The sequence below is a fragment of the Gopherus flavomarginatus genome, chromosome 1 (assembly GCF_025201925.1).
Source record: "Gopherus flavomarginatus isolate rGopFla2 chromosome 1, rGopFla2.mat.asm, whole genome shotgun sequence".
Taxonomy (NCBI): domain Eukaryota; kingdom Metazoa; phylum Chordata; order Testudines; family Testudinidae; genus Gopherus; species Gopherus flavomarginatus.
In genome coordinates this window covers 373,049,529-373,121,617 of record NC_066617.1, presented here as the reverse complement: position 1 = coordinate 373,121,617, position 72,089 = coordinate 373,049,529, and the positions used below count along the sequence as shown (strand labels likewise).

Genomic DNA, 72,089 nt, shown 5'->3' with positions numbered 1-72,089 from the left:
CTGAACCTGTTCCAGTTTGAATTCATCCTTCTTGAACATGGGACACCAGAACTGCACACAGTATTCCAGATGGGGTCTCACCAACGCCGTATACAACGGTACTAACACATCCTTATCCTTGCAGGAAATACCCCGCCTGATGCATCCCAAAATCGCATTTGCTTTTTTAACAGCCGTATTACATTGGCGACTCATAGTCATCCTGCTATCAACCAGTACCCCAAGGTCCTTCTCTTCCTCCGTCTCTTCCAACTGATGCGCCCCCAACGTATATCCAAAATTCTTATTATTAATTCCTAAATGCATGACCTTGCTCTTTTCACTATTGTATTTCATCCTATTTCTATTACTCCAGTTTACAAGGTGGTTCAGATCTTCCTGAATAGTATCCCTGTCCTTCTCCGTGTTAGCAATACCCCCCAGCTTCGTGTCATCCGCAAACTTTATTAGCACATTCCCGCTCTTTGTGCCAAGGTCAGTAATAAAAAGGTTAAATAAGATCAGTCCCAAAACCGATCCTTGAGGGACTCCACTGGTGACCTCCTTCCAGTCCGACAGTTCACCTTTCAATACGACCCTCTGGAGTCTCCCCTTTAACCAGTTCCTTATCCACCTTACAACTTTCATATTCACTCCCAGCTTTTCCAATTTAACTAACAGCTCCGTGTGCGGAACCGTGTCGAACGCCTTACTGAAATCTAGGTAAATTATATCTACCGCATTTCCTTTATCTAAGTAATCCGTCACCTTCTCAAAGAAGGAGATCAGATTGGTTTGGCACGAACTACCTTTAGTAAATCCGTGTTGCAATTCGTCACAATTCCCATTGACCTCTATGTCCTTAACTACTTTCTCCCTTAAAATTTTTTCGAAGACCTTACATACTACAGACGTCAAGCTAACAGGCCTATAATTACCCGGATCACTCTTATTCCCTTTCTTAAAAATAGGAACTACATTAGCAATCCTCCAGTCATACGGCACAACCCCCGAGTTTATCGATTGCTTAAAAATTCTCGCTAACGGGCTCGCAATTTCACGCGCCAGTTCCTTTAATATCCTCGGGTGGAGATTGTCCGGGACCTCCGACTTTGTCCCATCGAGCTGTTCAAGTACGGCCTCTACCTCAGTTGCAGTAATATCCACTTCCATATCCACATTCCCGTTTATCATCCCTCCATCATCGCAAGGTTCCTCACTAGTCTTATTAAAAACCGAGGCAAAGTACTTGTTCAGATGTTGGGCCATGCCTAGGTTATCCTTAACCTCCATTCCATCCTCAGTGTATAGCGGCCCCACTTCTTCTTTCTTTGTTTTCTTCTTATTAATGTGGCTGTAGAACCTTTTACTATTGGTTTTGATTCCCTTTGCAAGTTCCAGTTCAATGTGGCTTTTAGCCTTCCTCACTTTATCCCTACATGTTCTGACCTCAGCAAGGTAGCTTTCTTTACTGATCCTGCCTTCCTTCCACTCCCTGTAAGCTTTCTGCTTTTGTCTAATCCCCTCTCTGAGTTGCTTGCTCATCCAGTTTGGCCTACAACTCCTGCCCATGGTTCTTTTCCCCTTTCTCGGGATGCAGGCTTCCGACAGTCTCCGCAGCTGTGACTTAAAGTAATTCCAGGCCTCCTCCGCATTTAAATCCACTAATTCCTCCATCCAGTCCACTTCCCTAACTAATTTCCTTAACTCTTTAAAATTAGCCCTGGAGAAGTCAAAAACCCTAATCGCAGATCTACATTTGTTTATCTTTCCATCTAGTTTGAACTGAATCAGCTCATGATCACTCGAACCAAGGTTGTCTCCTACCACCATTTCTTCTACGAGGTCCTCACTGCTCACCAACACCAAGTCTAAAATGGCATCCCCTCTCGTAGGTGCTTCAACTACTTGATGAAGAAATCCATCCGCTATCACATCCAGAAAAATCTGACCCCTATTATTCGTGCAAGTACTCGTCCTCCAGTCTATATCCGGGAAGTTGAAGTCCCCCATAATCACACATTTCCCCTTTGTGTTTACTTCATTAAAGACATTAAAGAGGTCTCTATCCATATCCCAATCCGATCTCGGCGGTCTGTAGCACACCCCAAGCACTATCTCAGGGGAAGCTCTAGTTGCTTTTTTACCCAGCGTGATTTTTCCCCAGACGGACTCTGTCTTATCCATTCCATCGCATCTTATTTCGCTACATTTAATTTCATCATTGATGTACAAGGTTACTCCCCCACCTTTGCCTTTCTTCCTGTCTTTTCTGAACAGCACATAGCCTTCAATACCCGTGCTCCAGTCATGAGTACTATTCCACCAGGTTTCGGTAATCCCTATAATATCCGGCTTCACTTCCTGCACGAGTAACTCCAGTTCCTCCATCTTGTTACCTAGGCTCCTCGCATTAGTGTACAAACCTTTTAATTTTCAGCGTTTGGCGTCAGTGACATTCTTTCTCCCGTAGTGCACAAACTTTCTACCACCAGCATCACCCGTTACTCTGGTTTCTACTCCACTATTCCTCCTTGGATCAAATCTTGGGGCCGCAAGGGTATCCCCGCTCACTTTGTTTACTTCCCTCTCCAGGTTATGTTCTGGCGTGGAGATCTCCCGAACATTTCCCAACCATCTCCCCCAACTTTCTAGTTTAAAGCCCTCTTGATGAGGTCGGCGAGCCTCCATCCTAGAATTCAATTTCCCTCCTTGCTGAGATGAAGTCCATCCTGAGCAAACAGTTGTCTATCCGTAAATGCATCCCAGTGACCGTACATCCCAAAGCCCTCCTTATAACACCACTCCCTGAGCCATCTGTTGATCGCCATAATCTTGTCCCTCCTTCGTCGCCCCGCTCTAGGAACCGGCAGAATCCCACTGAAGATCACCTGAGCCTCGATGTCTTTAAGCCTCTTCCCCAGTCTGACATAGTCCTCCTTGATACAGTCCAGTGAGTAACTAGCCGTGTCGTTCGTTCCCACATGAAGGATAATCAATGGATTTTTTCCCGCTCCCGCTAAGATCGTATTCAGGCTCAAGTCCACATCCTGTATCTTAGCCCCCGGCAGACAGCACACTCTTCTGTTCTCCCGATCAGGTCTAGTTACAGGCCTGTCTACTCTTCTCAGTAGAGAGTCTCCAATCACGTAGACTTGCCTTTTCCTGGTGACAATGCGATTCTCCGGTCTATCCCCCACAGCAGCTGGCTGTGATTCCTCCCGATTTGTATTCGCCCTCACAATCCTCCTAGGGCTCGTACTTGATGTTGCCTCCACTGACTGCTCCCCTCCATCTGCAGGACTAGCTGCTTGCCTCTTCTTCCTTGCCGTTACTCCTTCAGCAGCCTGCTGTGTTCCATCTTCATTTCCCAACTCAGCAAACCTATTCCTGAGTTCTATTTGTCCATCGCTGGCCCGTCTTATCCTCTGTCTGGTTCTCCTAGTGACATGCTTCCACCGTCCACTTTCCTCACCCAGCAGTCCCTCCTCAGAGTCCTTAGGTCCTGCTTTTGTCCGCTCGCCTGAGCTTGTCCCCTGTGCCTCATCATGTCTGTGTTCCATCATCTGCTCAAATCCCCTTCTAAACTCAGCCAGAGTTTCCACCTGCATCTCCAGTCCCCTTACCTTTTCCTCCAGCAGCTCTATCAGACGACACTTCATGCAGATGAAACTCCTTTCAGGTGCTCCCTCTAGGACCATGTACATGCCGCAGCTGCCGCACCCAGTCATCCTCAGTGTGTCTGCACCTGCTGCCTCTGCCTCCATCGTAGCGCTGCAACTCTGTGCCTGGCAATCCACAGCTCACACCGCACCGCAGGCCACCGACAAGCGCAGGGCTGCTGGCAGACCCCTGTCTCTTCCCTGGTCTGCCTTCCTGGTTCCTCTGCCTTGGTCTCCCCTGCAACCTCCCCCTGGGAACTCCCACTGAAACTCCCCTGTTAGCCGCTCTGTTCGCCGCTTCCTGTGCCGCTGCAGCTGACTGTGCCGCTGCCTGAGTGCCTGGCTCCTTATATAGGACCCCTAATCAGGTAAGCCCCGCCCCCAACTCAGGGCTCAGCCTCGCTCCCAGCACACAGCCCCTAGCAGCCTGCACACACACTCACTCACACACAAACACAACAAACTACAAAAACCACAAAAACCTGCTCCTCCAACAGCACTCCCACTGAAACTCCCCTGTTAGCCGCTCTGTTCGCCGCCTCCTTGTCATAAACAGATAGCTAAGGGTTAATGTCTCTTTCACCTGAAGCACCTGACCAGAGGACCAATCAGGAAACCGGATTTTTTCAACTTTGGGTGGAGGGATTTGAGTGTCTGAGTCTTTGTTTTCTGGCTGCCTGCTTTCTCTGAGCTTTGGAGAAGTAGTTCTACTTTCTAGTCTTCTGTTTCTAAGTGTAAGGACAAAGAGATCAGATAGTAAGTTATATGGTTTCTTTTCTTTGGTATTTGCATGAATACAAGTGCTGGAGTGCTTTGATTTGTATTCTTTTGGAATAAGGCTGTTTATTCAATATTCTTTTAAGCAATTGACCCTGTGTTGTATCATCTTAATACAGAGAGAACATTTGTACTTATTTTTCTTTCTTTTTATATAAAGCTTTCTTTTAAGACCTGTGGGAGTTTTTCTTTACTTCAGGGAAATTGAGTCTGTACTCACCAGGGAATTGGTGGGAGGAAGGAATCGGGGAGATCTGTGTGTTGGATTGCTAGCCTGATTTTTGCATTCCCTCTGGGGGAATAGGAAAGTACTTTTTGTTTCCAGGATTGGGAACAGAGAGGGAGATTCACTCTGTTTGGGTTCACAGAGCTTGTGTCTGTGTATCTCTCCAGGAGCACCTGGAGGGGGGAAGGGAAAAAGGATTATTTCCCTTTGTTGTGAGACTCAAGGGATTTGGGTCTTGGGGTCCCCAGGGAAGGTTTTTCAGAGGGACCAGAGTGCCCCAAAACACTCTAATTTTTTGGGTGGTGGCAGCAGGTACCAGGTCCAGGCTGGTGGCTAAGCTTGGAGGTTTTCATGCTAACCCCCATATTTTGGACGCTAAGGTCCAAAACTGGGACTAAGGTTATTACACTCCTGTGCCGCTGCAGCTGACTCAGATGATGCGGGAGTTGGCGGTGATGACTGGGCAGGCGATGGTGTTCTCTCCACTGTCAGCCATGCTTAGGGAGGCTCAGGGTGGTTCGAGGAGAGCCAGAGTATGGTGGGGGCTGTGTTTTCTTCACTATGGTGAAATTCTTAGTATTGTTCTTGCTGCTGTGATCACAGATCTATGGGTGGAGGAAGCAGGAGAAGGGAACCGAGCTCCCTCAGCCCTTGCTAATGCCAGAATCCAGGCCCAAATCATGCATACGAGCCCCCACCTCTTCACTCCCAGGGCACCAGCTCCCTCCTGCCCTCCTGCTTCTCCAGCAGTTAACCGCACTGCCTGACAGCTGGGCCGACTGTGACATCATCAGTGACCTCCCTGCTCCCCAAAATGGACAGACCCAAGAAAGATGCTTATCCATCGGAGAGGGTTCAAAGAAGAGCCACGGGAATGATTAAAGGATTAGAAACCCTGCCTGATAGTGATGGGCTCAAAGAGCCCAATCGGTTTAGTTTAACAAAGAGAAAGTTAAGTCTGATCTCAGTGTGTTAGTACCTACACAGGGCACAGACATATAACAACAGGCTCTTCTCCCTGGCAGAGAAAGGTCTCACACAATGCAATGCTGGAAATGGAAGCTAGACACATTCAGACTGGGAATAAAGTGAAGATTTCTAACAACGAGAGGAAATAACTACTGGAACAATTTATAAAGGTTATGGCAGATTCTTTATCATTGACCATTGTTCAATCAAGGCAGGATGTTTTTCTAAAATTTCGGCTCTGGGAGTTTTTTGGAGGCAGGTCTCAAGCCTGTGAGATGCAGGGGATCAGACTGGATGAGCACAATGTTGCCTTCTGGTTTTGGAATTAGTGAATAATGGGAATGTGAAACCGCCAATGGGCCAGTTCCCTTGGTCAGATTCTCCTTGGCCTCGGTGTGATGTCTAGTTTGTAAGCTCCTCAGTGCAGGGATCACGTCTCAGTCTGAGAGGTGCCTGGCACAGGCCTTTGGGCCCCACTGGAAACAAGATTAAATAATAATGTTCAGCTGTTTCATCAGTGGATCTCAAAGCAGTCTATAAAGTATGTCAGTAGGGCCAGCTCAAGGCCCCAGCGTGCCAAGCGCGTGCTTGGGGTGGCATGCCATGCTCTGCTGGTTGCCGGGAGGGCAGCAGATGGCTCAGGTGGACCTCGTGCAGGCATGCCTGTCTTAGGTCCACCGGAGCCGCAGGACCGGCAAATGGCAGAGCGCACCCTGCAGCGTGCTGCCGTGCTTGGGGCGGCAAAATGGCTAGAGCCAGCCCTGGATGTCAGTGTCATTATTCCCATTTTACAGAAGAGGAAACTGAGTTACAGGGAGGCAAAGTGATTTGCCCAAGGTTCTCCAGCTGGGTGTTGGCAGAGTGTGGGAACAGAATGCAGATCTCTTGAGTCCACCCCATATTCACAGCCTGTATGGATGTCATCCAGGGTCTACATCTCCCTGCCCCTTCGTGCATCAGTAACTGGTTAAAATTTAGGAAATAAAGGGGAATAAATGATAAGTTTCACAGTGCAGAGAGATAAACAGTGGGGTCCCCCAAGGATCCTGTACTGGGACCAGTGCTGTTCAACACATTCCTTAATGATCCAGGAAAGAAAGTGAAGAGCGAAGTGGCAAACTTTAGAGAGGATACAAAATAATTCGAGATAGTTTAATCCAAAATTGACTGAGAAAAGTTACAGAGGGATCTCATTGGACAATGAAATGGCCAATTAAATTCAGCATTGATAAGTGAAAAATGATGCACACTGGAAACAAATCATCCTAAATACACATATATAAGGATGGGATCTAAATTAGCTGATACCACCCAACAAAGAGATTGTAGAGCTATCATCGGGTAGTTCTTTGAAATCTTCTGCTCTATGCACAGCAGTGGTCAAAAAGGCTAATAGATTGTTAAGAACCATTAGGAAATGGATAGAAAATGTTATACTGCCACTATATAAATCCATGGTATGGCCACACCTTCAATAGTGTGTGCAGCTCTGGTACCCAGTCTCAGTAAGAATATAGTGTAACTTGAAAAGGGTCAGAGAAGGACAACAAAGACAATTAAGGGTATAGAATGGCTTTCATATGAGGAGAGACTAAAAAGACTTGGACAGTTCAGCTTAGAAAAGAGACAACTAAGGGGGGATATGACAGAGGTCTATAAAATCATGACTGGTGCGGAGAAATGTTATTTACTTTTTCACACAATGCAAAAACTAGGGTAGCAGGCTTAATAGAAAAAAGAGAATATATGCTTTTTAATGGAACACAGAGCTAACCTATGGAACTCACTGCCAGGGGATGTTGTGATGGGAAAGGATTGAAAAAGCCTTAGATAAGTTGATGGGGGATAGGTCCATCAATGGCTATTAGCTACATTGGTCAAGGTTGTATGCCCATGCTGCTGGTGTCCCAAAACCTCTGCCCACCAGAAGCCAGGATAGGAAGACAGAGGATGGCTCACACAATGGTTGCCCTGTTTTGCTCACTCCCCTGAAGCACCTGGCATTTGTCACTGTCAGAAGACAGGACACTAGGCTAGATGGACCATTTGTCTGTCCCAGTAGATGCTGTTTTTATATTCCTGTGAGACATTTCTACTCCAAAGCTCCAGGAATGGAAGGTAGGAATAAAAGCAGAAACAATTTCCCGCAGCATTTTTGTGGCACTAGCAAATGGTTACACAAGACTCATCACATTACCCTCAGTGGCAAAATATTCCACTAGCAGGGGGTAAGACACAGCTAATCGCACACACAAGATTTTCCTCTCTCTGTCTCCCATGGCCGGTGTGCCAGGGAGCACGTGCAAATAAGACCCTCACCCAAAGCACCAGGCCACAGCACCCCCTGACCTCCCTCCCACTCGGTCAGCCCCACAAAGCCACCTGTGTAGGGACGAGCATGAGATCAGCCTAGTAAGCCGGGCCCATCCACGCGAAATGATTCGTAAGGCAGCCAAATACAAGGTCCATGGGACTGTTGTGGAAAATTGACCACAGGGTTGATTTTGGATCAGACAGCCTGAGGCTCCTTTAGTTCATACAAGCATATATGCAGGGAGAGACAGCATGACCCCATGCAAGAGGGAAGCTGCTCTGCTTGCTACAAATGTTACCAAGCTTATAAAGGTTAAAACCGCAGAACGTAGCATGCTGGTTACACATTATTTGCCTTATTTGAAATATAATGTTGATAAGAAGCATGCTGAGCAATTAATTTTCCATCTATTGCAGAGCCTCAATTTTCCATCTCTGGCTTTTCCTGTTCTTGTCTTTGGCAGTCAAGTGTGCATTTTGACTGTTCTAACACCTTTTCTGTAGTCCCGACAGCAAGCTCAGTTGTTGTAACTTAACAGATCTCCTGATTCCTCTTTATCCAATTCCAGTTCCTCTTTTTGGGGCCCTGACCGCCTTTCTGTCCCTGCATGCCCTTTATACAGACAAACAAGCTAAGCAGAAGCTCTAAATGTTGCTTATAGCTAAAGGCTTAAGGCCTACAGGGAAAAGGCTTCAGGCCTACAACAAGGGGAAGCTTGACTTTTCCCAGTCATTTCCCTCCTTTGATGCCCTAATTGGCATCATTCCAATTCTGACTTCAATGTTCATCAAATTATTAATTTCCTTAATTATTTCCTGCTCTCCATCTCCGGCCCTCATTTTCTCAGAAGTGTGTGACTCCAGTGTTTTGAGGTCTAAGTCCCTAAGAAGGATTAGAGCCACTTGGTCAGAGGTGACCTTCAAAGCGGGTGCATGGCGGGGGAAACATCTCTTACAGCAACAATAACAGCATCCCACACTGACTAATAAGAGGATTGCAATTGCTCCCCATACAACAAAATGATGGGGTGGGGACTGCTGAAGGGTTATAATTATAAAGCATAAGGCATCATATTTAGTGAACAGAGTCGAGACCCTATAGGCTGTCTGAAAAGCATTTTTTTAATTTTTTCAGCCTGATAGATGTTTTGGAGCTGGTGGACTTGCTCCTATAGATCAGAAATTTGCTGGACCTCCGGTAACAGTGAGAGTAAATTATGGAACCTATCAGGTACCAGAGTGATCCAGTCAAAGGGCACCTGAAACCGGAGGGTCACCTGCACGGTTTTATCAGCAGGCCAGTATATGTCGTGATTTCTTGTAGCTGTGCCAGATTAAAATGTACATCTCGCAAAATAGTATTGTTGACATACACAGCTATTATTTGCCTGGATAAGTGGCTGTGCTGCAACGGTTGTTATCGGTCCATTACCCTCCCAACAAATATGATCATTAATAGTGACAATTTCTCCTGGCTTAAGTTTACGAATACACTGGAGCTGTGGGGGTTCTACTGGCCAGAAGGTCCGCTGGTTTCCTAATCCTATCCAAATATTAGGTGTTATTTCCGGAGCCCCAATCAAAAATCGGTTACGCCTGTTGGGCGGGCTCACTTCCCTTTCTTCCCAGTGGATTACCCAATCCCACATACATCCCCCCCAAGGACCCGGGAGGATTCGGTATGTGGGAGCCCACACTCCTTTCACTGGACCATAAACCTGGAAGGAGCACTGTGAGCACCAACATTTCCACCCAGAACATTTCCAAGTGTGTCTCCAAGGCCCCAATCAGATGGTACGCCTGAAGGATTAATCAGGGCAATGTGCCAGGTCTAGTGCTTGAGATCACTCCGAATGGCCATTAGCTGGTCATTCAGATAATCCTGCATCTCAGAACAGGCCTCATCCCACTGCAATACCTTTCCAGCCTCAGCAGTACTAAAGATCAATTTTCTCAGTAAACCTTGGGTCAAGGCACTAAGAGTGGGGACAACACGTAATTCGCCCACACCAGCCCGGACCCCACTCACCTGTGCCCTGGTAATAAGCCCTGTGGCCTGTTCCAGTTGGCTCAATTTTTCATTGTGCTGTTGATTTTTTGTAAATATTCCAAACAGAGGTGGCACTGTTTTCCCCGTCCCACAAGGAGCCAGCTAAGACCCTCCTTTGGCGGGATGATGCACCCCAAGTCTGCTGCTGTACTCACCTAAGTGCAGCCACTCGGGAGCAATTGGTGTAGGTAGCAGTGATCTGGAAGTGGGATAAGAGCAGGGTAAATTTGATAGTTTCCAGAGTGGCATTAAGTATGGTCCATCTAAACCCACCTGGGTTTCTTTTTCTAGAAGAACCATACCATAGCTGCTGGTAATACACTTGGATATTTCTTCGGGATGCCTCTAGGTTCGTCATATGGGGTGGGAGAATACTGTAACAGGGTACAGGTTATGTTGTTGGTTACTGGAATAGCCTCTAGGCAGGAAAATATTCCCGTGGCCAGGCAAGTCCTGTGGTGGGTATATGTTTGGTTGTTTACTAGTGAGGCCACTGATTGGCTAAAATTTAGAAAAATATTACTTTCCCATCACCACCCTAAGTTCATGAAGGAGGAGAGGTTAAGGAACATTAAAAGTTTCATTTTCAGGTAGTTTTGGCTAGCTTCTGCAAGCTATTCTTCGAGATTTTGTAGTTTAATTCACTTAGCTGTCCAGCAGAGAGGCCACAAGGGAGAGGTTACTAGCACAATCACCCTGCTTGCTTGGAAGCTTTATTATGTCCTCAGGTGGAGAGGTTGTTTTCTTAGCAAGATTCAAAGGCTCAATGGGTCTGTCAGCAGACAAAGGAGAGGTTACCAGCTCTTTTATCTTGTCCTTCACTCCTGCTGTCCAGAAGGGGCAACAACGCCAGAAGGAAAGATAGCTCATCATCAGTCAGAGAGCCATTACAATGAGAAACATGGGCAGGTAGTCAATTCGTGGCACTTCACAACAGTATTGGTAATTAACAGGATTTGACAAAGGTCTTTCAGCACGGGGCCAGGGCGGTTCCTCACTAGTGGACCTCCATGTAGACCCAGTCTTCTGGTTTCAGCGAGTGGCAGAGCTACTGTATATAAAAAAACCTAACACATTTCATTAGTGACTTGCAATAATTAAGCATTGTGTTATTTATTAAACGAATGTCCATCTGAGCCAAAGCCAGCAGGGCACTGTCAGTAGTTGCATTGGGTGTCATGGTAGAAATTTTATGAGGGCTGAGTATGGTTTTTCAATTGGGAGTGGCCCTTTAAGGGCATTTGGCCATACTGGATCTTTGAAGCTGCACATAACTTAGTTATTATTTGTCCAGTAAAATTATGTTTACAATCACTGTTGCTACTCATAGGTATGCCAAAGTTTTACAACAGTTTTGGCATTTGCCTTTTTTACAAGGAAATACATTACTAGAACTAACACATACTCATAAGAGCAGTATTTTGGCATGTTTATAAAGTCAATCTGAATATTTACAAAGGGTCCCCATGGAGTAGGGTGAGCTGCCGGTCTAGTCCGGACTGGCTTTCCACTGTTGTTTGCCAGACAAATAGGGCAAGAATTACAATATTGCTGAGCCATGATCGAAAACGTTGGGGCATACCAATGCTGTACTACTGATGCAATCATCCCTCCTTTGCTCACGTGGGTCAAATCATGGGCCACTTGAGCAAGGTAGGGGAGCAAAGCCTGGGGCGCAACCAGGAGACCATCTGGAGCATGCCACAAGGCATCCTCAGGGTGTAGAGAGCACCTGTTCTGCCTCCAACTATCCTTCTCCCCACAGACGCTGACTCTTGCATAAGCACCAGATCCTGAGGGGACGCAGCCGGAGAAAGAGGTTGAAGCATACAAAGAGGAAAAATTTCAGAGGGAGCTGGAGATCCGGAAAGGGCTGCTTGCCTAGCAGCAGCGTCTGCCAGGGCATTTCCACGCGTACCATTATCCCAGGGCTTTTGATGGGCAGAACATTTAACAACAGCAATTGCAGACAGAAGCTGAAGGGCAGATAAAAGGGCATTAACGTAAGGGCCATGACTTATGGGTGCTCCTCCAGAGGTAAGAAATCCTCTATATTTCCAGAGCTGCTCATAATCATGCACCACCCTGAAGGCATATCTGGAATCCATCGAGATGGTAACAGACTTGCCCTCAGCTACGGAGCAGGCCCTAGTAAGGGCGACCAGTTCTGCCACTGGGGCAGAGCTGGCCTTTGGAAGACAGTAGGCTTTCACCGGGCCGTGGGGGGCACAAACTGCATAGCCAGCTACAGGCTGGCCCGAGGGCTTCCTAAGACATGAGCCATCCACACAAAACATCAGTTCAGGGTTTTGAAGCTGAGTGTCCTGGAAATCAAGCCTAGGAGAAAAGAGCTCTGCAGTTCCAGTTAAAGAACCATGGGGTTTACCATCCCCTGCCGCAGGCAACAAAGAGGCCGGATTAAGTACAGGACACCTAGTTAAGGTAACATTAGATGCATTCAAAAGAAGCATCTGGTACTTAGTGAGCCTGGAGTTCGAGAGATGCTGAGTTTTCCCCTTAGTGAGGAGAGCAGTGACAGCATGGGGGACTGCCACAGTCAAGGGGCTCCCCAGCACAAGGGTAGCAGAAGATTCCACGAGGGCCGCAGCAGCGGCTACAGAACTAAGGCAAGGAGGGAATCCAGCAGCTATAGGGTCCAAAGAGGAGCTAAAATATGCAACGGGTCTCTGCTTATTTCCATGGCTTTGCATGAGGAACTCCAGGGCCAGCCCCTCCTTTTCATGACAATAGAGAGTAAAGGGCTTCTTGTAATCAGGGAGGCCCAGTGCTGGTGCTAGGCCAGAACATGCTTAACCTCAGGCCTGGTCCACACTACGCAGTTAAATCGATTTAAACAGCGTTAAATCGATTTAACGCTGTACCCGTCCACACTACAACGCACTTAAAATCAATTTTAAGGGCTCTTAAAATCGATTTCTGTACTCCTCCCCAACGAGAGGAGTAATGCTAAAATCGATATTACTATATCGATTTAGGGTTAGTGTGGACAGAAATCGAAGTTATTGGCCTCATCATTTTACAGTAGCTACCCACAGTGCACCGCTCCAGAAATTGACACTAGCCTCGGATCATGGATGCACACCACCGAATTAATGTGCCCTAGTGTGGACGCATAAAATCGATTTTATAATATCGGTTTTATAAAACCGGTTTTAGTTATTTCGATTTTATGCTGTAGTGTAGACGTAGCCCCTGTGAAAGCCTCATTAGCCACCGATGTCCAAGGGATGAGGTCTGTGACCTTGTCTAAGGTCAAGTCTTGCAATTACAACATTTAAACATTTGAATAAAATCAATCTGTTTAAAATATTTCTTTCTATACAGATATCCTTGCTGATTGCAGGTAAAACTGAGGAATTACTCAAATTACTCCCCATATTTTCCTGTATTTGTTTTATAGCCAGGTTAAGTTTTAATGGCTTCTATCTTTTTAACTTCCGCTTTTGAATACATGTTGATCTGAAATGGAAAACACAATCCATTTTGGCTTCCCTTTGGCAACGTGACCGTTAATTACACAGAGCCACCTTAAGGCTTGAGTGTGGGGTACTCACTACAGTTTCTATCTGCTATTTGTTACCAAAACAGATTTAAAATCTTTTACCATTCTCCTGGCCTTGACAGCCCTGTGGCAGCCACAGCTTTGGGTTGTTTTCTTGTTTTGTTTTATGTTTGTATTATTTTATTAAAAAACAACAATTTAAATCCTGTAACACAATAAGTTATCTTAAGGATTAAATACTAAATTCCAAAATTAAACACTAGTTTCTTTCTGTTTGGCAAAAGTATTTTATTTTTACAATCCCAAAACAACACCAATTTATTCTAAAACGAAGATTGTACACACCAGGAGTGTTCTTTAGCAAATTTGACTAACTTTTTCATAGTCAAAAGATCTTACTTAAATAACCTTTTGCTGATTATTTACAGACACTTCCAAAGAAACCAAGATTTTTCTTTTCATAACACCTTCTTCTAACAGTTGTACGTAGTTTTACTGCTTAATTTCCTCCAATAACTACAGAGTTAACCTTTAACTTGTTTTCTTTTAACTTGCTCAAACTGGGGTTGCCTGCTTGCTTGGGCCCGATCCTTTTTTCTTGCTGCATTATTTCTTCTCATGGGCATAGACATTGTTTCACTACCAATTTAGCAAGGAAGGTGGGCTTTTTGACTAACTCCCCTTTGATCTATTTAGACACACATTACATCTAGATGCATCTTGTCTAATAATTAACGTTTTCTCTATGTCCGGACTTAATACAATCTTCTCTTGAGGCGATACAAACTGCTCAGCACTGGTGCATTGCGAGAAAGGACAGTAGCAGGGCTACAGACAACGGGAAAGGTAGGGAGAACAACTGCATGAACAGCACGGTAAAATTCCTTCCTCGGTCTAGTTTGAGAGAGGGATCCACTGCACTTGGGGAAGTGGACTTGCTGGGTTTAGGCAAATTTCAGCCAGTTGGGCAGATCCAATGTGCCCAACCTGGTTGGCATGATCGGCTCACAAAGCCCACAGGGAGGGAGAGACCTTAACCAGCAGTTCCTGTTGCAACAAGGAAGGGCTGGGCTTGGTCTTCTCCTTTAGAGTGTCCTTCTGAAAAACTGCCAGGACCTCACTCTGAGCAGGATCAGGCACATCCAGAGACACACCATTTGGGGTACAACAGATTGTGCAATTTAACTGACACGGCAAATCTTTTCCCAAAAGATCATCAAGTGAACAAGAACTGAGGAGGGAAGCATAATAGTTAGACAGAGGACCAACAGCAATGGTCAGAGGTGAAGAGGTGGAGTGGGGCACAAGAACGTTGCCCACTGCTGCCACTTGTGGAGTGGGCAGGGTGGTAGCCACATTCACTTCATGAGTTGGTTTAAGTTTGCCCAGGTGCGGTTATAACAGGGCATGACACTGTTTGAGGGTTACATGTAGGGCTTTTAATCCTTAGGGCACTTGATATTCTTTACCCTTGGGGCCGGTGGGGGCTGGGCAGCAGCTCTCTGCCTAGTTCCTAGGACCATCATTTGAGTATATGTACGTGGCAGGAGTGCCCTTCTGTGACATGGGAATCTGCTTAGATTCCCTCTTGCCCACATTATGGATACCTGGCAAACAGTCACAACCCAGCTGACAGGCATCCTCAAAGGGCAAAATGTAAAACACTTAACAGACAGGCTAGCACAGTGGACAAAACACACAACAAAACACACCACATTTACCGTGTGCCCTTTCACCTCCTGTCACCATCAGTCAGGGTGTAACTCTCAATCATTCCAGCATTCACACCTACAGGCTTTTAGCTCCATTTACTGGCAGCTAGTTTTTCAGCCCCTCCACTGTCTGCCTATTGCTGACAGGAGCCTTGGTCAACCTTATTTTTAGGACCACTCCGGGATCACTCACTTTCCCGGGGTCCATAGTGGCTCCTACCTCGGGATGGGGTTCCAGCCCTGAACCTATGACAAGCACAAAATAACCTTCACAACACAGGAATTGGAAAGGATTTATCTCTTTTAATTGTGCGGTACCATTTTTTCTGTTTCTTTATACTGATTAAAATACACATCAAATTGCCTCTGAGGCACGGCGTTGGCAAGAAGTGCGCCCCGCAGGAAACAATCTTGTCAAGGTCGAAACTCCCTTCCAGGGGGAACTGCAGTTTTGGATCGTCTCTGGTGTACCAATTCTATTTCTTTAAGTATTTACTTGTTGACTGGCCATAATTCGTATACATATAAGCAGCAGGCGTGCCTTTAGGTGGGACCGGAATGCCCTTTGGCTCTCTGACCCCCATTCTTATTTCAGCTCGTTTTCGCTCACACACTAGGAATGCCTATTTCAGATTGCCCTGACTGTCTACACCTTGGTCAGAGTGATCTTGGACCCGCCGTTGGTTCCATGACTATCCATATCCATGTTAAGATGCTAGGACCCATCGGTGGCTTCAGCCGGCCCTTGGCAGGGGAGGGGAAAGGGAAGAGGTTAGGGTGAAAGGTGCGGTCCCCGCACACCCTCTTCTGGCAAAGAGCATCGACCCGTCTTCTAGAGACCGGTGTCAGCTATCCTCGTATCTCAGGGATGGTGGGCGGATTCCTGGGACTCACCCTCTCTCCGAGCAGGGCAGGGAGCCCAAGACTCCAAGTGGGAGAATGGCAAAGGGCTTTGGGAAAGAGGATAGGGTCACACATGCACCTAGATCTGGACCGGCCTCTCGTCGGACATGCCAGTCAAGGTCCTCACAATCTCTCCAAGCATGGTTGTGAGGCTTGCTTTCGAGACACTTCCAGTCACAAACTGTTAGGCTTCGCAGGAGGCTCGGGGCATTTTCCCACAACTGGCATTCACACTGGCCTCATGGCCTTCACTCACGTACAGGCACGTTCTTGACACAGCTGTCAGGGCAGAAAACAGCATCCGGCCATCCAAGGCCAGATCAAATCTACAGACCGACAGGAGCTGGTCCAAGGCCTACCGAGTCACACCCAGTGACTCTTCCCCGGGGAACAAACCGAGATCCAGCTGACCAAACCTGGTCCAGCTGACCTAGAAAACTGAGATCCGGCTGACCAAACCTAGTCCAGCTGACCTGGAAAAATCTGGATTAAACAGAACCAATTTAAAGGGCATCTGGCGTGTCTGATGGAAAAATAGAGTTTAGATCCAGCTTATAACTCACCCAAATCCTGAGCCTACGGATCAGTCCTTCACCAACAACCCAGAATAGAGATTTCTAAAGGTCTCTTACCTCTCAGATGGGCGCAGGGTTTGGTGGGAAACTGCCCGCGGTCTTCTGATTTGGGGAAGTCATCTGTGGATCCCAGACGAGCCCCAATCCAAATATCTGTATATCAAAATCAATCATGCTGTCAATTTTCCACAACAGGACGCAGGCCTTGGCTACGGAATGGGGGACTAAGGCCAGCAAAGCTGTGACCCTGAGAAGGATTCAGGAGTTCTCATATCTTTGTGGGGGGTGCCTTAGCCAAACACAAGTTATTGGGCTGAATACAGAGGTGATGAGTTGAAATTCTAGGGCTTGTTTAAACACTGAATCACCATGTTTGCATTGGGATGGTGTTGGGGGGTGTTTGCTGCCCGAGCCATGTCCTCTTAGGGTGGATCTCCAGGTCAAGGAATCCCATGATGACACAGTAAAAGCCACCCCTGCTCGTGTTCTGGGCTCTGCGGAGGAGGGCCTTGAAATTTCTGTGCTGTCTCCCTGAGGAGACTTTTTCCTGACTTCCATGTTGACCCCAAAGTGTGCTCCTTTGCCAATGAAGAAACTGAGGAGGAAAGAAACTCTCCCAAGATGACACAGCAGGTCAGTGCCAGAATGAACACTAAAGCTCCCATCTCCCAGTATGCAGCACAGTGCACTTCCCCTGGCTGTATGGCATGTCCACCTCAGCTGCTGCTCTCCTTGGCCATGGAGAGTGCAACTCAGATGCAGCTTGTCACAGAGGAGCACACACCGTGCTCTTGCTCTCACCACGTGATTTTACCTTTTTGCTTTCTTGTTTTGCTGTTTCCTTTCAACTTAGAAAAGACTCACTCAGTCTGGCTGTTTTCTGTGGCAGGGCGCTGTGCTGTTGCAGACGTGTGCCCACGATAATAGAGAGACAAACTAGGAGAGGAAATAGCTTTCATGGGACCCAAATTCTGTTGACGGGAGAGACCAGTTTTCGACCTTATGCAGCGGAAGTACATAATAAAAACATCCCTATAGTTCAAATGAAAACTTGGGTTTAATTTCCAAGTCCCAAAGCATTTTCTGTGTACTGCTTTAGCTCAGCACGGAGCTTCTCCTGCATCACCGATGAAACACATAGATCACCCGTTTCAGGATCTCTTTTCTGGTCACCCCATAAACGATGCGGTTTAACATGGGGGGAATGAGTACATAGAGGTTGGCCAGTAGGATGAGACTATAACTTGGGATGATGTGCCCAAATCGGTGTGCAAAATAGGAGAAAACAGATGAGATGTAGAACATCAGCATGACACAGAGGTGAGAGCTACAAGTCCGGAGAGCCTTGAGCCGGGCGTCCTTGGAGTGGAGCATGAAGACAGCCCTGAGGATCAGCCCATAAGACACAGCAATGAGCACAGAATCCAAACCAATTACTAATATAGCCACAGCTACACCATACCAGACTCTGACTGGGACGTCGTTGCAGGCCACCCGGGCTATGGCCATGTCACAATAGGTGTGAGGCAAGAGGTTGGTTCTGCAGAAATTCAGCTGCTTCAGGACAAAAATGACAGGGAAAATGAAACAGAAACTTCTTGTGACAACTGCCAGCCCCATCTTCCCTATCACAGACTTTGTGAGTATCATGGTGTATCTCAGGGGGTCGCAGATGGCAATGTACCGATCAAACGCCATGGCCAGCAGGATGGCAGACTCAGCAATAAAACTGACATGAATGAAGAACATCTGGGTCAGGCAGGCAGCAAAAGAAATTTCCCCCACCCTAAACCAGAATACAGCCAGCATCTTGGGCACTGCCGTGGTAGATAACAGCAGATCAGCAGCAGCCAACATGGACACGAATAGATACATGGGCTCATGGAGACTCCGTTCTGTTAGTATGATGAATAGTAGGAGAGAGTTCCCAAAAAGTGTCACACTGTACATCAGACAGAACGGGATGGCGATCCAGAATTGAGACTCTTCCGTACCAGGGATGCCGGTCAGGATGTAGGTCACGGGGACAAAAAAGGTGTGACTGTCAGCTGGCATCATGCACCATCACTTGGATCTTCTATTCAATTTCCAGGAACTAACAGCAAAAGAGACAATCAGTGAGAAGGTGAGTGTCGGCTAGGACTGGACTGCATTTGTTACAGTGTGATTGGTTCACCCGGGAGGGGCACATGGAACTGGGGTTTCATTGAGCCCTCTGACCCACCAGTCTGTGCTCCCTCTCACACTGTGCTGCTGTGAGAAGCTGCAGACCTGCTCCCCATCTTACACCAGCATCCACACACGCAGGGACACACCCCGCTGCAGTTACACGCAGGCTCTAACCAGCCACTGCATGAACCAACAATAGAGAGGCTGCAGCCAAATTAACCACCAGCTTCCCAGATTCGTACCCCCCACTGGAGTGTAAAACCAAAATGTTACAGTCTTACTCTGCACAGAGAACTGTACAGTGTAAGCTCATAGAATTCGCCCCCTCCCTGAATGTGGAAAGGAATATACAACAGCCTCTGCCAGTCGAGCTATGATTTCCCCAGGCACTTCATTCCAACTCACTAGTGTAGATAAAGCCAAAGCAAGTTTATTAAGTACTAAAATAGATTTTAAGTGATTATAAGTGATACCAAGCAGATCAAAGCAGATTACCTAGCAAATAAACAAAAATGCAACCTAAGATTCATATAAAATCTTAAAATCTATTTCTTGTAGTTAAAAAACTTGTTCTGTTATAATGTAAAGCAGTGAGCTTTGACTGGAGTGCTTGGGGAAAATCTCGGCTTGGATAACCCAAGTGTGCATGGTTCTCTTGAGATGGAGGGAGAGGCCTACCGGGTATTAAACACACAGACTGCCCAGATTTGACCAGGGCAGGATGGTACTGCTCTGGGGTCCTAGCCTGGAAAGCTGGTGGTTAAAGAGTCTGTGTCCAATTGCAGCTGGGTGTGTCTCTACCTGTGTGAATGCTGGTGAAAGTGCAGGCAGGAGGGCTTTGCAGCTTGTCAGAGCAGTACAGGGTGAGAGGGAGCCCAGGCTGGGGGTCAGCGGGCTCAGTGGTACCCCAGTTGCAGATAGTACTCTGGGGGGAATCCGTCACAATCATTATCAAAGCAGCGCTTACAATTGGTTGCTCCTGGATTATACAGTTTGTACATTTATGGCTATGCTGTTTGAAGCCAGCTAATTTCTGCCAAATGGAATGGACCCAGTCCTGGGGTCCTTATTGATTTTCATGGAGGTGTTGCCTGAGTGAAGGCCTCGGGAATATTACAGGGCCTCAGGAGGTTTCCAATGAAGTTTACTCTGAACAGACACATAACCAAGAATGGCCCAGTCCCGAGCCCACTGAGTTCAACAGCAAGACCCCCAGTGACCCCTTGGGAGCGGATCAGGGTAACTCGGCGACCTCTTCCCAGCACCGAACCTCAGCGCAGTCACAGGAGTGTATCTCAGAACCCCGGCTCCCGTCCTGCCCCTGCAGTCAGAGTTACACACCCTGTTTCTAACCAAGCCCAGCTCAACATTTCCTAGGTTTCATGTGTTTCCATTCGCCCCTTCACAGATTCATTCCATGCAAATGACTCACCAGGCTCCGGCCCCAGCTGGGGAGGAGGAATCTCTGCCTGTGACCAGGTCGGGGAGCTGCAGGCAGCAGGGAATCTGCACTGACCAGGGCTGAGGAACAGGGATATTTATACTGCTGCCCTGGGAATCCCAGGAGGGACTCAGAGCCAGCACGGAGCCCCAGGGACCTGCCTCTGTGACTGTGGGGAAGAGAAGAGAATTAACCCTTTACTCCTCTCATTTGTTTGATCTATACCAGATAGGTAGCCGTGTTAGTCTGCATCTGTAAAAGTAGCAAAGAATCCTTGGCACCTTATAGACTAACAGACGTTTTGGAGCATGAGCTTTCGTGGGTGAATACCCACGAAATGATGCATCTGACAAAGTGGGTATTCACCCACGAAAGCTGATGCTTTGGTGCTTGTTTGATCTGATCAATTTCTCCTTTTGTACGTTATTTAGACGCTGAGGCCCTGGCAAAAAGCCCCCTGTTCTTTGCAGCCCTGACAAACTCACTACACCACACACAAGTCTTATGGAACGTTGACCCATAAAGAGTAGCCTGTAAGGTGTGTGCAGAAAGCTTGTAACTTGTCAAGCTTCAAAACTATTGCAAAATGCATGTCCAGGTAATAGTTAACAAATAACATATTGATATTGACAGTGAGCTTTATGGACTTGGAGTAGAAGTTAGTCACCAGGGCAGTGTGTCTACCTGATGGCACTTCCAGGAGGGTGTTGTCACCCCACCCTAGTTAGCCGGGGATGTAATGCCAGGCTCAGTTCTCCAGCCTTGCTCCAGCTGAAGATTATCAATGGAAAACCATCAGAGACAAATGCAGTCAACGCCACTTGGAGGTAAATGAAGGAACATTACAACAGACAGAATTGCCTGTCTACAGGGGTGAAATTAATAATAAGTTCTTATCGGTACATGGAGAGACTCCGGGCCCCAGAAGAGCCTCCCCCAGTCAGCCCATCTGCGCTCCCTGTCCTCCACTGCCTAGACTCCAGCAGTGATTTAAAAAGAACCAGGTGCCGGGAGAGAAGAGTTACTAGAGTTAATGACCACACACATTTTGTAAGGGAGAGTGAACCTCATGGATCGGGGTTTAAGCCAATCTCTGTTAGAGATAAGGATGGGATGCAGGGTGTGAGGGGAACATTATTCCATATCCCCTCATGAGAGATTCTCACAGCTTCTTCTGAAGCATCTGGTGCTGGCCACTGCTGGAGACAGGCTACTGGGCTAGCTGGACCCGGCTCTCATCCAGTTTGCTGGTTTCCATGTTCCTCTACCAAAGTGCAAGGTTAACCTACTGCACAGCGCCTATGTTCTGTGAGAATTGCTGTTTAATAACAGATGGAGCTGGAACTTTCCAAAAGCGAGCTGCTGATTTGGGAGCCCCCAACCTAGGACACACCTCAGCCAAGATTTCAAGAGGTGCTGAGCTCTCGCAGCTCCCACTCTCTGCCACTGGCGTGGCGGGTGCTCAGCAGCTGTGAAAAACCAGACCCTGGATGACACAAGCTCAGCATCCAAACAGGGGCGGCGGATAGGGATGCCAACTTTCCGACTGCAGAGAACTGAACACCCTTGCCCTTCCCCTCCCCTTCTCCGAGGCCCTGCTCCCTGCTCCCTCCAACCCTGCTCCCTCACTCACTCACTGTCCCCCACCCTTGCTCACTCGCTCAAGGGTTTGGAGGTGCAGGAGGAGGTGAGGGCTCTTGCTGAGGGTGCAGGATCCAGGAAGGGGCCAAGAAGGAGGAGTTTGGCATATGGGAGGGGTCTCTGGGCTGAGGTAGGGGGCTGGGGTGCAGGACAAGTTTTGGGGTGCAGGTGGTGCTTACCTCAGATGGCTCCTGGAAGAATCCTGCGTGTCTCTCTGGCTCCTAGGCAGAGGCACAGCCAGGAGACGCTGCATGGTGCGTGCTGTTCCAGTCCAGAGGAGCCAACCCTGCAGATCCCATTGGCCACAGTTCCCAGCCAATGGTAGTTGTGGGGCTGGCACTTGGGGAGGTGAGAATGTGGGGAGCCCCCTGGCCACCCCCCACCTGTGACCGGACATGCTGGTTGCTTCTGGAAGCCCCTCAGAGCCAGGGTAGGCAGGGAGCCTGCCTTAACCCCGCTGCGCCGCCATCCAGATTTTTAATGGCCCAGTCAGAGTTGCTGATTGCATCTGTCAGTGAGGGGCTGAGTCAGAGAATTTCTCTTCTCAGCGCAGACTTGATTGGCCGCAATAGTAAAGGGCACCAGGAGAGAAGGCTTCCATGGGCCTGTTTGACTCTGCCTCCATTACTATCTGGGCGTAAGGGACCACAGGTCTTGAATATCAGTCTATATGGTCCTTAAGCACTAGTACACACCTGTGAAAATGTTGGTTTTTCCTCCTTATTATGTTGTATGCGAGCTTATTTGAGTCTTACAATTTTGCATGAATACTGTGTGTGTGTCAGTCTCTCTGTGTGTGGTACCAGTGCCTTGGTGGTGGGAATAAGGGTGTGAGACTTTTCTGCTGAGGCCCTCGGGGTCAGGTGAGGCGGCTCCAGCTGCCTGCACATAGCAATGGCTGGTGCCCTTCATCACCTGAGACCCAGGAGCAGGATACAACCAGGTGACCCTTTGCCTGGGAAGGGAGACAAAGAGCAGGAGGAGGAGGAATGTGCACATTGGAGGTTGGGCTGGTGGAATCTGGGCAATCCGTTGTGGGGGCCTTGGAGAGAGGGAAGTCTGGGGTGTCCGGCCCAGGGTCCCTCCAAGATGGACTTTGCTGAAAGTCACTGATTTCTCTGCTAACAAGCTCTGTTCTACATTCTGTTCCTTCTACAAATACACCTTCTGTTTTACACGCTGGCTGAGAGTCATGGCTGACTGCAGAGTGGGAGTGCAGGGCCCTCTGGCTTCCCAACAAACTCCTCCTTCACCATGGGGGGTTTCACCATGACTCGGATGATGCACGGGTTGGTGGCATTGACTGGGCAGGAGTTACAATGCTGGTTCTGGTGGGACCCAACTGAGAGTGCCAATTTAGGGCAAATTGCTTAAAGCAGGACAGTTACAGCCCAAGACTGGGGATTTTACACCTCTAAGGCAAACCAAACCAGCCAGACAGAGAGGAGTTTGGTTTCACCCCACTGGCTCACCACAAATCACACAAGCAATTCTCTTCAACATTCCAGTTTCTCAGTCTCACCACCAGTTCCACTCGTTATGGGAACAAATCGTGATGAAAACCAACGCCCCAGTAAAAGAATAAAGGTTCTCCTGATCCCAAAGGACCAAGCCCCAGACCCAGGTCAATATACAGATCAGATCCTACCCACAAATCATGCTTTTGCCAGTCCTTTAGAATCTAAAATCTAAAGGTTTATTCATAAAAGAAAAAAGATACAGATGAGAGCTAGAATTGGTTAAATGGAATAAATTACATACAATGATGGCAAAGTTCTTAGTTCAGGTTTGTAGCAGTGATGGAGTAAACTGCAGGTTCAAATCAAGTCTCTGATGGGTCATCAGTCCTTTGTTCAGAGCTTCCATTTGTAGCAAAGTCCCCCCAGAGCTAAGAAGCAGGACTGAAGACAAGATGGAGATGAGGCATCAGCCTTTTATAGGCTTTTCCAGGTGTAAGAACCTCTTAGTTCTTACTGTGGAAAATTACAGCAAAATGGAGTCTGGAGTCACATGGGGAAGTCCCTGCATACTTTGCTGAGTCACAAGGCGTATTGGCTTTCTCTCAGTGGGTCAATCATGTAGCTGATGGTCCTTAATGGGCCATCAAGCAGGCTAGGGAGAGCTGAGACCAACTTTTCTGGGGTGTCACCCTGAAGCACAGCATAAGTTTGAACTACAGACAGTATAGAGCCAGTATTCATAACTTCAACTATAAAAATGATACACACATAGACAGCATAATCATAACCAGCAAACCCTAACCTCTCCATAGACCCCTTACACGACAATCTCTATACAATATTTTCTACAAATACATAACAGTGGGCGCAACACTGACCCATACATTATGTCATTAACGTCACAGCAGACGATGGTGTTCTCTCCGCAGTCAGCCACACTTAGCGAGGCTCAGGGAGGGCTGAGGAGAGCCGGAGTGTGAGGGGGGCTGCGTTTGCTTCACTGTGGTGAAATTCTTAGCATTGTCTTTGCTGCTGTGATCATAGATCACTGGGTGAGGGGAAGCAGGAGAAGGGAACTGACCTCCCCCTGCCCTGCGTAATGCCAGAATCCAGGCCCAAATCATGCATACCAGCCTCCACCTCTTCACTCTCAGGGCACCAGCTCCCTCCTGCCCTCCTGCTCCTCCAACAGTTCACCTCACTGCCCCCCCAGGCTGGGCAGACTGTGACATCACCGATGACGTCTTTGTGAGCAGTGATGTCATTGGCAGCCCCTATCTCCCTGCTCCCCAAAATGGACAGACTCAAGAAAGATGCTGATCCATCGGAGAGGGTTCAGAGAAGAGCCACGGGAAGGATTAAAGGATTAGGAACCCTGCCCGATAGTGATAGGCTCAAAGAACCCAATCGGTTTAGTTGAACAAAGAGAAAGTTAAGTCTGTTCCTAGTGTGTAAGTACCTACACAGGGCACACACATATAACAACAGGCTCTTCTCCCTGGCAGAGAAAGGTCTCACACAATCCAGTGCCGGAAGTGGAAGCTAGACACATTCAAACTGGGAATAAAGTGGAGATTTCTAACAGCGAGAGGAAATAACTATTGAAACAATTTATAAGGGTTGTGGTGGATTCTCTATTACTGACCACTGTTCAATCAAGGTGGGATGTTTTTCTAAGATTTAGCATCTGGGAATTATTTGGACACAGGCCTCCAGCCTCTGAGATGCAGAGGATCAGACTGGATGAGCACTTCCGGCCTTGGAATTAGTGAATCAGTGAATGATGGGGATGTGAACCCAGCAATGGGCAAATTCCCCTGGTCAGATTCTGCTTGGCCTTGGTGTGATGTCTAGTTTGTAAGCTCCTCAGTACAGGGGTCACATCTCAGTTTGGAAGGTGCCTGGCACAGGCCTTTGGGCCCCACTGGAAACAAGATTAAATAATAATATGCAGCTGTTCATCAGTGGATCTCAAAGCAGTCTATAAAGGATGTCAGTGTCATTATTCCCATTTTACAGAAGAGGAAACTGAGTTACAGGGAGGAAAAGTGATTTGCCAAAGGTTCTCCATCAGAGTGGTGGAAGAGTGTGGGAATAGAATGCAGATCTCTTGAGTCTCACCCCATATTCACAGCCTGTAAGGATGTCATCCAGGGTCTCCATCTCCCTGCCATGCAGATACTTTACCCTGGGGTTACAGGACTGGCTAGGGGAGAAAGGAAGGATCCTTTTCTCTTGTCCTTTGGTGATGTACAGTGGGAGCAAGAGGCAACGAACCTAGAGTTGGTGTGTAACAGAGTCTGTAACTAACTCTTCACATGTCTCCTTCTCCCCGATCCAGAGGGGCCCCCCCAGCCCCAACCAGAAGCTACTGGAAAAATGGGAAAATTAAACAGATTGTGAACTTCCATTTCATTGAGGTACAAACCTCAATCGGGGGAGGTCCAGGACGATTGGAAAAAAGCAAACATAGTGCCCATCTTTAAAAAAGGGAAGAAGGAGAATTCAGGGAACTACAGACAGGTCAGCCTCCCTCAGTCCCTGGAAAAATCATGGAGCAGGTCCTCAAGGAATCCATTTTGAAACACTTAGAGGAGAGGAAGATGATCAAGAATAGTCAGCATGGATTCACCAAGGGCAAGTCATGCCTGACCAACCTAATTGTCTTCGATGATGAGATAACTGGCTCTGTGGATATGGGGAAGGCGGTGACGTGATGTATCTTGGCTTAGGCAAAGCTTTTGATACAGTCTGTCCTGGGGCCAGTTTTGTTCAACATCTTCATTAATGATCTGGATGGTGGGATGAATTTCACCCTCAGCAAGTTTGCAGCTGACACTAAACTGGGGGAGAGGTAGATGTGCTGGAGGGTAGGGGTAGGGTCCAGAGTGACCTAGACAAATTGGAGGATTGAGGCAAAATACATTTGATGAGGATCAACAAGGGCAGGTGCAAAGTCCTGCCCTTATGATGGAAGAATCCCATGCACTGGTACAGGCTGGGGACAGACTGGATAAGTGGCCATTCATCAGAAAAGGACCTGGGGATGACAGCGAACGAGAAGCTGGATATGAGTCAATACTGTGCCCTTGTTTCCAAGAAGGTTACCATTATATTTGGCTGCAGTAGTAGAAGCATTGCCAGCAGATCGAAGGAAGTGATTATTTCCCTCCATTCGGCACTAGAGAGGTCAAATCTGAAGTATTGTGTCCAGTTTTGGGCCTCTGACTACAGAAGGGATGTGGACAAATTGGAGAGAGTCCAGTGGTGGGCAACAAAAATAATTACACGGCTGGAGCACATGATTTATGAGGCGAGGCTGAAGAAACTGGGCTTATTCAGTTTGCAAAAGAGAAGAGTGAGGGGGAATTTGATAGCTGGTTTCAACTACCTGAAGAAAGTACCAAAGAGGATGGATCTAGACTGTTCTCAGTGGTGGCAGATGACAGAACAAGGAGCAATGGTCTCAAGTTGAAGTGGGGAAGGTCTAGGTTGGATATTAGGAAACACTATTTCACTAGGAGGGTGGTGAAGCACTGGAATGGGTTGCCGAGGGAGGTGGTGGAATCTCCATCTCTGGAGCTATTTAAGAGTAGGTTAGATAAATGTCTATCAGGGATGGTCTAGACAGTATTTGGTCCTGCCATGAGGGCAGGGGACTGGACTCAATGACCTCTTGAGGTCCCTTCCAGTCCTAGAGTCTATGAATCGATGACTCTATGCATTTGTCAGGGAAGAGTTAACACAGGTATTGGCCAGGGAAATCAAGCCTCACCAAGCTACTGAATTCTTTAGGGCATCAACAAGAATGTGGAGAACAGTGATCCAGTAGCTATAGTGCACTTGGACTTTCAGAAAGCCTTTGACAAGGTCCCTTCCCGAAGGCTCTTAGGCAAAGTAAGCTGTCATGGGATAAGACAGAAGGCCTCCTCGTGGATATCAGTAACTGGTTAAAATATAGGAAACAAAGGGGAATAAATGGTCCATTTTCACAATGGAGTGAGGTAATCAATGGGCTCCCCCAAGGATCTGTATTGTGACCAGTGCTGTTCAACACATTCCTTAATGATACAGAAAAGGGAGTGAACAGTGAAGTGGCAAAGTTTGGAGAGGATACAAAAATTATTTAAGATAGTTAAATCTAAAGCTGACTGAACAGTTACAGAGGAATCTCACAAAACTGGATGACTAAGCAATGAAATGGCTGATGAAATTCAGCATTGATAAGTGGAAAATAATGCACATTGGAATAAATCATCCTAATTTCACATATATAAGGATGGGGTCTAAATTAGCTATTGCCACTCAATAAAGAGATCGTAGAGTCACCGTGGACAGTTCTCTGAAAACTTTTGCTCTCAGCACAGCAGTGGTCAAAAAGGCTAATAGACTGTTAAGAACCATTAGGAAATGGAGTGAAAATGTCATATTGCCAGTGTATAAATCCGTGGGATGCCCACAACTTTAGTAGTGTGTCCAGTTCTAGTAGCCGCATCTCAAAAAGAATATAGTGTAACTTGAAAAGGTTCAGAGAAGGGCAACAAAAATGATGAAGGGTACAAAATTGCTTCCATATGAGGAGAGATGAAAAAGGCTTCTACCATTCAGCTTAGGAAAGAGACAACTAAGGAGGGATAAGACAGAGGTCTATAAAATTATGACCGGTGCAGAGAAAATGAATAGAGAAATGTAATTTGCTTTTTCACACAATGCAAAAACCAAGGGTTACGTGACGAAATAATAAGCAGCAGATTTAATTCAAAGAAGAGGACATATTTTTTCATGGTACACAGCTAACCTGTGGAACTCATTGCCAGGGAATGTTGTGATGGCCAGACGATTAAAATAGAATTAGATAAGTTGATGGGGGACAGGGTCATCAATGGCTATTAGCCACGCTGGTCAGGGTTGCAAGCCCATGGTGCTGCTTTCCCAAAACCTCTGACCACCAGAAACCAGGATGGTCCAAGAGGGATGGATCACTTGATGATTGTCCTGTTCTGTTCACCCCCCTGAAGCACCTGGCACTGACCGCTGCAGAGCTTTGCCCTAACCCAGTAGATACTGTTCTCATGTTCTTATCAGACATTTCTTCTCAACAGCTGCAGAAAAGGAAGGTGGGAATAAAATTGAAATAGATTCCCACAGCATTTCTGCTGGATGTTGTGTGATGTTAACAGAAGGTCAAACAAGCCTCCAAGCCCCAGCAGGAGTCAGCATGTTCTCCTCAGCAGCAAAATGTTCCTTTAGCACAGGGTAAGAAACAGCTAATCAGACACACCCGTTCTATTCTCCCTTTGTCTCTTCCACAGTCGGGAGGACCAGAGACCACGTGTAAAAGAGTCCCTCGCCGGGGAACCAGGCCACAGCACCCCTGACCTCTCTCCCACCCAGCCACTCCCACAAAGCCACGAGTGTAGGAAAGAGAGTAAGATCAGTCCGGGGAAGCCGGGTCCATCCATGCGAAATGAGCCATAAGGCAGCCAAACACAAAGTCCTTGGGACAAAGGCCTTGGCTGCAGAATGGGGGACTGAGGCCAGCAGAGCTGTGACCCTGAGAATAGTTTAGGAATTTGAGGAGGAAAGAAACTAACCCAAGATGACACAGCAGGTCAGTGGCAAAAACAACACTACAGTCCCTTTATTTCAGCATGCAGCCCAGTGCACTTCCCACTTGCCCATGGTATGGACCTCTTGGCTGCTGCATTCCTTAATGATCCGGAAAAGAGTCCAGTTCAGATGCAGCTAGTCAGAGAGGAGATACACACACCGTGCTCTCTCTCTCTCATGGTAATTTTTACATTTGTTCTTCCATGTTTTTCTATTTCCTTTCAACTTAGAACAAGACTCACTTTGTCTGGCTGCCTTTTCTGGCAGTGCGCAGTGCTGTTGTAGCCATGTAAGTTGCAAGATATTAGAGAAACAAAGTGAGGGAGGAGATGTCTTTCATTAGACCAATTTCTGTTGGTGAGAGAGACCAGCTTTCAAGCTTACACAGTGTAAGTACATAGTAAAAAACTTGTGTATAGTTCCAGTGAAAATCTGGCTTTAATTTCCAATGCCAAAAGCATTTTCTATTGACTCCTTTAGCTCAGCAGGGAGCTTCTGCTAAGCATCTATAAAAGATGCTGATTACCCTTTTCAGGATCTCTTTTGTTGTCACCCCATAAACGATGGGGTTTAACATGGGGGGAATGAGCACATAAAGGCTGGCCAGTAGGTTGAGAATATAACCTGGGATGATGTGCCCAAATCGGTGTGCATAATAGGAGAAAACAGATGAGATGTGGAACATCAGTATGACACAGAGGTGCGAGCTGCAGGTGCGGAGAGCCTTGAGCCGGGCGTCCTTGGACGTAAGCCGGAAGACGGCCCTGAGGATCAGCCCATAAGACAAAGCAATGAGCACAGCATCCAAACCAATTACTAAAATAGCCACAGCTAAGCCATATGAGACGTTGACTGTGATGTCGTTGCAGGCCAGCCGGGCTATGACCATATACTCACAATAGGTGTGAGGCAGGAGGTTGGTTCTGCAGAACTTCAGCTGCTTCATGAGAATGATGAGAGGGAAAATGATACAGAAACTTCTTGTGACAACTGCCAGCCCCATCTTTCCGATCACAGACTTGGTTAGTATGATGGTGTATCTCAGGGGGTCGCAGATGGCAATGTATCGATCAAATGCCATGGCCAGCAGGATGGCCGACTCGGCAATAAAACTGGCATGGATGAAGAACATCTGGGTCAGGCAGGCAGCGAAAGAAATTTCCCCTGCTCTAAACCAGAATACAGCCAGCATCTTGGGCACCGTAGTGGTAGATAACAGCAAATCAACAGTGGCCAGCATGGACATGATTAGATACATTGGCTCATGGAGGCTTCGTTCTGTTAGTATGATGAATAGTAGGAGAGAGTTCCCAAAAAGTGTCACAATGTACATCAGACAGAACGGGATGGCCATCCAGAAATTAGACTCCTCCGTACCCGAGATGCCGGTCAGGATATAAGTTACAGGGTAAAAAACGGTGTGATTGTCAGCTGACATCATGTACCATCACTTGGATCTTCTATTCAGTTTCCTGTAACTAACAGCAAAAGAGAAAATCAGTGAGAACTCCAGTGTCAGCTAGGACTGGAATGCATTTGTTGAGAGATTCAGAGGTACCATCAAAAACTTCACTGTGTAACAACAGCCTGTCATGTGGGACGGTAAATTCAGAAACACAGTTATGCTGCAGAACTGCAGTAGGAAGAGAGACTGAGACATAAGACCTTGTGTCAGAGGTCTAGTATGAGGTGTGAGGCCTGAGCTAAAGTAATCGAAGCCTTTTTGATACAAAGCAAAATTAAGCTGTGAGCTAGAGGTAGGCCCTGCTCACAGAATCTGGCAAGCACAGGGCTGATATTTGAAAACCACACATTTCTAAGAGGTTCTAGGCACAGAGCACTCAGGGAAACTCATTCCAGATGGGTGGTACCAGAATATCTCCATACCAACATGTTTTCTAAAGATGAGAGGAACATGGTGACCTATTCTAAAGATATGGTCAGAATGAGAAAGTGATGGATAGAGATGTACAACGTGATGGGTGGTGACCGGCTACATCACAGGGTATCAATTAACTACATTAGAGGGTCAGTATGTAACTTATTTGTATTGATGTATGAAATGGAGCCTCAAAGGGAGTGTCTCTGTCTAGCCTAAGGAGGAACGGAAAGTCCCACTGTTCACTGAGCTGGTTCATTCTAATGGCCATAGATGTATTAATTGTCCTGTAGAGTCTGCAGGATACTAATACCATGTTTCATCGACAATAAACCTGGCTGGGTCCCTTTGTAACCGAAAGGATCTTGTGGTCATTGAGTGGTTTGCTGGAGGTCTGTTGTGCCAGCTGTCTGCGCAGAGCTGGGACAGGATAAAGCGAGAACACACTCATTCACAACCAAACATCTAAACACACTGGTGACCCACGACAAGTTACGTACTGCCCCTCTGACATACCATCTCCATTCCAGAAGAGGGAAGATGGTTTGAATGGTTCTGGCCCCAGGTGAAGCAGGGCGCGTCCTCCTGGTGTTGCTGCCCACAGCAGAATCTCTCCTCCGCACATTTGCTAGTTGTTTTCAGGTCTCAAGCAGTGACTGTGAAAGTGAGTTAAAGCAGCCACACGACTGGTTCTTCTGACACTTCCCCCGGTTTCACACTCACAACTGCGGATTCACTCCCAGTTTATAATGGGATGAGAACAGAACCTCTTTCTTTCATAGTCCTCTTGATGGATCCTACTGGCCTGTGGCCTTGACCCAACCAACACTCAAGCACACAAGTAAACTCATTCACAAGGAACTCCCATTGACCTTTATGAAAATATTCATCTGAATAAAGTTACAAGTTTTTCAGGATTTGATCCTAAATATGTGAAGCCTATCTCAGTTGAGGTCTGGTCTGCACTACAGACCTATATTGGGATAGCTACTTTGCTCATTGGTGTGAACAATCCGCACCTGTGACCCACATAAATATATCAACCTGACCCCCTGTGTATACATAGCTACAGACTCTGGGGGAGGTGGATTAACTACGCTGCTGGGGGGAGCTCTTCTCTATCAGCACAGAACATCTCCACTGACGCACCACAGCAGTGCAGCTGTAGGGGGACCAGACATCCCATTTTTTAAAGGTTTTTAAAATCCTGTATTTAAGCCCTCCTGCAGCTGGCCCAACTTTTTCTTAAAAATGGGCAAATTATCCCATATTTTCTCTCTGCCCCGCATCCATACTAGCAGGTCCTGCTGCTGGCCAGATCCCTGCTTCCCAGTTGCCCGCCTACCAGCGGTGAGTCTGGGGTGTCCAGTGGGTGATGAGGGGGGTGGGTATGCAAGGCTGGTGACAGGGCAAAGATGCAGCACATGGGGCCAGCCGCTCCCCCTGTTGGTCCATAAGCTCAGCCCCCACTATGTGCCGGCTCTCAGACAGCAGGGCTCCCACCCCCCATCCCATTTCCCATTGTCATCGGCTGCACACTGGGAGCTGCAGTGGCAGGTGGGTGCAAGCAGGCACCAGGCAGTGACCGGTTACATGTCGCCTCTGCTACCCACCTCTCAGCCCTTCACATGCTCCTCCTCTCGCTGTCATCTCTCTGCTTTGCCCTTTCACTCCCCCAAACCCTGCTGCTCCCCCACATCCCGATCCCAAGTGGGGCACGTCCCGCTCCCACCGCTGTGTGGAGAACCAGCCCCTTGTCAGAGCATTCAGCTCACCAAAAGCCTGTCTGGCAGGTTCTTTCCTTCCCCCACTGCCACTGGCTGGGCCGCTACGCCGGGAAAGTCCAAGACTCTCCAGCCCAGAGCACTGGCCAGGAGGTGCTGAGATCTGCATGAGTCAAAACCCCTCACAGCGCTGGTACAGGGAAGACTCTCTGCCCCTAAGCTAAGCTCTGGAGCGGATGGAGGGAAGAAGGAAGCAATTTCCAGCCTGTTCATGCCCCGAACCTGCAGGTTTCACACCATCCCCCCAGGGCAGGGTCTTAGCACCCTTTTCACCCCCCAAGCTCCCACCCTGGATTCTGTCCCTGGGTGTGCTGGGGTGCTCTAGGCATCCTCCCTTGCTAAGCCACCTCTCTGGCCAGGTTCGCTGAAGCCCCTGCAGTCAGGTTCCCTGGGACATGGTGCAAAATGCATCCTTAGGGCTTAACCCCTTCTTGCCCTCACTGTAGCTGAGGGACAGGAGACAGATGGTTACATTATGGCCAACAGGAGCCTGGAGGTTTTATCTGCCTTTTGCTATGGGAAGGAAGGGTGGGGATGGGGAGAGAAGAGATGAGCTCTGCAAAGACATGGGCCAGGTCATCTTCACGACTGAGGATGTGAGGGAGATTCCCAAACCTGAGCCATTCTTTTTAGGTGACAAATCTGATGAACTGTCCCAGATTAACATGTCATTAAAGGAGGTTTTGGAACAAATTGATAAACTAAACATTAATTAGTCACCAGGACCAGATGGTTTCACCCAAGAGTTCTGAAGGAACTCAAATGTGAAATTGCAGAACTACTAACTGTACTCTGTAACCTATCAATTAAATCAGCTTCTGTACCAAATGACTGGAGGACAGCCAATGTGAGGCCAATTTTTAAAAAGGGTTCCAGAGGTGATCCTGGTATTTACAGGCTGCTAAGCCTGACTTCTGAACCAGGCAAACTGGTTGAAATTATAGTAAAGAACAAAATTATCAGACACATAAAGGACATAATTTGTTGGGAAGAGACAACATGTTTTTTCTAAAGGGAAATCATGCCTCACCAGTCTGCTAGAATTATTTGAGGGGCTCAACAAGCATGTGGACAAAGGGGATCCAGTGGATAGAATGTACTTAGATTTTCAGAAAGCCTTTGACAAGGTCCCTCGCCAAAGGCTCTTCAGCAAAGTAAACTGTCATGGGATAAGAGGGAAGGTCCTCTCATGGATCAGTAACTGGTTAAAAGATAGGAAACAAAGGGCAGGAATAAATGGCCAGTTTTCAGAATGGTGAGAGGTAAACAGTCATGTCCCCCCAGGGATCTGTTCAGGGACCAGTCTTATTCAACATATTCATAAATGATCTCGAAAAAGGGGTAAACCGTGAGCTGGCAAAATCTACAGATGATATAAAACTACTCAAGATATTTAGGTTCCAGGCAGACTGTAAAGAACTACAAAAGGATCTTTCAAAACTGTGTGATTGGACAAAAAAATGGAAGATGGAATTCAGTGTTGATAAATCCAAAGTATTGCACTTTGGAAAACATAATCCCAACTATACCTATAAAGTGATGGGGTCTAAATGAGCTGTTTCCATTCAAGAGAGGGATCTTGGAGTCATTGTGGATAGTTCCCTAAAAATGTCTATTCAATGTGCAATGGCAGCCAAAAATGTGAACAGAATGTTTGGAACAATTAAGAAAGAGATAGATAATAAGACAGAAAATACCATATTGCCTCTATATAAATCCATGGTACGCCCACAACTTGAATACTGTGTGCGGATGTGCTCGCCCGATATCAAAAAATGATATATTGGAAATGGAAAAGGTACAGAAAATGGCAACAAAAATGAGTAGGGATAAGGGACGGCTTCCATATGAGGAGAGACTGATAAGACTGGGGCTTTTCAGCTTGGAAGAGAGATGACTAAGGGGGGAAATGATAGAGGTCTATAAAAGCATGACTGGTGTGGAGAAAGTGAATAAGGAAGTGTTATTTACTCCTTCTCATAACACAAGAACTAGGGGTCACTAACTAAATTAATAGGCAGCAGGTTTATAACAAACACAAGGAAGTATTTCTTCCCACAACGCACAGTCAGCCTGTGGAACTCTTTGCCAGAGGATATTGTGAAGGCCAAGACGATAGCAGGGTTCAAAAAAGAACTAAAGAAGATCGCGGAGGATAGGTCCATCAGTGGCTGTTAGCCAGGATGGGCAGCGATGGTGTCCCTAGCCTTTTTGCTAGAACCTGAGAATGAGCTACAGGGAATGGATCACTTCATGATAACCTGTTCTGCACCTGGCACTGGTCACTGTCGGCAGACAGGATACTGCGCTAGGTGGACCTTTGGTCTGACCCAGTGTAGCCTTTCTTATGTTCTTATCCCTTCCTCTCCCCTGTGGCTGGAGGCAGCTCCCCTCCCTTCCCTCCCACTCTGTGCTAAAAGGCTGCAGCTGACCAGATTCTTGTGTGAACCCTGACAGAAATCTGGGGGGGGAGGTATGTGATCTTCCGGGCCCCCCACATGTTGCCTCAGGAAGACACTCGCAAGGTACCAGGAGAGGCAGGTCCATCCCAGGGGACCAGCCAGGCATGGAGGGCAGAGCATGCAGACAGGGATGGTCAGGTAGGTGGGTCGGTCACCCCCCTCTCGTGTGAGAGACGTGTACAGGGATGTGTGTGTGTATCACTTCTAACTGTGTCTGGAAGGGATACGAGAGTGTGTGTCACCCCTCTCTGTGTTGTACTTTTTTTAACGGGAATTCAGTTTCTTTGCTGTTAATTTGAATGTTTGTACTGCACAGTTCTGATTCCTTGCTGTTCAACTTGCTTGAATACGAGTAATTTTACCGGGTGTCCCGTATTCAGCATAGGGAGATATGATCACCCTCAGCAGGAGGAACACTGGTTATCAAAACAGCCCTTATAATTCATTGCTTGTGTGTTCTCCAGTTCAGACATTCACCACTAAGCTCCCTGAAACCAGCTAATTTCTGGCAGCCGGAACAGACCCAGTCCTGGGGTCCTTATGGAGTTAATGGAAGTGTTGCCTGAGTGAAGGCCTCAGGATTTGGGATGTAGAATATGACAGGGTCTGAGTAGGTTTCCAATGAGGTTTACTCTGAACAGTAACGTAACCAAGAATGTCCCAGTCCAGAGCCCACTGAGTTCAATAGCAAGACCCCCAGTGACTCCTAGGGAAGCGGATCAGGGTAACCCGGTGACCTCTTCCCAACACCGAACCTCAGCGCAGTCACAGGAGCGTATCTCAGAGCCCCGGCTCCTGTCCTGCCCCTGCAGTCAGAGTTACACACCCCCATTCTAGCCAACACCAGCTCAAACATTTCCTACGTTTTATGTATTTCCATTCGCCCCTTCACAGATTCATTCCATGCAAACGACTCACCAGGCTCGGGCCCCAGCCGGGGAGGAGGAATCTCTGCCTGTGACCGGGTCGGGGAGCTGCAGGTGGCAGGGAATCTGCACTGATCGGGGCTGAGGTACAGGGATATTTATACTGCTGCCCTGGGAATCCCAGGGGGAGCTCAGAGCCAGCACGGAGCCCCAGGGACCTGCCTCTGTGCCTGGCTCAGGTGGTGAAGATCAGCAGGGAATTAACTCTTTCCGCCTCTCATTTGTTTGATCTGATCATTTCTCCTTTTGTTCGTTATTTAGAAAGGTCCTTCTGACACTGAGGCCCTTGGCAAAGAATCCCCTGTTCTTTGCAAACAGCTCATATCTCAGGCCTGACACACTCACTACACCACGCACAAGTCCTATGGAATATTTACCCATAAAGAGTAGCATATAAGGTGTGTGCAGAAAGCTTGTAACGTATCAAGCTTCATAACCATTGTAAAAGGCATATCTGGGTAATAGTTAAGGAATAACATATTGCTATTGACAGTGAGCTTTATGGAGTTGGAGTAGAAGTTAGTCACCAGGGCAGTGTGTCTTGCTGATGGCCATTCCAGGAGGGTGTTGTCACCCCATGCTAGTTAGCCGGGGATGTAATGTCAGGCTCTGTTCTCCAGCCTTACTCCATTCCAGGATGATCAATGGTAAACCATCAGAATCACCTACAAACAATAAACACCACATAGCGTTAAATGAAGGAACATGACAACAGACAGGATTGCCCTGCCTGTGAACAGAAACAAAAGTCTGTTTCAGGATAACACAGAGTGGGGAGAGGCCCTCTGAATCCTTTCACTGAGGAGCCATCATGTGATGCAGGGAAGTTCTCATGAAAAATTTGTTCCTGGTTTTTGTGAATCCAGCCAACTCTGCAACAGAGTAAACTGGCGGGGGGTGGAACCTAATTTATTACCTAGGAAAGGGTTCTATTGACCCAAGTTCTCATTTTGAGATGTTCTATTTGAATCATTTGTTTCCCTGACTCTCTCGTTTCTAGTTAACTCTCCTTTCTTCTTAAATATACTGACGTCTGTTTTATTAAACCTGCTCACAAGCACCATATGTTATACAGGAGTGCTGATTCATGTTGCAATTGGTAAACTGGGATGTGCTGCTCCTTTCGGGGCAGAGAAACTGAATGTCTGTGAGTAGCCAGTGTCAGGGGCAGGATATCACAGGGGATCAATTCACAGGGGTTCAGAGATGGGGGTGCCACCTTTGTTTCCATGCAAAGCAAAGACAGGGTTGTTGAGAACAGTATCCCATTGCTGAATCAGGGGGTAACAGGGAGCCGTGAGAACCACCACAGTCGTTTTTACCCAGTCTGCCTGTTAGTCTCACTTAGTTCAACCATCCTGAAAACCTGTATGTGTGCGTGTGTGTCGTGTCATTGTAGCTCCATCAGTCCCAGGATACTAGATAGACAAGGTGGGGAGGGAATATCTTTCACTGGACCAACTTCTGCCTGTTCACTTTGAATGGTCTCTTAGAATAGGTGCAAACTACTCACACTAAACTATCTGTTCCACGTTGTTATAGCTGGGACACTCTCAGTGCCTTTCCCACACTTGACGAACTGCTCCATGTAGCTCGAAAGTTTGTCACTTTATCCACCCATAGTTGGTCCAATAAAAGATATCTTGCCCCCCAACTTGTCTCTTTCTCTGTGTATATGTAAGTCAGTAGGTGGTAGAGAGAGGGGAAATCAGGAGCTTCTCTTCCTCTCACTACACTAGAACAATGGCCATGCAAGGCAGTGAAAGATGGCAAATAAAAACAAGGAAATACTGTCCCACAAAACAAGTAATTAGACTGTGGAACTCACTGCTGCAGGATTTTGTTGAGGTCAAGACCTTAGCAAGATTCAAAAAGGGATTGGGCATTTTTCTGGGTATCAAAAGCCCCATGGTTATCAGAGTTAATGACCACAAATGTTTTGGAAGGGAGATGACCCCCACGGCTCGGGGTTTACGATAATTTCTGTTAGAGATAAGGTCTTGTGAGCAAGACACAAGAAGTTATTTTTCCACTCTACTCTGTGCTGGTTAGGCCTCAGCTGGAGTATTGTGTCCAGTTCTGGGCACTGCATTTCAAGAAAGATGTGGAGAAATTGGAGAGGATCCAGAGAGGAGCAACAAGAATGATTACATGTTTAGAGAACATGACCTAGGAAGGAAGGCTGAAAGAATGGGGTTTGTTGAGTTTGGAAAAGAGAAGACTGAGAGGGGACATGATAGCAGTTTTCGGGTATCTAAAAGAGTGTTATAAGGAGGAGGGAGAATACTTGTTCACCTTAGCCTCTAATGATAGAACATGAAGAAATGGGCTTATACTGCAGCAAGGGAGATTTTGATTGGACATTAGGAAAAAGTTCCTAACTATCGGGGTGATTAAACACTCGAATAAATTACCTAGGGAGGTTGTGGAATCTCCATCTCTGGAGATATTTAAGAGTAGGTTAGATAAATGTGTATCAGGGATGGTCTAGACAGTATTTGGTCCTGCCATGAGGGCAGGGGACTGGACTCGATGACCTCTCGAGGTCCCTTCCAGTACTAGAATCTATGAATATATAGGATGCAGGGTGTGAGGGGAAGATTATCCCATATCCCCTCATGAGAGATTCTCACAGCTTCTTCTGAAGCATCTGGCGCTGGCCACTGTGGGAGACAGGTTACTGGGTTCGATGGACCCGACTCTCATCCAATCTGGTGGTTCCCATGTTCCTCCACCAAGGTGCAAAGTTGACCTACTGCACAGCCCCTGTTTACGGTGAGCATTGACATTAAACCAAAAATGGAGCTGGCACTTTCCAAAAGTGAGCTGCTGAATTTGGAGGCCTCTTTTCTCTAGCCCCCAACCTGGGCCACATCTCAGCGAAGATTTCAAGAGGTGCTGAGCTCTCGCAGCTCCTACTCTGCCACTGGAGTGGCGGGTGCTCAGCAGCTGTGAAAAACCAGACCCTGGATGACACAAGCTCAGCATCCAAACAGGAGTGGCGGATAGGGATGCCAACTTTACGATTGTAAAGAACTGAACAACCTTGCCCTGCCCCTCCCCTTCTCTGATGTCCTGCCCCATGCTCCCTCCATCCCCGCTCCCTCCCTCACTCGCTCTCCCCCGCCCTTGCTCAGTCGCTCAGGGGGTTGGAGGTGCAGGAGGAGGTGAGGACTCTGGCTGAGGGGGCAGGATCCGGGGAGGGGCAAAGAATGAAGGGTTTGAAGTATGGGGGGGTGTCTGGGCTGAGGTAGGGGGCTGGGCTGCAGGACAAGTTTTGGGGTGCAGGCAGCACTTACCTCAGACGGCCCCTGGAAGTGCCCTGCATGTCCCTCTGGCTCCTAGGCAGAGGCGCAGCTAGGAGGCGCTGCACGGTGCGTGTTGTCCCAGTCCAGAGGAGCCAAACTCGCAGCTCCATTTGCCATGATTCCCGGCCAAGGGTATTTGTGGGTCTGGCACTTGGGGTGAGGAGAATGCGGGGAGGCCCCTGGCTACCCCCCGCCTGTGACCAGACATGCTGGCTGCTTCTGGAAGACCTTCAGAGCCAGAGTAGGCAGGGAACCTGCCTTAACCTCGCTGCACCGCCATCCAAATTTTTAAAAGCCAAGTCACAGGTGCTTACCAGAGCCACCAGGTAGACTGTCCTGATTGCTTCTGTCAGTGAGGGGCGGAGGCAGAGAATTTCTCTTCTCAGCGCAGACTTGATCGGTGGCAATAGTAAAGGGCGACAGGAGAGAAAGTTGCCATGGGCCTGTTTCACTCTGCATCCATTACTGTCTGGGCATCAGGGACCACAGGTCTTTTGGGTTGGTTTACAGGGCCCTTAGGTGCTAAAACTCAGCTCTAACAATGTTGTTTTTTCCTCCTTATTATGATGTACGTGAGCCTATTTGAGTCTGACAGTTTTGCATGAATACTGTGTGTGCCTCAGTTTCCCTGTGTGCTGCACCAATGCCTACGTGTGGGAATAAGGATATGAGACTTTTGCTGAGGCCCTCGGGGCCAGGTGAGGTGGCTCCAGCTACCTGCACATAAGCGATGGCTGGTGCCCTTTGTCACCTGAGACGCAGGAGTGAGATGCAACCGGGTGACACTTTGCCCGGGAAGTGAGACAAAGACCAGGAGGAGGAGCAACGAGTGTGTTGGAAGTCAGGCCACTGGAAACTGGGCAATCTGTATGGGCGGACTTGGAGGGAGAGGAGTCTGGCCTGGAGTCCTCCCAAGATGGACTTTGCTGAAAGTCACTGATTTCTGTGCTAACAAGCTCTGTTCTACATTCTGTTCCTTTGACTAATAAACCTTCTGTTTTACACACTGGCTGAGAGTGACGGCTGACTGCAGAGTTGGGGTGCAGGGCCCTCTGGCTTCCCCACAAACTAGTCCTTCACTTTGGGGGTTTTCACGATGACTCAATGATGTGGGGGTTGGCGGCGATGACTGGGCAGGCGATGGTGTTCTCTCCGCTGTCAGCCAGGCTTCGTGACTCTCAGGGAGGTCTGAGGAGAGCCGGAGTGCGGGGGGGCTGGGTTTGTTTCACTGTGGTGATAGTTTTAGTATTGTTCTTGCTGCTGTGATTACATGTCTATGAGTGGTGGAGCAAGGTTCTCCAGCAGACCCTTGGCAGAGCTTGGGGATAAACCCCAGATGTCCTGAGTCACAGTCCTGATTCAAAGCCTGTGTGGATTTTGCAGCATTTTATACCTTAAGAGAGCATCCTGTAACACCCCTATTCCTCAGTTATAATTAATTGTGATCTTCCGTAAAAATCATGCAATGTGAGCTATCAGGGGAAAGGTAATGAACTGCTGAAAGCCACTGTTCTAGCTAAATATATAGATCTTTTGTGCATCTGAAGGTACAAGAATTGTGTTGTCTGGTCATCTCCAAAACATGCTGGAAGTTGCGGGATCAGCTAATGTTACCTCCCAGAGACAACAACAAGGAAAGTAACCAGTGCCTGGGTGGGGTGTCAAACAGCCTGTCAACAGCCATTATCCAGCAAGGGAGCTACAATTCAATGACTCACCTGCATGAGGACACACCAGGGGAACTGCTAAACCTTTCCCAGTGACTCAGCAATGCCTCCAAATGTGCCTGGACTGGTGCTCTCCAAGCACATGGGACTGAGGGTATAAAACAGGACACAGGGGCCCCACATTTAGCATTTCTCCTGCCACCACCTATGCTGCAAGAAACAAGGAGACTGAGAGGAATGAAGGGACTGGCCCAGGTTTCAAGGGTGAAATCCTTTTCAGGGGTGGGCTGCATAAGTAGGAAAATGGCCAACAGATCAAGAGACTTGATCATTCTGCTCTATTCGACACTGGTGAGGCCTCATCTGGAGTTCTGTGTCCAGTTTTGGGCCCCACGCTACAAGAAGGATGTGGAAAAGTTGGAGAGTCCAGCAGAGGGCAATAAAAATTATTAGGAAGATGGAGCACATGATTTATGAGGAGAGGCTGAGGGAACTGGGATTATTTAGTCTGCAGAAGAGAAGAATGAGGTGGCATTTGATAGCTGCTTTCAACCATCTGAAAGGAGATTCCAAAAACTCGTAGACTCATAGAATTTAGGGTCAGAAGGGACCAATATGATCATCTAGTCTGACCTTCTGCACAAAGCAGGCCACAGAATCCTACTCATCTATTTCTATAACAAACCCCTAACCTGTGTCTGAGTTATTAAAGTCTTCATATTGTGGTTTGAAGACCTCAAGCTGCAGAGAATCCACCGAGCAAGTGACCCATGTCCCACGCTGCAGAGGAAGGCGAAAAACCTCCAGGGCCTCTGCCAATCTGCCCCTGAGGAAAATTCCTTCCTGACCCCAAATATGGCAATCAGCTAAACCCTGAGCATGTGGGCAAGACTCACCAGCCAGCACCCAGGAAAGAATTCTCTGCAGTAACTCAGATCCCAACTCATCTAACATCCCATCACAGACCACTGAGCATACTTATCTGCTGATAATCAAAGATCAATTGCCAGAATTAAGCTATCTCATCATACCATCCCTTCCATAAACTTATCAAGCTTAGTCTTAAAGCCAGATATGTCTTTTGCCCCCACTACTCCCCTTGGAAGGCTGTTCCAGAACTTCACTCCTCTAATGGTTAGAAACCTTGATCTAATTTCAAGTCTAAACTTCCTAGTGTCCAGTTTATACCCATTTGATCTTATGTCTACATTGGTACTAAGCTTAAATAATTCCTCTCCCTCCCTAATATTAATCCCTCTGATATATTTATAAAGAGCAAGCGTATCCCCCCTCAACCTTCTTTTGGTTAGGCTAAACAAGCCAAGCTCTTTGAGTCTCCTTTCATAAGACAGGTTTTCCATTCCTCAGATGGATGGATATAGGCTGTTCTCAGTGGTGACAGATGACAGAACAAGAAGTAATGATCTCAAGTTGCAGTGGGGGAGGTCTAGGTTGGATATTAGGAAACACTATTTCACTAGGAGGGTGGTGAAGCACTGGAATGGGTTCCCTAGGGAGGTGGTGGAAACTCCTTCCTTAGAGGTTTTTAAAAAGCCTTGACAGAGCCCTGTCTGAGATGATTTAGTTGGAACTGGTCTTGCTTTGAGCAGGGGCTTGGACTAGAACCTCCTGAGGTCCCTTCCAAACTCTGAGATTCTATGATTCTGTGATTCTATCATCTGTCTATTATGAACTGCAATATCCAGTGGGGTGAGAAAAAACTGCTTAATCTAGACGTTGCCGAGTCTAATAGGGTTGAGAATTTAGACGTTGTTCTTATATTTTCTTTTATTTTGGTAACTAATCTGACTGTTTGCCTATCACTTAATATTACTTAAAAACTATCATTTATGGTCAATGCATTTGTTTTACTGTTTGTATGAAGTGTGTGGCAAAACGTTCCAATTTCCATTGATGAAGTGGTGAAACAATATATTTGCACTGCTCAAGACGGTACATTCCTGATGTACAGTGCTGGGAGATGTGGGGGACTTGGCTCTGGTGCCTTTCCCTGTGTGATGCATGAGTGGCTCTCTGAACAGTCATGCAATCTAGCAGGCTGTGGGGCACCACATGCTGTTGTGCTGAGTGATAACAGCACCGGGAGGGGTTTTCTACTGGTCACTAGCAAAGCATTGTGAGGCACAGGGGGCACAGCGGTCCCGGCTATCTCATCACAGATGTCTTTGAGTGTCTACATGTCTCTGCCATGCAGATACTTTTCCCTGGGGTTACAGGACTGGCCAGGGGAGAAAGGAAGGATCCTTTTCACTTGTTCTTCGGTGATGCACAGTGGGAGCAAGAGGCAACTAACCTAGAGTTGGTGTGTTACAGGGTCTGTAACTAACTCTCTGCCTCCTTCCTTCCTCCCTGAGCCAGAGGGACCCCCTCACACACACCAGAAGCTACTGGAAATATGGGGAAAACTAAACAGGCTGTGAACTTCCAGTTCATTGAGGTACAAACCTCCATCGGGGTAGGGGTAGGGTTCGGGTTAGGGTTACAAAACAGAAGCTACTGGAAAAATGTAGAAAATTAAACAGGTTGTGAATTTACAGTTCACTGAGATGCACACATCAATTGAGGGATGTCCAGGACAATTGGAAAAAGGTTCATGTAGTCCCATCTTTAAAAAAAGGAAGAAGGAAAATCCGGGGAACTACAGCCTCACCTCAGTCCCTGGAAAAATCTTGGAGCAGGTCCTCAAGGAAACCATTTTGAAACACTTTGAGGAGAGGAAGGTGATCAGGAATAGTCAACATGGATTCACCAAGGGCAAGTCATGCCTGACCAACCTGATTGCCTTCTATGATGAGATAGCTGGCTCTGTGGATTTGGGGAAAGTGGTGGATGAGATAAATCTTTCAGAGTGGTAGTCGTGTTAGTCTGTATCAGCAGAAACAACGAGGAGTCCTTTGCCACCTTAGAGACTAACACCTTTATTTGGGCATAAGCTTTCATGGGCTATAATCCACTTTATCAGATACATGGAGTGGAAAACACAAAAGCAGATACATTTATACATAGTACATGAAAAGATGAGAGTTGGCTTACCAGGTGGGGGATCAGACTAACAAGACAATTTAATTATCAGCAGAATACCAAGGGAGGAAAAATCACTTTTGAAGTGGTAAAAAGGGTGGCCCATTTCAAACAGTTGACAAGAAAGTGTGAGTAATTGTAGGGGAAAATTAGTAAGGCAAAATTAAGTTTTGTAATGACCCGTCTGTGATGGGTTGGATCACAGAAACCCCCTTCGGGCTGCCAACTAATGTCCCAAGATTACTTCTGCCCCTGCCTTCCCTGTCTTCCCAGATTGGGACTTCAGTGCCCTGACTGGTTTGAGCCAGACCCGCTAGTGTGCAGCAAACCCCGTCTCAGGTCTGACCCATATCCCGTAATAGCTGTAGGCTTAATTGAAAGCAGGTTAAGAAGTGTTCCTATCTTTAACGCTCAGATGCTCAAACCCCAAATAAATCCATTTTACCCTGTATAAAGCTTATACAGGGTAAACTCATCAATTGTTCGCCCTCTATAACACTGATAGAGAGATATGCAAAGCTGTTTGCACCCCCCACAGGTATTAATACATACTCTGGGTTAATTAATAAGTAAAAAGTGATTTTATTAAATACAGAAAGTAGGATTTAAGTGGTTCCAAGTAGTAACAGACAGAACAAAGTGAATTACCAAGTAAAATAAAATAAAACACACATGTCTAAACCTAATGCAGTAAGAAAAATGAATAGAGATAAAATCTCACCCTCAGAGATGTTTCAGTAAGCTTCTGTCACAGACTAGACACCTTCCTAGTCTGGACACAATCCTTTCCCCTGGTGCAGCTCTTGTTCCAACTCTGGTGGTAGCTAGGGGATTCCTCATGATTGATGCCTCTTTTATTCTGTTCCACCCACTTATACATCTTTTGCATAAGGCGGGAATCCTTTTGCCTCTCTCTGGGTTCCCACCCCCTAGTTCTCAGTGGAAAACCATCAGGTTAAAGATGGATTCCAGTTCAGGTGACGTGATCACATGTCACTTTAAGACGTCATTACCCACTTGCCAGCACACAGTATATAGGAAGACGTACAAGTAAAACAGAGCCATCTTTACAGTCAATTGTCCTGATTAATGAGAGACATTAAGATCCAAATCAACATTAATGGCCCACACTTTGCATAACTACAATAAGACCTCAGAGTTATATTTCATATTTCTAATTTCAGATACAAGAGTGATACATTTATTCAAATAGGATGACCAGCTCAGTAGATTATACGCTTTGTAATGATACCTTACAAGAGACCTTTTGCATGAAGCATATTTTAGTTACATTATATTCACACTCATCAGCATACTTTCATAACATCACATAGATTGAAACGTCACACAATCCACTCCCAGTCTTTATTCAGGCCTAATTTGATGGTGTCCGGTTTGCAAATTAATTCCAGTTCTGCAGTTTCAAGTTACAGTCTGGTTTTGAAGATTTTTTATTGAAGAATTGCCACTTTTAAGTCCGTTATTGAATGACCAGGGAGGTTGAAGTGTTCTTCTACGTTTTTGAATGTTGTAATTCCTGATGACAGATTTGTGTCCATTTATTCTTTTGCGTAGAGACTGTCCGATTTGTCCAATGTACATGGCAGAGGGGCATTGCTGGCGCATGATGGCACATATCACATTGGTAGATGTGCAGGTGAAGGAGCCCCTGATGTTGTGGCTGATGTGGTTAGGTCCTATGATGGTGTCCCTTGAATAGATATGCAGACAGAGTTGGCACCGGGGTTTGTTGCAGGGTTTGGTTCCTGGATTAGTGTTTTTGTTCTGTGGGGTGCACTTGCTGGTGAGTATTTGCTTCAGGTTGGGGGGCTGTCTGTAAGTGAGGACTGGCCTGTCTCCCAAGGTCTGTGAGAATAAGGGATCGTCCTTCAGGACAGGTTGCAGATCCTTGATGATGCGCTAGGGGGTTTTAGTTGGGGGCTGTAGGTGACGGTTAGTGGCTTTAGATATCTTGACTTTAGAAAAGCTTTTGATATGGTCTCCCACAGTGTTCTTCCCGCCAAGTGAAAGAAATACGGGCTGGATGAATGGACTATAAGGTGGATAGAAAGCTGGTTAGATCGTCGGGCTCAATGGGTAGAGATCAACGGCTCAATGTCTAGCTGGCAGCTGGTATCAAGCGGAGTGCCCCAGGGGTCGGTCCTGGTGCCAGTTTTGTTCAACATTTTCATTAATGATCTGGATGATGGAATGGATTGCACCCTCAGCAAGTTTGCAGATAGCACTAAGCTGGGAGGAGAGGTAGATACGGTGGAGGGTAGGGGTAGGGTCCAGCGTGACCTAGACAAATTAGAGGATTGGGCCAAAAGAAATCTGATGAGGTTCAACAAGGACAAGTGCAGAGTCCTTCCCTTAGGATGGAAGAATCCCATGCACTACTACAGGCTAGGGACCGACTGGCTAAGCGGCACTTCTGCAGAAAAGGACCTGGGGATTACAGTGGATGAGAAGCTGGATATGAGTTGGCAGTGCACCCTTCTTTCCAAGAAGGATAATGGGACATTGGCCCGCATTCGTAGGAGCATTGCTAGCAGATCAAGGGAAGTGATTATTCTCCTCTATTCGGCACTGGAAAGGACACATCTGGAGTAATGGGTCCAATTTTGGTCCCTCTACTAGAGAACAGATGTGGGCAAATTGGAGAGAGTCCAATGGAGAGCAAAAGAAATGATTAGTGGGCTGCGGCACATGATTTATGAGGAGAGGCTGAGGGAACTGGGCTTGCTTAGTTTGCAGAAGAGAAGAATGAGGGGGGATTTGATAGCAAGTTGCAGTGGGAGAGGTCTAAGTTGGATATTTGGAAAAACTATTTCACTAGGAGGGTGGTGAAGCAGTGGAATGGGTTACCTGGGGAGGTGGTAAAATCTCTATCCTTAGAAGTTTTTAAGGCCCGGCTTCACAAAGCCCTGGCTAGGATGATTTAGTTGAGGTTGGTCCTGCTTTCAGTAAGTGGTTGGATTAGATGACCTCCTGAGTTCTCTTCCAACCCTAATCTTTGAAACAAAGAGTAGGAATAAATGGTCCATTTTCACAATAGAGTAACGTTAACAGCAGGGTCCCCCCATGGATCTGTACTGGGACCAGTGCTGTTCAACACATTCCTTAATGATCTGGAAAAGGGAGTGAACAGTGAAGTGGCAAAGTTTGCAAGGATACAAAATTATTCAAGATAGTTAAATCCAAAGTTGACTGAGAAAAGTTACAAAGAGATCTCACAAAACTGGATGACTGGGCAACAAAAATGGCAGGTGAAATTCAGCATTCATAAGTGCAAAATGATGTGCACTGGAAAAAATTAATCCTAACTTCACATATATAAGGATGGGGTCTAAATTAGCTATTGCCACTCAGTAAAGAGATCATAGAGTCACCGTGGACAGTTCTCTGATAACTTCTGCTCTAGGCACAGCAGTGGTCAAAAAGGCTAATAGACTGTTTAGAACCATTAGAAAATGGAGAGAAAATATCATATTGCCAGTGTATAAATCCATGGTACACCCATGTCTTCAATAGTGTGTCCAGTTGTAGTAGCCGCATCTCAAAAAAGTTATTGTGTAACTTGCAACGGTTCAGAGATGGGCAACAAAAAATGATTAAAGATATAGAATGGTTTCCATGTGAGGAGAGACTAAGAAGTCTTAGATTGTTCAGATTAGAAGAGATAACTAAAGGGGGATATGACAAAGGTCTATAAAATCATGTTATTTACTTATATACACAATGCAAAAGCCAAGGGTTACCTCACAAAGTAAATAAACAGTATATTTAATAAAAACAAGAGAAAGTATTTTTTTCATGGAGCACAGAGCTAACCTGTGGAACTCATTGCCAGGGGATGTAATGATGGCCAAAGGATTTAAAAAAGAATTAGATAAGTTAATGGGGGATAGGTCCATCAATGGCTATAAGCCAAGATGGTTGGGGATGCAAGCCCTTGCTGCTGGTGTCACAAAACCTTTGACCACCAGAAACCAGGATGGGCTGAGAGGGGATGGATCACTTGATGATTGCCCTGTTCTGTTCACCCGCCCTAAGCACCTGGCACTAGCAATTGTGGAAAATGGGACACTGGGCTAGCTGGACCGTTGGCCTGACCCAGTATATACCATTCTTATGTTCTTATCAGACATTTCTTCTCAACAGCTGCAGGAATGGAAGGTGAGAATAAAGGAAAAAAGATTCCCACAGTATTTCTGCTGGATGTTGTGTGACGGTAGCAGAAGGTCAAACAAGCCTCCACGCCCCAGAAGGAGTCGGCATGTTATCCTCAGCAGCAAAACAGTCCTTTAGCACGAGGTAAGAAACAGCTAATCACACACACACGTTTCTATTCTTCCTCTATCTCTCTCACAGTCAGGGGGACCAGAGATCATGTGCAAATGAGCCCCTCACCCAGGCACCAGGCCACAGGACCCCCTGGCCTCTCTCCCACCCAGACACCCCTACGAAGCCACGAGTGTAGGGAAGAGAGCGAGATCAGCCTAGGGAAGCCGAGCCCATCCACGCAAAATGTGCCATGAGGCAGCAAAACACAAAGTCCGTGGGACGCAGGCCTTGGATACGGAATGAGGGACGGAGGCCAGCAAAGCTGTGACCCTGAGAAGGATTTAGGAGTTTGAGAAGGAAACAAACTAACCCAAGGTGACACAGCAGGTTTGTGGCAGAACCAACACTAGAGCCCTTGTCTTTCAATGTGCAGCCCAGCCTATGGCATAGCTCCCTTAGCTGCTGCTTTCTGTTTCCATTAAGAGTCCAGCTCAGCTGCAGTTTGTCAGACAGGAGATGCACACACTGTGCTCTCTCTCATGCTGATGTTTACCTTTGTTCTTTCTTGTTTTGCTATTTCCCTTCAATTTAAAACAAGTCTCACTTGGTCTGGCTGCCTTCTGTGGCAATGTGCAGTGTTGTTGTACCATGTCAGTCGCAGGATATTAGAGAGACAAAGTGGGGGAGTAAAGAGCGTTCATTGGACCCAAATTCTGTTGATGAGAGAGACCAGCTTTCGAGCTTACACAGTGTAAGTACATAGTAAAAATACCCCTAGAGTTCTAATGAAAACTTGGCTTTAATTTCCAAGTCTCAAAGCATTTTGTGTTCCTCCTTTAGCTCGGTACCGAGCTTTTGCTCCAACATCGATAAAAGAGATTGATCACCCGTTTCAGGATCTCTTTTGTTGTCTCCCCATAAACAATGGGGTTTAACATGGGGGGAATGAGCACATAGAGGTTGGCCAATAGGTTGACAATATAACCCTGGATGATGTTCCCAATCTGGTGTGCTAAAGAGGAGAAAACGGCCGGCACGTAGAACATCAGTATGACACAGACATGGGAGCCGCAGGTGCGGAGAGCCTTGAGCCGGGCGTCCTTGGAGGGGAGCAGGAAGACGGCCCTGAGGATCAACCCATATGATACAGCAATGAGCACAATATCTGAACCAATTACTAAAAGAGCCACAGCTACACCATACCAGACGTGGACTGTGATGTCGTCGCAGGCCAGCCGGACTACGATCATATGCTCACAATAGGTGTGAGGCAGAAGGTTGGTTCTGCAGAAATTCAGCTGCTTCATGAGAACGATGAGAGGTAAAATGATACAGAAACTACTTGTGTCAACTACCAACCCCATCATCCCGATCACAGACTTGGTTAGCAAGGAAATGTATCTCAAGGGGTTGCAGATGGCAACGTACCGATCAAATGCCATGGCCAGTAGGATTGCCAACTCGGCAATAAAACTGACATGTATGAAAAACATCTGGGTCAGGGAGGCAGCAAAAGAAATTTCCCCAGCCCTAAACCAGAATACAGCCAGCATCTTGGGCACTGTAGTGGTAGATAACAGCAGATCAGCTGCGGCCAGCATGGACACGAATAGATACATGGGCTCATGGAGGCTTTGTTCTGTTAATATGATGAATAGTAAGAGAGAGTTCCCAAAAAGTGACACAACGTAAATAAGACAGAAGGGGATGGCGATCCAGAAATGAGACTCTTCCGTACCTGGGATGCCGATCAGGATATAAATTACAGGGTAAAAAACGGTATGATTGTCAGCTTTCATCATTTACCATCACATGGATCTTCTGTTCAGTTTCCAGTAACTAACAGCAAAAGAGAAAATCAGTCAGAACTCGAGCGTCAGCTAGGACTGGACTTCATTTATTGAGAGAATCATAGATACCATCAAAAATTTCATTGTGAGACAACTGCCTGTCATGTGTGACCGTAAATCCAGTAACACTCTCATACTGCGGAACTGTATTAGGAAAGAGCCTGAGACATAAACCCTTGTATTAGAGGCCTAGTATGAGGCCTGAGGCCTGGGCTAAAGTAACGGTCAAAGCCTTGTAGATATAAAGCAAAATTAGACTGTGAGCTAGAGGCAGGCCCTGCTCACAGAATCTGGCAAGCACAGGGCTGATATTTGAAAACCACACATTTCTAAGAGGTTCTAGGCACAGAGCACTCAGGGAAACTCATTCCAGATGGGTGGTACCAGAATATCTCCATACCAACATGTTTTCTAAAGATGAGAGGAACATGGTGACCTATTCTAAAGATATGGTCAGAATGAGAAAGTGATGGATAGAGATGTACAACGTGATGGGTGGTGACCGGCTACATCACAGGGTAAAAAACGGTGTGATTGTCAGCTGACATCATGTACCATCACTTGGATCTTCTATTCAGTTTCCTGTAACTAACAGCAAAAGAGAAAATCAGTGAGAACTCCAGTGTCAGCTAGGACTGGAATGCATTTGTTGAGAGATTCAGAGGTACCATCAAAAACTTCACTGTGTAACAACAGCCTGTCATGTGGGACGGTAAATTCAGAAACACAGTTATGCTGCAGAACTGCAGTAGGAAGAGAGACTGAGACATAAGCCCTTGTTTCAGAGGTCTAGTATGAGGTGTGAGGCCTGAGCTAAAGTAATCAAAGCCTTTTTGATACAAAGCAAAATTAAGCTGTGAGCTAGAGGCAGGCCCTGCTCACAGAATCTGGCAAGCACAGGGCTGATATTTGAAAACCAGACATTTCTATGAGGTTCTGGGCACAGAGCACTCACGTAAACACATTTCAGAAGGGTGATACCAGAACATCTCCATACCAACTCTTTCTCTACAGATAACCAGAACATGGTGACCCATCCTAAAGATATGATCAAGTGTACTAGGTGATAAGTGGTAGCCAGCTACATCAGAGAGTGTGAATTAGCTACTTTAGAGTGTCAGTATGTGACTTGTTTGTATTGATGTGTGAAATGGAGCCTCAAAAGGAGTGTCTCTGTGTAGCCTAGGGAGGAATGGAAAGTCCCACTGTTCACTAAGCTGGTTCATTCTAATGGGCATACATGTATTACTGTTCATGTACAGTCTGAGGGATATTGGTGCCGTGCTTCATTGACAATAAACCTGGCTGGGTGCCTTCGTACCTTATGGGATCATGGGGTCATTCGGTGGTTCACTCAAGGTCTGCTGTGCCAACTGTCTGCGCAGAGCTGGGACAGGACACAGAGAGAACACACACGCACACAGCCGAACATTTTACCACACCAGTAAACCACAATAAGTTACGTACTGCCCCTCTGTCATAACATCTCCATTCCAGAAGAAGGAAGATGGTTTGAATGATTCTGGCCCCAGGTGAAGCAGGACGCACTCTCCTGGTGTTGCTGTCCACAGCAGAATCTCTGCTCTACACATTAGCTAGAGTTGTTCCTGGACTCAAGCGGTGACTGGAAAGTGAGTTAAAGCAGCCACACGAGTGGTTCTTCTGGCACTTACACCAATTTACACTCAGTGCTGAGGAGTCACTCCCAGTTAGTAACAGGATGAGAGCAGAACCTCTTTCCTTCACAATCCTCCTGCTGGATCCTACTGGCTCTGAGGCCTTGACCCAACCAACACTCAAGCCCACGAGTAAATTCATTCACAAGAAACTCCCATTGACTTTTATGAAAATACTCACCTGAGTAAAGTTGCAATTTTTTTTTTCAGGATTGGGTCCTAAATATGTGGGACAATCTCAGTGAAGCTCTGGTCCACACTACAGACATATATCGGGATAACTGCATTGCTCATGGTTGTGAAAAATCCTCACCCGTGTGTGACATAGAAACACCAACCTGACCCCCTGTCTCGACATAGCTACAGCCTCTCGGGGAGGAGGATTAACTACGCTACCGGGGAGCTCTCCCCCATCAGCGCAGAGCATCTCCACTAACACATCACAGCGGTGCAGCTGTGCGAACGCAGCATTTTAAGCCTGTCTGAGCTGGTAGCTCTGCTCCAGAGAACTACAGCTGCAGTAGGTGTAGGGGGACCAGACGTCCCATTTTTAAAGGGACAGTCCCATATTTAAGCCCTCCTGCAAGTGTCTCAACTTTTTCTTCAAGCAGGTAAATTGTCTTGTTTTTTCTATCTCCCGCCATCCATACTAGCAGGTCCTGCTGCTGGCCAGATCCCTGCTTCCCAGATGCCCGCCTACCAGTGGTGAGTGGGGGAGTCTAGGCCCAATAATGGGGGTGGGGGTGCAAGCTGGTGACAGGGCAAAGATGCAGCATACAGAGCACACCCCCCCGCTGCACCCTCAGCTGAGCACCCCCTACGTGCTAGCTCTCAGCCAACAGGGTCCCACCACCCATCCCATTTCCCATTGTCACCGGCTGCACACTGCGAGCTGCAGTGGTTGGTAAGTGCGGGCGGGCACCAGGCAGTGGTTACATGTCGCCTCTGCTGCCCACCCATCAGCCCTTTACGTGCTCCCCCTCATGCTTTGTCCCTTCACCCTCCCCCCACCCAGCCCCACTGCTCCTCCATGTCCCCCGCAGCGGGGCACATCCTGCTCCCAGCACTGTGCAGAGAACCAGCCCCTCATCAGAGCACTCAGCTCACCAACAGACTAGCCAGCCGGCTCCTTCCTTCCCCCACTGCCTCTGGCTGGGCCGGTGCCCAGGGAAAGCCCCAGACCCTCCGGCCTGGGGCACTGGCCAGGAGGTGCTGAGACCTGCATGTGCCAAAGCCCCCACACAGCGCTGGCACGGGGCAGCCTCTCCGCCCCTCAGCTAAGCTCTGGAGTGGCGGGGGGTTGAGGGAGAAGCAATTGACAGCCTGGTCATGCCATAAATCTGCAGGCTGCACAGCAGCCCTCAGGGCAGGGGCCTAGCATCCTCTTCACTCCCCAGCCCCCCACCCTGGGTTCTGCCCCTGAGGTTGCTGGTCTGATCCATCCCCTAGCCATCCTCCCCTGCTGAGCCACCTCTCTATCCTGTATCTCTGAAGCCCCTGTAGGCAGCTTCTCAGGGCCCTGGTGCACAATGCTGCCTCAGGATTTAACCCTTTCCTGCCCTCACTGTAGCCAGGGGACAGGAGGCTGCTGGAATACGTTGGGTGGCCTGCAGTGGGGGAGTAGGGGGAAACGTCAGGGAAGAGAAAAGATGTGCTCTGCAAATCCACGAGCCAGGTAATCTTCACAGCTGAGAATATGAGAGAGATTGGCAAACCTGAGCCATTCATTTTAGATGACAAATGTGAGAAACTCTCCCAGATTGAGGGGTCATTACAGGAGGTTTCGGAACAAATTGTTAAACTAAACGGTAATAAGTCACCAGGCCCAGATGGGATTCTCCCAAGAGTTCTGAAGGAACTCATATGTGAAATTGTAGAACTACTAACTGTAATCTGTAATCTATCAATAAAACCAGCTTCTGTACCAAATGACTGGAGGATAGCTAATGTGGCACCAATTTTTAAGAAAGGGCTGTAGAAGTGATCCCAGCAATTACAGGCCAGTAAGTCTTACTTCAGTACCAGGCAAAATGGTTGAGATTATAGTAAAGAACAAAATTGTCAGATACAGAGATGAGCATAATTTGTTGGGAAGAGTCAACATGTTTTTTCTAAAGAAAATCATGCCTCACCAATCTTCTAGAATTCTTTGAGGGGATCAACAAGCATGTGGACAAAGGGGATCCAGTGGATAGAGTGTACTTAGATTTTCAGAAAGCCTTTGACAAGGTCCCTCACCAAAGATTCTTCAGCAAAGTAAGCTGCCATGGGATAAGAGAGAAGGCTCTCTCATGGATTGATAACTGGTTAAAAGACAGGAAACAAAGGGTAGGAATAAATGGACAGTTTTCAGAATGGAGAGAGGTAAATTGCAGTGTCCCCCAGGGACCTGTACAGGGACAGTCCGATTCAAGATATTCATACATGATTTGGAAAAAGGGATAAGCAGTGAGGTAGCAAATTTTGCAGATGATACAAAACTTCTCAAGGTAGTTAAGTCCCAGACAGAGTGCGAAGAGCTACAGAAGGATCTCTCAAAACTGTGTGACTGGACAAGAAAATGACAGATGAAATTCAGTATTGATAAATGCAAAGCAATGCATGTTGGAAAACATACTCTCAACTATATATATAAAATGATGGGGTGTAAATTAGCTGTTACCACTCGAGAAACAGATGTTGACATCATTGTGGATAGTTCTCAGAAAACATCCACTCAGTATGTAACCGCAGTCAAAAAAGTGAACAGAATGTTGGGAATCATTAACAAAGGGGTATATAGCAATATAGAAAATATCATATTGCCTCTTTATATATCCATGGTACGCCCACATCTTGAATATCCTGTGCACATGTTGTCACCCCATGTCAAAAATTGATATATTGGAATTGGAAAAGATTCAAAAAAGGGCGACAAAATGATTAGGAGTGTGGAATGGAGCCATACAAGGAGAGATGAATAAGACTGGGACTTTTCAGCTGGGAAGAGAGATGACTGGCGATCAACAGATGGCTCAGGGAGTGGTGTTATAAGGAGGGCTTTGGGATGTACGGTCACTGGGACGCATTTACGGATAGACAACTGTTTGCTCAGGATGGACTTCATCTCAGCAAAGAGGGAAATAGAATTCTAGGATGGAGGCTCGCCGACCTCATCAAGAGGGCTTTAAACTAGAAAGTTGGGGGAGATGGTTGGGAAATGTTCGGGAGATCTCCACGCCAGAACATAACCTGGAGAGGGAAGTAAACAAAGTGAGCGGGGATAACCTTGCGGCCCCAAGATTTGATCCAAGGAGGAATAGTGGAGTAGAAACCAGAGTAACGGGTGATGCTGGTGGTAGAAAGTTTGTGCACGACGGGGGAAAGAATGTCACTGACGCCAAACACCGAAAATTAAAAGGTTTGTACACTAATGCAAGGAGCCTAGGTAACAAGATGGAGGAACTGGAGTTACTCGTGCAGGAAGTGAAGCCAGATATTATAGGGATTACCGAAACCTGGTGGAATAGTACTCATGACTGGAGCACAGGTATTGAAGGCTATGTGCTGTTCAGAAAAGACAGGAAGAAAGGCAAAGGTGGGGGAGTAGCCTTGTACATCAATGATGAAATTAAATGTAGCGAAATAAGATGCGATGGAATGGATAAGACAGAGTCCGTCTGGGCAAAAATCACGCTGGGTAAAAAAGCAACTAGAGCTTCCCCTGAGATAGTGCTTGGGGTGTGCTACAGACCGCCGGGATCGGATTGGGATATGGATAGAGACCTCTTTAATGTCTTTAATGAAGTAAACACAAAGGGGAAATGTGTGATTATGGGGGACTTCAACTTCCCGGATATAGACTGGAGGACAAGTACTTGCACAAATAATAGGGGTCAGATTTTTCTGGATGTGATAGCGGATGGATTTCTTCATCAAGTAGTTGAAGCACCTACAAGAGGGGATGCCATTTTAGACTTGGTGTTGGTGAGCAGTGAGGACCTCGTAGAAGAAATGGTGGTAGGGGACAACCTTGGTTCGAGTGATCATGAGCTGATTCAGTTCAAACTAGATGGAAGGATAAACAAATGTAGATCTGCGATTAGGGTTTTTGACTTCTCGAGGGCTAATTTTAAAGAGTTAAGGAAATTAGTTAGGGAAGTGGATTGGACGGAGGAATTAGTGGATTTAAATGTGAAGGAGGCCTGGAATTACTTTAAGTCACAGCTGCGGAGACTGTTGGAAGCCTGCATCCCGAGAAAGGGGAAAAGAATCATGGGCAGGAGTTGCAGGCCAAACTGGATGAGCAAGCAACTCAGAGAGGGGATTAGACAAAAGCAGAAAGCTTACAGGGAGTGGAAGGAAGGCAGGATCAGTAAAGAAAGCTACCTTGCTGAGGTCAGAACATGTAGGGATAGAGTGAGGAAGGCTAAAAGCCGCATTGAACTGGAACTTGCAAAGGGAATCAAAACCAATAGTAAAAGGTTCTACAGCCACATAAATAAGAAGAAAACAAAGAAAGAAGAAGTGGGGCCGCTATACACTGAGGATGGAATGGAGGTTAAGGATAACCTAGGCATGGCCTAACATCTAAACAAGTACTTTGCCTCAGTTTTTAATAAGACTAGTGAGGAACCTTGCGATGATGGAGGGATGATAAACGGGAATGTGGATATGGAAGTGGATATTACTGCAACTGAGGTAGAGGCCGTACTTGAACAGCTCGATGGGTCGAAGTCGGAGGGCCCAGACAATCTCCACCCGAGGATATTAAAGGAACTGGCGCGTGAAATTGCGAGCCTGTTAGCGAGAATTTTTAAGCGATCGATAAACTCGGGGGTTGTGCCGTATGACTGGAGGATTGCTAATGTAGTTCCTATTTTTAAGAAAGGGAATAAGAGTGATCCGGGTAATTATAGGCCTGTTAGCTTGACGTCTGTAGTATGTAAGGTCTTGGAAAAAATTTTAAGGGAGAAAGTAGTTAAGGACATAGAGGTCAATGGTAATTGGGACAAATTGCAACACGGATTTACTAAAGGTAGATCGTGCCAAACCAATCTGATCTCCTTCTTTGAGAAGGTGACGGATTACTTAGATAAAGGAAATGCGGTAGATATAATTTACCTAGATTTCAGTAAGGCGTTCGACACGGTTCCGCACACGGAGCTGTTAGTTAAATTGGAAAAGCTGGGAGTGAATATGAAAGTTGTAAGGTGGATAAGGAACTGGTTAAAGGGGAGACTCCAGAGGGTCGTATTGAAAGGTGAACTGTCGGACTGGAAGGAGGTCACCAGTGGAGTCCCTCAAGGATCGGTTTTGGGACCGATCTTATTTAACCTTTTTATTACTGACCTTGGCACAAAGAGCGGGAATGTGCTAATAAAGTTTGCGGATGACACAAAGCTGGGGGGTATTGCTAACATGGAGAAGGACAGGGATCCTATTCAGGAAGATCTGAACCACCTTGTAAACTGGAGTAATAGAAATAGGATGAAATACAATAGTGAAAAGTGCAAGGTCATGCATTTAGGAATTAATAATAAGAATTTTGGATATACATTGGGGGCGCATCAGTTGGAAGCGACGGAGGAAGAGAAGGACCTTGGGGTACTGGTTGATAGCAGGATGACTATGAGTCGCCAATGTGATACGGCTGTTAAAAAAGCAAATGCGATTTTGGGATGCATCAGGCGGGGTATTTCCTGCAAGGATAAGGATGTGTTAGTACCATTGTATACGGCGTTGGTGAGATCCCATCTGGAATACTGTGTGCAGTTCTGGTGTCCCATGTTCAAGAAGGATGAATTCAAACTGGAACAGGTTCAGAGACGGGCTACGAGGATGATCCGAGGAATGGAAAAACTGCCTTATGAAAGGAGACTCAAAGAGCTTGGCTTGTTTAGCCTGGCCAAAAGAAGGCTGAGGGGGGATATGCTCGCCCTATATAAATATATCAAGGGGGTTAACGTTAGGGAGGGAGAGGAATTATTTAAGTTTAGTACTAATGTAGCCACGAGGACGAATGGGTATAAACTGGATATTAGGAAGTTTAGACTTGAAATTAGACGAAGGTTTCTGACCATTAGGGGAGTGAAGTTCTGGAATAGCCTTCCGAGGGAAGTAGTAGGGGCAAAAGACTTTCCTGGCTTTAAGACAAAGCTTGATAAGTATATGGAGGGGATGTTATGATAGGATCGTTAATTTGGGCAATTGATCTTGAATTACCACCAGACAGGTCTGCTCAATGGTCTGCGGGGAGATGTTGCATGCGATGGGTACTGAGTTGCTGCGGAGAACTCCTTCTTGGGTGCTAGCTGGTGACTCTTGCCCACATGCTCAGGGTTTAGCTGATCGCCATATTTGGGGTCGGGAAGGAATTTTCCTCCAGGGCGGATTGGCAGGTGCCCTGGAGGTTTTTCGCCTTCCCCTGCAGCGTGGGGCACGGGTCGCTTGCTGGTGGTGTCTCTGCAGCTTGAGGTCTTCAAACCATTTTTGAGGATTTCAATAACTCGGTCCTGGGATAGGGGTTGTATAAAATTGGATGGGTGGGGTTCTGTGGCCTGCCTTGTGCAGGAGGTCAGACTAGATGATCAGATTGGTCCCTTCTGACCTATGAGTCTATGAGTCTATGAGACTAAGGGAGGATATAATAGAGATTTATAAAATCATGACTGGTGTGCAGAAAGTAAACAAGGAAATGTTATTTACTCCTTCTTATAACACAAGAGCTAGAGGTCACCAAATGAAATTAATAGGCAGCAGGTTAAAAACAAAAAAAGAGGAAGTATTTCTTCCCACAATGCACAGTCAACCTGTAGAATTCCTTGCCATAGGATGCTGTGAGGGCCAAGAATATAACAGGGATGAAAAAAGAACTAGATATATTCATGGAGGATAGGACCATCAATGGCTGCTAGCCAGGGATGGCAGGAATGGTGTCCTTAGCCTCTCTTTGCCAGATGCTGTGAGTAGGTGACAGGGGATGGATCACTTGCTGATTCTCCATTCTGCTCCTTCTTTCTGGGGCACCTGGCATTGGCCACTGTCGGTAGACAGGGTATAGGGCTGGATGGTCCTTTGTTCTGACCCAGAATGGCCATTCTTATGTTCTTATCCCTTCCCTGTCCCTCCTGCTCCCCTGCAACTGGAAGCAGCTCCTGTCCCTTCCCTCCCGCTCTGTGCTGAAAGGCTGCTGCTGGACACATTCTGGTGTGAACCCTGGCAGAAATTGGGGGGAGGGGGGTGGTATGTGACCTTGCATACCCCTTTGCCCCCACATGTTTCCTTGCAAAGACTTGGTGCAAAGTAGCAGAAGAGGCAGATGCATCCCGGGGTCCAGGCAGGCATGAAAGGTACAGTGTGCCAGAGAAAGAGGGTCAGGTCAGTTGGTCAGTCACCCCCGCTTTTGTGAGAGAGGTATACAGGAATGTGTGTGTGTCACCTCTCCTCGTGTGTGTGTGTGGGCGGGTAGGGCTATGTGTGTCACCCCGCCCTGTGTGAACCCTAAAGCCTTAAAGAGAAGAAGGTAGTTACAAAGAAAACAACTATGTCCTAGTTGTTTTTAACAGGGGCTCAGTCAACTTGTTGTTAATTTGAACATTTGCACTGCATCGTTCTGATTGATTGTCATGGAGCTCCCTTGAATACGAGCAATTTTACCAGGTGTTCTGCATTCAGCATAGGGTGAGGAGGTCACTCTAAGTAGGTGGGACATCAATATGTAAGCAGCCCTTATAATCAGCTACTCCTGGGTTCTAAAGTTCTGACATTCACAGCTAAGCTCCTTGAAACCAGCTGATTCCTACCAACCAGAAATGACCTCGTCCTGATGTTCTTATGGAGTTAATGGAAGTGTTGCCTGAGTGAAGGCCTCAGGATTTGGGGTGTAGAGTACCAGAGGGCATGAGTAGGTTTCCAAGGAGATTTATTCTACAGTCACATATCTAAGAATGACCCAGTCCAAAGCCCACTGAGTTCAACAGCAAGACCCCCAGTGACGCTCGTGGGAGTGGATCAGGGTAACCTGGCAACCACTTCCTAACACTCAACCTCAGCGCAGTCACAGGAGCGTATCTCAGAGCCCCGGCTCCCCTCCTGCCCCTGCAGTCAGAGTTACGCACCCCCATTCTAGACAACCCCAGCTCAACATTTCCCAGGTTTCATGTTTCCATTCGCCCCTTCACAGATTCATTCCATGCAAATGACTCACCAGGCTCCGGCCCCAGCTGGGGAGGAGGAATCTCTCCCTGTGACCGGGTCGGAGAGCTGCAGGCGGCAGGGAATCTGCACTGATCGGGGCTGAGGTACAGGGATATTTATACTGCTGCCCTGGGAATCCCAGGGGGAGCTCAGAGCCAGCACGGAGCCCCAGGGACCTGCCTCTGTGCCTGGCTGAGGTGGTGAAGAGCAGCAGAGAATTAACCTTTTCTTCCTCTCACCTGTTTATCTGATTATTTTTCCTTTTATTCATTATTTTAAAAGGTCCTTGTAACACTGAGGCCCCCAGCAAAGAGTTCCTTGAAAACAGGTCTTGTTTCAGGCTTGAGAAACTCACTACAAAGCACTCAAGTATTACGGAATATTGACCCATAAAGAGTAGCATGTAAGGTGTGTGCAGAAAGCTTGTAACTTGTCAAACTTCATAACCATTGCAAAAGGCATGTCTGGGTAATAGCATAACATATTGCAATTCACAGTGACCTTTATGGACTTGGAGTCGAAGTTAGTCACCAGGGCAGTGTGTCTAGGTGATGGCACTTCCAGGAGGGTGTTGTCACCCCACCCTGGTTAGGTGAAGATGTAATGCCAGACTCCGTTCTCCAGCCTTGCTCCAGCCCAAGATTATCAGTGGAAAACCATGAGAGACAACTGCAGTCAGCACCACTTGGAGGTAAATAAAGGAACCGTACAACAGACAGGATTGCCCGGCCTATGAACAGAGACAAATGACTGTTTCATGATAACCCCAAGTGGGGAGCGGCCATCTGGATCCTTTCAAGGAGAAAACATCTCCTGGTGAGGGGACGTTCACATGAAAAATTGGATCCTGGAGTAAGGGGGTAACAGGGTGACTCACAGTCCTGGGAGCCGAAAGATCCATCCTAGTCGTTTTTAGACTGGAGAATTGCTAATATAGTTACCATTTTTAAGAAAAAGGGGAAAAGTGATCTGGGGAACTACAGGCCTTACCAACCTGATCTCCTTCTTTGAGAAGATAACTGATTTTGTAGACAAAGAAAATGCAGAAGATCTAATCTACCAGGATTTCAGTAAGGCATTTGATACAGTTCCACATGGGAAATTATTAGTGCCGTCGATTAATCGCAGTTAACTCATGCAATTAACTCAAAAATTAATCACAATTAATTGCACTTATAACAATAGAATACCAATTGAAATGTATTAAACATTTTTGGATGTTATTCTACATTTTCAATGTTGATTTCAATTACTACACAGAGTACGAAGTGCTCAGTGCTCACTTTATTTTATTGTTTTTGATTTCATGGGTAAAAAACCCACTTCTTCAGATGCATGGAGTGAAAATTACAGATGCAGACATAAACATGATGGCACATGAAGAGAAGGGATTACCTTACAAGTGGAGAAACAGTCATGAGAAGGACAATTCAGTCAGAGTGGATGTAGTCCACTCCCAATAATTGAGGAGGAGGTATCAATACCAAGAGAGGGAAAATTGCTTTTGTAGTGAGCCAGCCACTCCCAGTTGCTATTCAAGCCCAAATTAATGGTGTTAAATTTGCAAATGAATTGTAGCTCTGCAGGTTCTCTTTGAAGTCTTTTTTTGAAGTTTTTTTTGTTGAAGAATGGCTACTTTTAAATCTGTTATTGAATGTCCAGGGAGACTGAAGTGTCCTCCTAATGGCTTTTGTATGTTACCGTTCCTGATGTCTGATTTGTGTCCATTTATTCTTTTACATGGAGACTGATCAGTTTGGCCAATGTACAAGGTAGAGGGGCATTGCTGGCACAGATCACATTAGTAGCTGTGCAGGTGAATGAGCCCTTGGTGGTGTGGCTGATGTGGTTGGGTCCCATGATGGTGTCACTAGAGTAGACATAGGGACAAAGTGGACAATGGGGTTTGTTACAGGGATTGGTTTCTGGGTTAGTGTTTCTGTGGTGTGCTGTGGTTGCTGGTGAGTATTTGCTTAGAGGTTCGGGGGCTGTCTATAAGCGAGGGTTGGCCTGTCTCCCAAGGTCTGTGAGAGTGAGGGATTGTTTTTCAGGATAGGTTGTAGATCGTTGATGATGTGCTAGAGAGGTTTTAGTTGGGGGCTGTATATGATAGCCAGTGGTGTTCTGTTATTTTCCTTGTTGAGCCTGTCCTGTAGTAGGTGACTTCTGGGTACCCACCTCACTCTGTCAATGTTTCCTCACTTCCCCAGGTGGGTACAGTTTGTTTACATTGACGGAAGATACTGCTGCCTGCTTCTTATTTACAGTGTCACCTGAAAGTGAGAACAGGCATTCGCATGGCACTTTTGTAGCCGGCCCTGCAAGGTATTTATATGCCAGATATGCTAAACATTCGTATGTCCCTTTCATGCTTCGGCCACCATTCCAGAGGACATGCTTCCATGCTGATGTTCATTAAAAAAAAGAATGTGTCAATTACATTTGTGACTGTACTCCTTGGAGGGAGAATTGTATGTCTCCTGCTCTGTTTTACCTGCATGCTGCCACATATATCATGTTATAGCAGTCTCGGATAATGACCCAGCATATGTTCGTTTTAAGAATACTTTCACAGCAGATTTGACAAAATGCAAAGAAGGTACCAACGTGAGATTTCTAAGGATAGATACAGTGCTCGACCCAAGGTTTAAGAATCTGAAGTGCCATCTGAACTCTGAGAGGAACGAGATGTGGAGCATCCTTTTAGAAGTCTTAAAAGAGCAACACTCTGATGTGGAAACTACAGAACCCAAGCCACCAAAAAAGAAAATCAACCTTCTGCTGGTGGCATCTGATTCATGATGAAAATGAACATGCGTCAGTGTGCATTGCTTTGGATTGTTATCAAGCAGAACCCATCATCGGCATGGAAGCACGTCCTCTGGAATGCTGGTTGAAGCATGAAGGGACATATAAATCTTTAGTGCATCTGGCACGTAAATATCTTGCTATGCCACCTACAACAGCGTCATGCGAATGCCTGTTCTCACTTCCAGGTGACATTGTAAACAGGAAGGAGGCAGCATTATCTCCTGCAAATTGTAACCAACCTTGTTTGCCAGACTGATTGGCTGACCAAGAAGTAGGACTGAGTGGACTTGTAGGATCTAAAATTTTACATTGTTTTATTTTTTAATTCAGTTTTTTTACATAATTCTACATTTGTAGGTCCGACTTTCATGATAAACAGATTGCACTACAGTGCTTGTATTAGGTGAATTGAAAAATAATTTTTGTTGTTTTTTACAGTGCAAATATTTGTAATAAAAAATAAAAATAAAGTGAGCACTTTACACTTTCTATTCTGTGCTGCAATTGAAATTAATATATTTGAAAATGTAGTAAGCATCCAAAAATATTTAAAATAAATGGTCTTCTATTGTTAACAGTACAATTAATCGCGTGATTGAGCATGATTAATTTTTTTAAACACTCGATTCATTTTTTTAATCACTTGACAGTCCTAGAAGTCATCAGTTAAATTGGAGAAGATGGGGATTAATATGAGAATTGAAAGGTGGATAAGGAACTGGTTAAAGAGGAGACAACAACGGGTAGGACTGAAAGGTGAACTGTCGGGCTGGAGGGAGGTTACTAGTGCAGTTCCTCAGGGATAGTTCTTTGGATCAATCTTAAGGCAAGTTTATACTACAGCGCTACATCAGCCACCAGATGCGCTATGCCGATGGGAGAGAGCTCTCCCATCAACGCAAATTACCCACGTAATGTATTGTCTGTCTGCTCAGCAAACAGCACCTGGCTGTTGAAGGGGAGCTCCTGTATAGACTGCCGGGCCTCCAATGACAAGCCAGAAAGAAGAATCATACAATCAAAGAATATCAGGGTTGGAAAGGACCTCAGGAGGTATCTAGTCCAACCCCCTGCTCAAAGGAGGACCAATTCCCAACTAAATCATCCCAGCCAAGGCTTTGTCAAGCCTGACCTTAAAAACCTCTAAGGATGGAGATTCCACCACCTCCCTAGGTAATCCATTCCAGTGCTTCACCACCCTCCTAGTGATATTTTCCCCCTAATATCCAATCTAAACCTCCCCCCTCACTCTTCTTTTCTGCAGACTAAATAACTCCAGTTCTCTCAGCCTCTCCTAATAACTCATGTGCCCCAGCCCCCTAATAATTTTTGGTGCCCTCCATTGGACTCTCTCCAATTTGTCCACATCCCTTCTGTAGTGGGGGGACCAAAACTGGACATAATACTCTAGATGTGGCCTCACCAGTGCTGAATTGAGGGGAATAATCACTTCCCTCAATCTGCTGGTAATGCTCCTACTAATACAGCCCAATATGCCATTGGTCTTCTTGGCAACCAGGGCACACTGCTGACTCATACCCAGCTTCTTATCCACTGTAATCCCCAGGTCCTTTTCTGCAGAAATGCTGCTTAGCCAGTCGGTCCCTAGTGTGTAGCAGTGCATAGGATTCTTCCTTCATAAGTGCAGGACTCTGCACTTGTCCTTCTTGAATCTCATCAGATTTCTTTTGGTCCAATCCTCCAATTTGTCTAGGCCACTCTGGACCCTATCCCTACTCTCCAGCCTATCTACCTTTCTCCCCATTTTAGTGTCATCTGCAAACTTGCTGAGGGTGCAAATAATCCCAATATCCAGATCATTAATAAAGATATTGAACAAAACTGGCCCAATGACCGACCCGTGGGGCACTCCACTTGATACTGGCTGCCAATTAGACACTGAGCTGTTGATCACTACTCATTGAGCCCGATGATCTAGCCAGCATTCTATCCACCTTGTAGTCCATTCATCCAATCCATACTTTTTTAACTTGCTGGCAAGAATACTGTGGTACACCGTATCAAAAGCTTTGCTAAAGTCAAGATATATCACATCAACCACTTTCCACATATCCACAGAGGCAGTTATCTCATCATTGAAGGCAACCAGGTTGGTCAGGCATGACTTGCCCTTGGTGAATCTGTGTTGACTGTTCCTGATCGCCTTCCTCTCCTCCAAGTGCTTCAGAATGGATTCCTTGAGGACCTGCTCCACGATTTTTCCAGGGACTGAGATGAGGCTGACTGGTCTGTTATTCCCCAGGTTCTCTTTCTTCCCTTTTTAAAATATGGGCACTATATTTGCGTTTTTCCAATTGTCCGGGGCTTCCCCCGATCGCCATGAGTTTTCAAAGATAATGGTCAATGGCTCTGCAATCACATCCACCAACTCCCTCAGCACTCTTGGATGCATTAGATCTGGACCCATGGACTTGTGCACATCCAGCTTTTCTAAATAGTCCTTAACCTGTTCTTTCACTACCGAGGGCTGCTCACTTCTTCCCCATACTGTGTTGCCTAGTGCAGCAGCCTGGGAGCTGATCTGGTCTGTGAAGACGAAGGCAAGAAAAGCGTTGAGTACTTCAGCTTTTTCCACATCATCTGTCACTAGGTGGCTTCCCCCATTCAGTAAGGGGCCCACACTTTCCCTGACCTTCTTCTTGTTGCTAACATACCAGTAGAAACCCTTCTTGTTACTCTTCACATCCCTCGCTAGCTGCAACTCCAATTGTATCCTGGCCTTCCTGATTACACCTCTGCATGCTCTAGCAATATTTTTATATTCCTCCCTAGTCATCTGTCCAAATTTCCCATTTTTTTTAAGCTTTCTTTTTTGTGTTTAAGATCAGCATGGATTTCACTGTTAAGTCAAGCTGGTCACCTGCGATATTTTCAATTCTTTCTGCACTTCAGGATAGTTTGTTCCTACACCCTCAATAAGGCATCTTTAAAATACAGCCAGCTCTCCTGGACTCCTTTCCCCCTCGTATTAGCTTCCCAGGGGATCCTGCCCATCAGTTCCCTGAGGGAGTCAAAGTCTGCTTTTCTGAAGTCCAGTGTCCGTAGTTTGCTCCTCTCCTTTCTTTCTTTTGTCAGGATCCTGAACTCAACCATCTCATGCTCACTGCTGCCTAGGTTGCCACCCACTTCTACTTCCCCTACCAATTTCTCCCTGTTTGTAAGCAGCAGGTCAAGAGGAGCACAGCCCCTATTTGGTTGCTCCAGCACTTGTAGCAGGAAGTTGTCCCCAATACTCTCCAAAAACTTCCTGGATTGTCTGTGAACTGCTGTATTGCTCTCCCAGCAGATGTCTGGGTGATTGAAGTCCCCCATCAGAACCAGGGCCTGTGATCTGGAAACTTCAGTTAGTTGTCCAAAGAAAGCCTCGTCTACCTCATCCTTCTGATCCAGTGGTCTATAGCACATGCGCACTGCAACATCACCCTTGCTGCTCTCGCCTCTAAACTTTACCCAAAGATTCTCAGCAGGCTTTTCTCCAGTTTCAAACTGAACCTCTGAGCAATCATACTGCTCTCTTACATACAGTGCAACTCCTTCACCTTTCCTCCTGTACGGTTTATAGCCGTCCATGATAGTGCTTCAGTCATGTGAACTGCCCCACCATGTTTCTGTTATTTCTATCATGTCAAGAAGCCAGGACGCCCTCTGCATGGAGATGGCCGAGGCCATGGTGCATGCCGCAGAGTCTGCCGTATCCGAAGCTGTTAGCAGGGCCACTCTGGCAGCAGTCTTCCCCTCACTGAGGATTACCTAGAACTCTTTTCTGGTGTCCTCGGAAAGCAAATCCTCAAACTTGGCCATGGCTTGCAGCATACTGAAGTCATAGCTGCCAAGGAGGGCTTGGTGGTTGGCCACCCTCAACTGGAGGATGAATAAACTTTGTATCTGAACAAATCCAGCCTCTTTGAGTCTTTATTCTTAGGAGTGGCTCACGGTTGGCTTTGTCTCTTCCACTCATTAATGGCTGCTACTACCAGGGAGTTTGGGTCTGTGTGGATAAATAGGTACTCAAGGCCCTTAGCCTGTACAAAGTACTTTCTGCCCTCTTGGAGATGGGGGGCAGGGATGAAGGCATCTGCCACAAGGCGTTTGTGATCTTAGACACCCCTTCATGGAGGGGCAGAGCCACCCTGGCTGGTGCCGTTGTGCAGAGGACATTGAACAGGGAGTCCAATGGTTCCTCTAGTTCCTCCGCCTGGAACCCCAAGTTAGAGGCAACTCATCAGGCAAAGATGAGCAGGAAGCCAGTGCCACAGGGTTTGACACGTCCAGCTGGCTGATCCCCAGGGTCTGCATGAGCCTGAGGGGTTCCCTCCTCAGGAATAGCGGGCTCTGGGGGAGGGCAGAATATTGAGGCCGATGGCTTGTCCGAGGCCCCCGCCACTGACCTGAGCCCCTGTGAAGACTGGGTAAAGCCCCAGGGGTTCCATGGGTACCAGACAGCTGGCCACTGGCTCTGGGCAGTTGGCAGTACTGCTGACATCGAGGGGACCACCGGTGCCCACGCCGGCAATGACTCCAGTCCTGTGCTGGAGCTCGAGGCTGAGTGGTTGCTCTCGGGTGACCACGATCGAGTAATCGGTGATCCTGGTCACTGCAGTGCAGATTCCTGTGCCTGGATGAGGAGCTCTCTGCTCAGGACGAATCTCTTCTGCGAGTCCATGGAGACTGGTGGCATTCAGCGGATCTGCGACGGCACTCCGGTGATCTACACCTCACACTGCTTGACCAGTACCAGGATCTAGCAGTTCAGTTGCCAGGGAGACCTTCCCCGCAATCTAGGGTATCTGTGTGGTGGCGATGAGTACTAGTGACTCTGCTCCTGAGGCTGACTGTCCCGGGCCTATGACTGGTGCCGCACCATGGGTGAAGCAGTGAGCCGGTCCCTGCGCTGTCGATGCCGGAAAGGGCGGACCTCTACAGGCCTGTGCCAGGTCACCGGTGAGGTGTGCCTTGAGCCTTTTGGACAGTGCCCTGAGTTCAGAGACCAATGAGGGTTTCGCTGAGCCTGCCTCTCTGCTTTCGAGGCCGGGTGGCTCCGTGCAGGCGAGCGCTGGCAGGCCATCCACTGCGATGGGGAGCAGCACCGCTGAACCGGAGACCTACAGAAAGGACCCAAGGCGTGTTTACCCCTAGACCGAGGTGACGCCGTAGCTTGTGTGGGTGGTATTGGTAGTGTCAGGATATCCTATGCTGCCTGCAGGGCCTCAGGTGTCAACTGGATCTCTGACGAAGGCCCTCATCATTGTCTGGCTTGTCAGACATGGGTCGGGATAGGCTGGAGCACTCGACCTGAGCTAGGCCCCAACTCCCAGTAGGAGGTATCAAGCCGCCCTTCTCTGGCCTTGGCTCCCCTCCTGCCCTCTTCTTTCCCTTGTGGGATATAGGAGTTCTTCCCTCCCGCTTGGCAGATGCTGGGGAGAGGGATTGGCGCCGGTGGGGCGCTCCACTCTGATGCTGTGGTGCTCAGGGCACAGCCAGACCTCGATTGCTCTGGTGCCAGAGTTAGAGCTGACTCCATTAGAAGTGCTTTGAGATGGAAGTCTCTCTCCTTCTTAGTCTGAAGGACTTGCAGATATGGCACTTGTTGCTTATATGCAACTTGCCCAGACACCTTAAGCAACTATTATGCAGATTGCTGATGTGCATCAGTTTCTTGCAACAATCACAGGGTTTAAAGCCTAGGGACTGGGGCATGCCCCATCCCTAGGCTAGGTCCTGTTCGGGACCAATCAAGCAAAACCACTAACACACTAAGGGAAACTGTTAACTATAAAAGTTCGAAACAATGAAGCAAGCAAAAAAAGGCTAGCGGAAGCAGCAGACATTCCAGCGCCTTCACTGGCAGATAGAAGGAAATGAGGGTGGGGCGAACTGGTGGTGCCCCTTATACCGCAGCATGTGTGTGTCACTCCAGAAGGTGCCAGAGCCAGGCCCCTATGGATACCACTAAGGGAAAAACTTCCAGCACCGATGCTTGTGGCGAGCACACACACCTAATACAGAATGGACATGAGCAAACACTGGAAGAAGTCTACAAATACTGATGGGAGAAGAAATAGGAAATTGGGGTTTTCTGTTCTCTCTGGATCATATTACAGGAACAAGGGGACTGTCCATTATAAGGGAAGGTGGGAAAGAAACTCTTTCACACAAGGTATATTTAGCCTGTGGAACTCACTGCCACATGAAGTCATTGATGTTAAGGATGTAGACAAGATAATGGTTTCACCCAGTCTGGCAGTTCTTATAGTCTCCCTTCACAACCCAGAGCAGGCCATTGCTGGGAGCTCACCAGGTTCTCCAGGTTCTCCTCATCCAGGCTGAGTGGGCGTAAGTGCTGACGGATCACCTCGTTCAGAGCTCGCACATACTCCACGCGCTCCTGCAGCTCTGTCATCTGGCCCTGGTATTGCTCCAGCTGCAGGAAGAGTGAGTGCCATTCTCTGTTAGACTGGGGCTGGACCCATCTGCTGCCTTCCCAGCAGATCACCCAGCCCCTCATGCTGAGTGCCCCAGATCTCCACTCACTGAGCTCTGAGAGGCAGGGCTGCGCTGGGTGCCTCTGGCACAGACACCTGCCGTGAGTCTCCAGAGAGACTGATGCACTGTGGGTGCAATGCTTAATGAAAACCCAGGAAAAACAAATGTAACAAACAGAATTTTGTCCATTTCTCTGGATAAAATGAAAAACCAAAACTCCTTTGTTTGGGCTGAACAAAATGCAATGGTGGAACGGATTGCTTCCACATTGCTGGCACTTGTATTTTCGGGTTTTTGTATCTGAAACTAGTCACCAAATTCAGCCGGAATGTACATGTTTCAGTGCCATGACAAGGTTTCTTTGGTGAACTGACAATTTGCCCAGCTCTGGTTATTAGCTCTGAAGCCCACTGCTCTGGTAGACTCCTGCTAACAGCAGCCAGTCTCTCTGCGGATACACCAGCATGGGACCCCATACAGAGTGCCTGGCTTGGGTGGTGGGGCTGAATTCTTGCTCCTTGGGGATGGCTGCCAATCCAGCTGAAGGCATGGGGTGGTGCTATGGAGAAGGGAAAGCCTCAGTCTGCTCAAAGAGGAGTGGAGTGGGACAAAATGGTGGGACCGGTGGGAATGCGTGTTGGGCCGCAGCTGGCTAAGCTCAGCAGAGCATGGAGTCCGTGGAGGTCTGTTCCAGCCATACCTTCTGGGAGCACTTGGCGATGGTGAAGATGTCAGTGCTGATGCTCTGGTAGAGCTGCACGACCCCACCAAGCTGGGAAATGAGGATCTCGCTGCGCTGGGATGTCTCCTCTTTGATGATGGAGTACAGCAGGGGCACTGGGGGGCATGGAGCAAGCGGGTATCAGGCCATGAGACAAGGACAGCCAGCGCTGCTGCCATCACCAATTTCCCATCCACAGGTACCCCCCAACTCTTTGTGTGTGACCACAGAGACCCCCCAACTTGGGCCTGTCACCAACCCTCCATGTGTGACCACCGCTCCCCACTTACTAACGGCCCAATACCCGCCCATCACCAGCCGCACACTCCCAGAGTCCACAGCTCTCCCCTACTAATGGCCCATTACCCCCCCATCACCAGTCGCACACTCCCAGAGTCCACAACTCCCCCTTACTAATGGCCCATTACCCCCCCCATCACCAGCCGCACACTCCCAGAGTCCACAGCTCTGCCCTTACTAACGGCCCTTTACCCCCCCATCACCAGCCGCACACTCCCAGAGTCCACAGCTCTCCCCTACTAACGGCCCATTACCGCCCCCATCACCAGTCACACACTCCCAGAGTCCACAGCTCTCCCCTACTAACGGCCCATTACCGCCCCCATCACCAGTCACACACTCCCAGAGTCCACAGCTCCCCCCTTACTAATGGTCCATTACCCCCACATCACCAGCCGCACACTTCCAGAGTCCACAGCTCTCCCCTACTAACGGCCCATTACCGCCCCCATCACCAGTCACACACTCCCAGAGTCCACAGCTCTCCCCTACTAACGGCCCATTACCGCCCCCATCACCAGTCACACACTCCCAGAGTCCACAGCTCCCCCCTTACTAATGGTCCATTACCCCCACATCACCAGCCGCACACTTCCAGAGTCCACAGCTCTCCCCTACTAACGGCCCATTACCGCCCCCATCACCAGTCACACACTCCCAGAGTCCATAGCTCCCCCGCTTACTAATGGTCCATTACCCCCCCATCACCAGCCGCACACTCCCAGAGTCCACAGCTCCCCCCTTACTAATGGTCCATTACCCCCCCATCACCAGCCGCACACTTCCAGAGTCCACAGCTCTCCCCTACTAACGGCCCATTACCGCCCCCATCACCAGTCACACACTCAGAGAGTCCGTAGCACCCCCGCTTACTAATGGTCCATTACCACCCCTCATATCACAAGCTACCCCCACCCCTGAGCCCATTATCGGGTCCCATTACCCCTCTCCTGTGACCAGCCATTCCCCCTACAGCACTCCATCACCCCGACTAACCCCACCTGACTTTTGCCAGCTCCACGAGGGGCTCACTGCCCCTTGCCCATGTGAATACCTCTGCCCCTCCTGATGCCCACCTAGCAATCCCCCACAGGGTGCACCATCCTCTGCATGCCCCCTCACGCCCACACACCAATCTTCTGCTGCACACTGCTGCAATCCACCAAGAGGAGCCAGTTGCAGGTGATGACCATGGAGGGCACCTCTCTGACACGTTCTGCCCAGGCACGCAGCTGTACGACTCGCTGCACATATTTGCCCGTGGGCCAGCCCTTCATCAGCTCCAGCTGCTTGGGGCTCCAGCTGTGAGCAAAGCTGTGGATCTCTGCCACCCATGTGTGCTGCTTGCAGATCTCCTGAGTCTCACTCAGTGCCTCCTGCAGGAATAGCACAGGGCTCTCAGCAAACCACAGCACCAGGCCCCAGGAGACACAGAGCAAACCCCACCATTCGCCATGCCTCCCTCAAAGCCAACCCGGCAGCCTGGTCCCAGGGAGCCCAGCCTCCACCCGGGATCCCACTTCCTGTCTGAGCTGGGGCAAGCTATCGCCCAGGTAAGACAATGGCTTTGGAGAAGGCTGAGCTCTGAGAGGAGCCAGGCTGGGCCCTGGTCTGGGAGTTCCAGGAGGAAGTGGCCAGAGGGGAGTGAGTGCTGTGTTGTCAGAGGTGTGTTTTTAGAAGCACT

At 47.4% G+C, this 72,089-nt stretch overlaps 2 protein-coding genes across 2 annotated transcripts; both read right to left on the bottom strand.

Moving 5' to 3' along the window:
• Nucleotides 1-29,491: 29,491 nt before the first annotated feature.
• On the bottom strand, nucleotides 29,492-30,451 carry LOC127044419 (olfactory receptor 52B2-like). Its single transcript, XM_050939246.1, has one exon. The coding sequence runs from the start codon at nucleotides 30,449-30,451 to the stop codon at nucleotides 29,492-29,494; it is 960 nt and encodes a 319-aa protein (XP_050795203.1).
• An 18,750-nt stretch (nucleotides 30,452-49,201) lies between these two features.
• On the bottom strand, nucleotides 49,202-50,167 carry LOC127044414 (olfactory receptor 52B2-like). The gene has a single exon (XM_050939231.1). It carries the CDS (start codon nucleotides 50,165-50,167, stop codon nucleotides 49,202-49,204), a length of 966 nt encoding a protein of 321 aa, XP_050795188.1.
• Nucleotides 50,168-72,089: the final 21,922 nt, after the last annotated feature.

What these genes read in the sequence shown, in the direction of transcription:
- LOC127044414 (XM_050939231.1), bottom strand. Translation starts at nt 50,167, where the DNA reads ATGATGAAAGCTGACAATCATACCGTTTTTTACCCTGTAATTTATATC.
- LOC127044419 (XM_050939246.1), bottom strand. Translation starts at nt 30,451, where the DNA reads ATGATGTCAGCTGACAATCACACCGTTTTTTACCCTGTAACTTATATC.